Source organism: Crocuta crocuta, unplaced genomic scaffold (genome assembly GCF_008692635.1).
Source record: "Crocuta crocuta isolate KB4526 unplaced genomic scaffold, BGI_CrCroc_1.0 scaffold112, whole genome shotgun sequence".
Classification (NCBI taxonomy): domain Eukaryota; kingdom Metazoa; phylum Chordata; class Mammalia; order Carnivora; family Hyaenidae; genus Crocuta; species Crocuta crocuta.
In genome coordinates, this window is record NW_027528818.1 from 8,086,745 (window position 1) to 8,158,833 (window position 72,089).

A 72,089-nucleotide genomic window follows, 5' to 3' on the forward strand; every position below is an offset into this window, starting at 1 on the left:
TTATTGCTGAATAGCATTTCGTTATGTGCATATATGGAATATATTTAACCATATGTCCCTTAATGGTTACTTGATTCTTTTCAGGCTTTGGCTATTGTGAATAATGTTGCTGTGGATATATCTTTGTATAAACTTGTGTTTTCATTCATCTTGGGTAGATCCATAGAAGTAGAATTATTGCTACATACAGTAAGTTTATGTTAAACTTTTAAGAAACTGCCAAACTGTTTTCCAAACTAGCTGTACTATTTTGTGCTCCCACCTGCAAGGCATGAGGAGTCCAGTTCCTGCACATCTGATAACACTAGGCATTTTCTGTCTTACTTGACTATAACCATTCTAGTGGGAATGTCACAGTATCTTACTGGGGTTTAATGTGAATCTCTCTATTGGTTAATAGCATTGACCATCTCTTAATGTGAGTAGTCATTTATACATCTTTAGTAAAATGTCTATTCAAATTATAGGCTTATTTTAATTGGGTTATATGCTTATTGTTGAGTTATAAAAGTTCTTCATATATTCTAGATAAAAGTCTTCTATCAGATAAATGTGTGGAAAATATTTTCAATCTGTATTTGGCTTGCCTTTTCTTTTATTTAGCCATGTCTTTTGAAGAGAAATTGCTTAAATTGATGAAGTCCAAATTATTACAATTTTCTTATTTCATGGATAATTGTTTTCATGATGGTTCTGATAAATGATTGCTTCACCCACAGTCATGAACCCTCTCCCCTTTTTTATAAACCTGTATTACTTTCTTGGAGTTTTATAGTTTTAGGGCTTATTTATTTTTTAAAAAAAATTTAATGTTTTTGTTTATTTCTGAGAGAGAAAGAGAGACAGCATGAGCTGGGGAGGGTAAGAGAGAAAGGGAGACACAGAATCTGAAACAGGCTTCAGGCTCTGAGCTAGCTGTCAGCACAGAGCCCGATGAGGGTCTCGAACCCAAGAACCATGAGATCATGACCTGAGCCAAAGTCGGATGTTTAACTGACTGAGCCACCAAGGTGCCCCTATTTTTAGGGTTTATATTTAAGTTTACAGTTAATTTTTATTAATTTTGTATGTGGCATGAGGAAATGGTCTGATATGATGATGATGATGATGATGATGATGTGACTATCCAATTTCTGAGGGCAATTTTATTAAAAATTAACTGGTCATAAGGATATGGTTTCTTTTTGGACTCTCAATCCTATTGCATTGACTAATTTACTATTGTATCAATACAACAGTACAGTGATTGCTATGCTTTTATAGTAGATTCTGAAATCAGGTAGTACAAGTTTCCAACTTTGTTATTTTCCAAAATTTTATTGGATATTTTAGTCCTTTGCATTTCTATTTACATTTTAAAAAATTATTAGAGGACATATGCAGCTACACATTGCAAATGAAGAGCAGTTGCTTCCACTTGTCCTCTTGAAGTAATGCACTTGTTTTACTTCTGTTTTGTCTCAGAACTCTTTGTAATCTAACTTCTCTGTCACTTCAGTGAACCCATTCTTTTTTTAATGTTTATTTATTTATTTTGAGAGACCGAGAGAAAGAGTGCAAGCAGGGGAGGGACAGAGACAGAGAGAAAGACAGAGAGAGAGGGAATCCCAAGCAGGCTCCATGCTGTCAGCACAGAGTCTGATATGGGGCTTGATCTCACAAACCATGAGGTCATGACTTGAGCTGAAATCAAGAATATGATGCTTAACTGAATGAGCCATCCAAGCACCCCAGTTAACCTACTCTTTTAAGACAATTTACATCACAGTAAATAAAGCTTCTGGTGGTTTATGACTATTCCTATTTCTTCTTTCTTAATCAAAACGTACATGTGTAGTTTTCTATTCTTTCTAGAAATTAAACATCTTGAGTTTATTGACCCTACACAGATACACATTTCCTTAATTCTGAGAAAGAGATTTTCTTCTTCCTAGACTCCTATTTCTTTTCAGCTTGCCCTCTCTGGACCAAAAAAAAGTGAATGCTCTAGAACTTAATTCTTTAAATGCTTCTTTTTGTTTCATTGAGGAGCCGTGCTGTATATGCACTTTAGCCAAATGACAAACAACTGAGGATAAGAGCAGTAAAAAGCTGAAGCCCAGGCTTATTCTGTCATAGCTATGGACTCCTGCAATTATATTTTTAAAAACGAATCCAATATTATTTTACAATTTTATTAAAATAATTTAAGATTTGACATTGCACAATAAAAAATAAAAGAAGATAATTGATTGGGATTGCCAGCTGATAGGTAATTGCTGTCGTCATTATATTACATAATTTCAGGGCTAACTGGAGTTTTAATAGAGATTTGTAAAAAAGTAGCATTGGAGGCTAGCTCTGTCAAGATGGGGTATTGCTCATGAGTTGCCAACAAATTCCGGAACTTTCTTTCTCTGTAATGCTATGGACGAGGGAAAAGAGTTTTCAGCCTGTGTACAATTCCTACAAAAGATTTGTTTGATAATGATGTTGCACTATTTCCTGAAACAGTATAATAAGCTACAGTTTTGCACTGCACATTACTTGAATTAGATGTTTTCTAAGTATTTTAAGAAGCATATTTTGTAGAGGTTCTTAAAATCTACTGTACTTTTTTTTTTAATGTTTTTTTATTTATTTCTAGGAGAGAGAGAGAGAGACAGCCTGAGCAGGGGAGGGTTAGAGAGAGAGGGAGTCACAGACTGAAACAGGCTCCAGGCTCTGAGCTGGCAGGCAGCACAGAGCCCGACGCGGGGCTCGAACCCACGAACCGCGAGATCATGACCTAAGCGAAAGTCGGACACTTAACCGACTAAGCCACCCAGGCGCCCCAAAGTCTACTGTACTTTAAATATTGTACTTTTTATAATAAAATACAATCTTGCTTAAAATCATTTTATATGTGCTTGCTTCCTTATTCAAATGCTTAGGAAACATGCTTCTAAAACTTGGATCAAGAAATGTGCTAATTGACAACGTAATTGGCTTTGACATAACATAACATTTTGGAATTCCCAGCTATATCTTAGATATTATTTTTCTTTGATGTCAATTCAGTATATTTTGAAGAAACTTAAAGAAAAAAAGCGGATTTTTTCCCCAGTGGAGTCCCCCAAAAGAGCGCAATCCAGACAAGACCTTAACCTAGAAAGACTCATGTCAAACTTCTGGTCTACAGAATTGTGAGATAATACATTTGTGTTGTTTTAAGCCACTAACTTTGGTGGTAATTTGTTACAGCATCAGTGGGAAAATAAAATATATTTTGGTACTTAGAAGCTGAATGCTACTGTAACAGACATAAATAGGTAGAAGTGGCTTTGGAACTCGGTGGTGGGAAAAGACAGGAAGAATAGTGAGGAGTGTGATAGGAGAAACCTAGATTGCCTTGAGTACAACATTAGTAAAAATCTAAATGTTAACCCTACTAGTGAGGACACAGCTGGAAATGGAGTATGTGTTACAAAATACATGCCATCTTAGAAAACACCTAAATTGTCATGAACAGTTGGTGGAATATGAACTTTAAAGATACTGCTGGTGAGGGTTCATATGGAAATGAGCTAAATGTCAATGGAAACTACAGGAAAGGGGATCCTTTTTTTATAGCAGCAAAAAGCTAAATTGAATCGTGACCTGTAGTTATATGAAAAGCAAATTTTGTAAACAATGAACCTGTAAATTTAGCTGAAGTGTTTTCCAAGCAAATTGTGTGAGGCTTGCTGGTGAGAATAAAATGTGAAAGGAAAGAGAACAAGGCAAGAACTGTTAAGCAAAAAGGAAGAGGTGCTTGATGTTGATTTGAAAAAACCCGTCTATCCAGGTTGCAAAATTTGCTATAATTAGGAGATACCGTGTCAGAAGTGCATGATTTGGAAAGGAGGCCAAGGGTGTGGGCAACCTTTAGCTAGCGTCTCACGAGGAACAAAAGATCAAAATAACCAGTCACACACGGGGCTCTTTAAAGGGATTTGTCATGTGACTCTTGGATTCTTTCCGCCATCCAGCAGAAGCCAGGTATAGGGAAGGGATTATCTAGGAAAGATCTGTAGTCTCTTGTTTAGTGAAATGAAGTGAATCTTTGTGAAAGAGTCACAGGCTCTTGAGAAAAGGAAGTTGTCAGGCTGTCAAAATTCTACAGGCTAGAAGTGGGCTGATGAAACTACTCAACTTAAAATACTTGCTATCCTTCAAGAAAAAGATGACTGTGAGGGTGGAGCCAGAGCCCAGTGGAAAACCCATGGACTCATAAATTAGAGCCCTGAACTGTAGAGGATTATTTCCAGGTCTTAGAAACTAGTGGAGATTGACAGAATGAAATTGAAAATTTCTTAGGACCAGTAATTCGTTTTTCCTTTCATTTTCTCCCTTTTCCAATGGTAATATCTATAACTGCTTCTCCAATGTCTTTCCTTTCATAGATGGAGAGCAAATAACTTGTTTCTTGGGTTTCCCAGGTTCACAGATATAGAGGTATTATGTCTCAGGATAGCTTATACCCTGAGTCTGCACATTTTGAACTTGTCATACTCCATAATGGTATTAAGTCAATTTCTCAAAATAAATCTCTTTCTATATATTTACACAATCTTATTGGTTCTGTCTCTCTGGAGAACCCTAATACACATCTTAACATTTCCGCTGCTGACATATAATAACTTTAAAAAAGTTAAATATAGAAACTTTCCTGTTATGTGACATATTCCCTTGGCCCTTTGGTGTTATTATTGGTTTCCATGCCATATCTGTATATGTTACAACCCATTTTTATAATTATTACTTTATATAACATTTCATTTTTAAAGAAGCTGAGAGAAGAAAGGAAAGTATGTATATATTTTAGAGTTTGTGTTATTAGTTTTTCTTCCTATGGATTTGAATTACCTTCTGGGAATTTTTACTTAAATTTTGTCTAGCTTTCTAGATTTTTTTTTTTGTCTAGGTTTTTCCATTTGGTAGTTCTAATTTCAGTTAACTAGACATTTTTTAATTAAATGTTTTATGTAGACATAACAATTCTTTACCAATTTTAAAGTAATCTTAATGTTTCTGATGCTTAATGATATAAATATACTAAAACCCTGCATTCCCTTATGCACTTAACATTCTACGGATTTTATCAACAAGTAAGTAAACAAAAAGTAAAGACTTTTTTAATCATCAGGAAACTAGATGTCACTCTAGTAATCAAACCCCCATAATGGGTAAGAGCCGCCATTCTCAATGAGAAGTCCATGTACCATTATGGATCTACAAGGCAATTTAAGAGGTTCTGTAAGGATGCAATCCTTTCCGTGGAAATAGTAAGATGAAATTTCCCATTTTCAGTGCAGTAACATATGCACCAATGGTTCAAAATATATACAGGTAATACTGCTCTCATTTCAGCAGAAGTCAAAACAGTGGCACTCAATTGCATGTGTAGTTACTGCTTTCTTCACTTCCCTGTGTCTGCAATAAAATAAATTCTAGTTTATATAAGAATGTCCTTGATGATGCAGTAAAATTATTAACTTTATTATATAGCTTAACACTGATTTATGGCTTCTTAATATTCTATGAAATGATGTAGGGAACATGTGTAAAGTATGTAGACTGCATATCTAAGTTTGATAGTTGCCTCAAAGAAGAACATGGTTGTCTCAAGGAAGAAATGAATATTTTGAGTTTCTAGTTCAGCCAGATGTTTTACATGGAAATAAATTTACTCAAAAAAATAAAGTAATAATAAAATGATTATTTAGACTTTGGTAATTGGCAGATAATTTTTTAAAAATGAAAAAATAGGACTGACACTAAAAGAAAAACAAATGACAATACTTACTATCAATAAGAAATTGTGAGCTTTTGAACAAAAATTAGAATTTAGAAATCTTGCATCTTCTATTGTGAGCTTGGCGATTTTAAATACTTAAATACTTTTTGGATGCAATGGGTAGTGATATTAATCAATATCAATTTTTCATATTTCATGCATGCAAAAATATGAAAGGTTTGTATAACTCAATGAAATAGTATTTTCAAAATAAACAATGCATGACATTACAAAACTATGCATAGATAAATGATTCATTGAAAGTGCAACACAGACCAATGGATTATAATATAAAAGAGTACCAAAGTTTAGTGGTATGATTTCAGATTCCATATAGCAATTGGCTTTAGGGAGCTATCACTAGTTAAATTTTGGTGAAAATTAAAGAAGATATTTACAATTACTTGAAAAGGTCATTACTAACTTTTCCAACTACATGTCAATAATTGATAAGATTTTCTACATATGCTTCAGACAAAATAACATATTGAATGCAGAATCAGTTACAAAAATCTACATGATTTCTGTTAAAACAAACATAAAAGAGATTTGCAAAAATATAAAACTATCTGCCCTTCTCACTACTTTGGTTTAGGAAATACAATTATTTTTGATAAAATTATCTTATTTATACAAAGACAATTATCCATAGTGGATTTATGATTGTTATTCTTAAACAATTTTAATAAATGAATACTTTGAAAAATTGTTTTAGTATTAAAATGGGGGATAATGATAGATATAACCCACTTAAACAAAAGATTTTATGGGTCCTAAATTAGTTTTAAGAATATAAAGGTGTTCTGTGGTGCTTGGGTGACTTATTTGGTTAAGAGTATGACTTGGGCTCAAATCATGATCTCATGGTTTGTAGGTTTGAGCCCTGTGTCAGGCTCTGTACTGACAGCATAGAGCCTGGGCCCTGCTTTAGAGTCTGTGTCTCCTTCTCTCTCTGCTCCTCCCCCACTCACACTCTGTCTCTCTCTCTCAAAAATAAAATAAACATTAGGTTGCCTAGATGACTCAGTAGGTTAAGTGTCCGACTTCACACTCTTGTCCTGTCCCCTACCTCATTGAATTCACACAAATACTGTTTAAATTAAGTCCCATAAGCCACTATAAACTTTTGCTGCCTTTGGGTAATACTGACTTTCTATCCCTTCACTTTAAATTGTTTAGAAATTGGTTATTTTTTTTCTTCAAACTTAGTAAAGATTCCTATTTTATTATTAAGATTGTTATTTTACATAGGACTATTAACTGATTTATGGTATTAAGAAAGAAATGTCTCTGTATTGTTGATTTAGTCTTTTCAAACTTAGGCAGTGCTATAGCACTATAGCCTTTGTTCTGCCAGCACGCTAACCAGAATGGTTAGGAAGTTATATTACACCCCTCAGGTGTTTACTAACAGTGAGGAGGTAATGATACAGGACAGCAGAGAGCATAAAATATTTATGGAGTGCCACTTGTTTTGCCCATTTAGGAAATCAATATTTTAACAATTGTACTTTACAATACCCAGGATTAGGAGTGTACTGTGATGGGAAAATAAGAGTTTAGAGCAGTGGGGACTAAAAACAGTAAGTGTATGAAACTTCTTAAAACTACACATCACGGAACTATAAAGACAGAGGAAACATAGCACCAGCAGAAGCTAAACTGGCAATAATTCTCCTGATTTTCACCTCACACACATTGCATTTTCCTTACAGTGTTTGGTATCCTTCCAATAACATTTTATAAGGTAATAATGTTGTGCTGTGTTATTTAGGTTGTTTTCAAATATCTAGGCTGAAAGATAAATACCTACATTTTGCAAAGGGTATTTTTTTCAGATAATTTCACTTTTTGTGTCACAACCTTTATATTTAATGTAATTATTATTTTAATTGTAATTTTTATGATGCTTTATATATGCATATATTATATAAAACATAGTTGTTGTTATGGAATTTACCTGATTGCTATCGTAATTTGCAAACACATATACATAACAAGTGTATTCCTTTTAATATGTATGAATTATTCTACATATTCACACTTATTCTACATAGAGATGCATGCATATGATTCCAGCATCACATCTCTCTTTTCTAAGTGTAGGCTGCACAAAGTGACTTCCTTCCAAAAACTGAAGTGTACAAATGTAGAAAAAATAGTATCTTTATAATGGAGAAACATGAGAAGCACTAGGTCGTCTAGATAATGAAGGTTAATATCAACTGTGATAAGTGATATTGATAGCATGTACTTCTGATATGGTGTAAATGATAATGGCATTTATCTCTCTGATTTTCCTCCCCAAACTCATAGGCTTAATCTAACACTGAGAAAAGAAACAAAAAACAAAACAGCAAACAACACCACCACCACCACCAACAAAAACAGACAAACCCGAACAGAAGGACAGTCTATAAAATAACATATCAGTATTCCTTAAAACAGTCAAGGTCATCAAAAGATTTAAGGAAATGTCAAGGTCTTTAAAACCCTATAGAGACATGATGACTGCACAGGGACAAGGTGTATGTTGGGGAGGGATCGCAGAACCAAAATAAAAGGTTAAATATTACTGAGAGAAGTTTTTGAAGTCAATAAAATATATTTGCTTATTTTTTCCTCAAGCATTGATCAAAATATGTCTTTTTATTTTTTAACAGAACATACTGTATTAATCCAGAATACTTATTTTTTTATTATAATTAACACAAATCCCCCTCCATGGTAACTTCCTTTTATAATAGCCATATTGTAAATAGAACTCCTGCAATACAAACACTTCATAGCTGAAAGATTTAAAATAAGCCAAGCAATCACAAATTTCAAACATACCAAAGTAAAAACAGTGCAAAAATTTAGGGCATCATTTTACCCTATTTTGGGTCATTCTGAAGTGTTTTACATTTCCTCAGACATAAAAAACCTTTCACAGTTAAAATTTATAGACTGATTTGTTGCTGATTTCAGCAGAGGCACAAAGAAATTTGGGGTACAAGGATACATAACTTGAAAAATAGCTTCAATGATACATTGTAAAATACTCCTATACTTTTCTGTGGGATAATTGAGTGAATGTTGTCCCACAGGCATGCGTGTAAGCACACCAACACATATATACATAGACAATTTTGGATACTCATTATGCCTTAATCTGAATAATAATCTACAATGCTATATAAGGTTTGTTTGTTGTTTGCTTGCTTTTTCTTTTTTTTAAAGATATTCCCAAATGTTGGGACTTGGGACAATTATCACCTTGTGGAATCACAAGAATACACATATTTTCTACCTTGAATTCTATTTTGGAGAGCAGGCAAATCTATTTCCTGATCTGAATAAAAAGAAAACCAGTACTTAAACATGGAGGAGTTTATGGATATAATGTCCAGGAGGCAATCCAACAAAAGAGAGAGAAATTACCAATATCAAAAATGAATGGTGCCAGATATCTCTACAGATCCAGGGACATTAAAATGACAATAAGGAATACTATGAAGAACTCTATACATATAAATTCAACCACTTAGATAAATGGATTTCTAAAAAAACAGAAACCTCCAAAGCTCACCCAAAATGAAACAGAAAATTTAAATTGTACAGTAACTATTTAACCATGAAATTCTCCATTAAAAACATTCCAAAACATAATTCTCTAAACTGAGAGGGAGAACTCTAACAAACATTTAAGAATGAAACCACTAATTCTATACAGTATCTTCCAGAAATTTGAGCTCTTTTTCATGAATGGAATTGCAAAAATAACTTCATTGATAATGAAGTATTAGCAAATTCAGTCCATTAATATGAAAATGAACGATACATGACATCCTTTGACAATACAAAAGTGGTTCAATATTTTAAATTCACAAATAAAATCAACTTTATTACTAGCATTAAGAAGAAAATATTTAAATCATATCAATTTTGATGCAGAAAAAATATTTTTCTGTATTAAACATATTTGTGGTAAAACATCTCCACAAAATAGATATAGAAAGGTAATTTTTAACCTGAGAAAAGGTGTTCGCAGAAAACCTATAGTCAACATTATACTTAATGGTGAAAGGTTAAATTAGCTCATTCTAAGTTTGGGAATAATGAATTGATGTCCTCTCACTACTTATATTCAACACCATAAAATAAGTCCTATCCTAGTGTAAAAGGGAAGAAAAAAATAAAAATTATCCATATCAGGAAGGAAGAAATAAAACTGCTCTCATTTATAGACAACATGATTGTATACGTAAAATATATTTTAAAATTTAAAACTATTTTTAGAACTAATAATTGAATACTTTAATAAATGAAAGAACATATACTGTGTTTATGGGCTAGAAGACTCCATATAGTTACAATGTTAATTTTTCTCAAATTTTCTCAAATCCATTAGCATTTAATGCAGTTTCAATCCAAATTCTAAAAGGTTTTGTAGTTTTAAACAAGCTGAGCCTAAAATCTATATTGAAGTGTGAAGGAAATAGTTAAAATAATTTTTAAAAAGAAAAATAAAAGCATACAACCCAATTTTAAGTGTTACTATAATGCCACAGCTATTAAGATATAAAAATTTGGGCCAAAACAAAGAGTACAGAATATGCAACAGAAAGGAGAGTCCTGAAATAGATCTATACAAATATAGCCATTTAGTTTTAAAAAAATGAAAACCAGTTCAATAGAAAATTGTAATATTTAAGTAGCACTTAGCAACAAAAAAAGAGTAAAGTATTGATATTTGCAACAACAGATGAACCTGAAATTCATTATGAAGAGTAAAAGGAATCATTCTCAATATGTTACATACCATATGATTCCATTTTTATGACATTTTCAGTAAATATTGTTATGGAGAACAAATGAGTAGTTGGCATGAGTGAGGCATGAGACGAGTGTTTAACTATAAAGGGATGCATTCGGGAGGTTTGGGAACTGAGGCGCCTGGCTTATACCATCACTTGATGGTAGTTACATGAATATATACATGTGCTAAAGTTCATAGGCCCCATACATCAAAAAGTTCAACTTTATGCTAATTAAAAAAAACAAAATTCTAAAATAAAAAGATTGTTTCAATGGGAGAAGTGGGTAAGGCTAAAATATCTAAGGATATTAGTTTTACTAATTTGTATAGTACATTTCTCTTATATAACCATAATAACAAAACTTAATTTATCGTTGTTTGTACTTCAAACAGTGCAGTGACGAACAGCTTAATCTCTCTTCTCACTTGGAGTCATGACAATATACTTTCCTTGGTACCTTTCATATTTGTCAAGGATAAAAACAAACACAAAAAATGTGCAAAACCGGTCAGCTAACCACCTAGATGAAACATCTGTATTTTCCTGTGCTATGTGAAGTTGCTTTATATCTCTGTAGTGCTAGAAGCCCAACTCAATCATATTACTACCAGTTTAGGTGTATGCAAAGTACATATGTTTTTGCATTAATTTCTTTTCTAATTTCCATTCGTTACATAGGTTTTTCCTTTGGTGGTGTTGAAGAAAGCATTTGGTGTGTTTTTCTACTTTCTAATTTGCTTTTATTCCTTCAGGACCCCTTAATTTCCCCATTTTCTTCTTTGTTTCTATTCACTTCTATAGGTCTATACATGATTGCTCCTTTTCTGGTTACTTCCTAATCTTCTAGAAGCAATTGATATTTATGACATCCAACTCCACTATTATATGTGTTCAAATGGTTTCCCTTTATCTCCTGCTGAGATCTAACAGGTCTCAGACTTGTTTGCAATGGCTTTTTGCATGTGGCAAAAGGAATTTTTCTTTCTGAGATGCTTTTGTCTAAGCCCCATCCTCCTTGAACCCTGGTACCCCACCTCCTTCTCCTTTTGCATGCAGTCTCTCCTGACTCCATGCATTCTCAACTCAGGGCTCTGGTATAAACCATCTGCCAGGATATCATGTTTATTTCTCTTCTTATACATAAACTGAAGATTACAGTAATCTCTATCTCCTGATAAGCTGATATGTGGATTATGTTTGCTTTCTTTGCTGCCCTTGTTGATCTGTATGGTTTTATGGATAATATGCAGAGAAACTCAGATTTAACAAATTAACTTTATTTTGGAATGACCTAGAAGGCAAAGACACAATGTTTTTATTGGAGCAAAATTCCTGTTTATTTTAACAAGTTAAAAAAAAACTTTAAAAATGAAAAGTAAAACCAGCTATAGAGATAACTGTGGTGGATATTTTGATGTTTATACAGTATTTTATGGTAAAATGCACAGATGTAAATATATACATATGTGAATATATTTTTAATAACTTGTATCACGTAGTATAACTTTTGTGTATTTTTTCTCTTAATGTCATATTTTTATTATATTCCTACATTATAACACTCTTGAGCATGCTTTTCCATAGTATTTTATCAAATGTTTTCTAGACATATCACTTATCATGGATTGCTACAGATCAATATATTTCACTATTGGAAAGTAATTGTAAGATTATTATAAAAGAAACACAGAAGAACACAGTGTATAAAGACTTATTTTCAAATTTGGAAAACAGTTAATACTGTTATTATTAGTGCCAAAGTAGCTATATTTATTATTAAGTGATGGATACTTATCTTCTTGGTCATTAATAAGTTATGACTAACTGTGGAATTGTTTATTTTATTAAAGATATTTTTAAATACCTTTGAAAATTTTAGAAAAATAGCCCATAAAACTACAACAATTAAGACTATTGTAAAATTTTAAGAGTGGATAAATTCTGGTGAGTTGTTGGGTTCATTATACCATCTGCTCAACCTAATTTTCAAATAATCTGTTTTAAAACATTACTAAATATGTCTCCAAAGCTCATATCCCACCCTCAATAAGCCATAGGAGATTTCTTAGTACAAAGACAATTTTTTACAACTTTATTAATTTAAATCCAGAATATGGCAATTAACTCAGGCCTCGTAAAATTAATGTTCTTATTATCTTAAAGTAGATAGCCAACAATGTTTACTTATTACTTTGTTTCTTTTCACTGTTTGAAGATCATTTTCTGTTATATTATGTCTGCTGTGAATATTCTATTTTTTGCACTAACCAATAAGGTCTAAGTCAGAGTTCAGAGTTCTGCTTTTCAAATTTCATTGGAGAGGATGTTTTGAGAAACACAGGAACACGGGACATAGAGATAAATCATGCTCCTTTTCCCACTTGAATCTGTGCCTGACAGAGATCTTGGGTAGCGTGTATCTTGAATGACCAGGGTATGATCTCTCTTAACAATCTGCAGTACATTATGAATTTTGATGAAAGTGTATAAGACATGTGCATTCAAAATATTGAGTTACTTTATTAGGCATTGTGTTATTTTCCTAGGGCTGTTGTAACAAATTACCATAAATTTCCTGACTAAAAACAACAGAAATGTATTTTCTTCCAGTTCTGGAGAACAGAAGTCTGAAATTAAGGGGCCTGGGAGACTGTGATTCCTCCAAACATTCCACAGGTGTGTCCTTCCTTCTCTTTTCCAGATGCTGGTGGCTCTGGCTATTCCCTGGTTTGTGGCTATATACATCCAATCTCTACCCCCATCATATACATGGATTAAATCCCTCTTGGTAACTGCATACTGTTCCTGTTATACACTGTTAGCTTACATTTGCTGATATTTTATTGAGAATTTTGCATCTATATTCCTGAGAGATACTTGTCTGTAATTTTCCTTTTAGGCAATGTCTTTGCTGCCTATTTTTGTACTAGGATAATGCTGGCATCATGGAATGAGTTAGAAAGTTCCCTCTGCTTTTATTTTCTGAAACGGGATATAGAGAATTAGTATCATTTCTTGCTTAAATGTTTGTTAAAATTCATCAGTGACTCCATCTGGGCCTAATGTTTTATTTTTTAGTAGGCTATTAGTTATTGACTCAAATACATTAAAAATATAGTCTTATTCATATTTTCTATTTATCCTTATGTGAATTTTGGCAGTTTCTGTCTCTCAAAGAATTGGTCCTTTTAATGTAAGGTATCTAATTTGTGGACATGGAGTTGCTCATCATATTCCTTTGTTATTTATTAGTGTCCACTGCATCTGTAGTGGCTGCCTCTCTTTCATGTCTGATATCAGTAATTTGTGACTTTTTCTTCTTGGTTAGCCTGGTGAAAGCTTGGATTTCCCCACATGCTTTGGTCTGCTGATCTCTATCTTAGACCCTTGAGACAAAGGTTTAAAAATATGTTTTGGTGAGAATATTTTGGAATTATATAATTTAAACGAAGTATATACATTAGTTCTTGCTAAATCTTCTGTAAGGGACAGATTCCTCCCTGTCTTTGTTTTCCACTCTTTACTTCCCCACTTCCTTATAAATAGTTTTATTTATGCCTTCTCTCTGAAGATGCCATTCATTCCATTTCCTAAGATATTCATGGCTGACCATGCTTGTGTATAAGTTCCTTTAGGCCCTCCATTCAGTGGGGGTTAGGATTTAGTCACCCTTTTAGAAACTAATTTCCTTGCATCCAGTCAGACTTTTTTCTCAGGAAATAATGGAATAGGTTCTGCTATTTTAATATCAATTAAAATATCATTATAAGGAGCAACTTTAATAGCTCAAAAACTTCTAATAACCTAGTCTAGGGTTACCTTTGATAAGTTCAACAAAAGAGTAGTATGTACTTTGGGAGGGGTCTTACATTTATCCACCAATAGTGGGGATGTATAGGGGATTATGCTTTCTTTGCTTGTATTTGTGAATTAATAAAAAATTGAGGGCCTCACTAGTATTCATGAGTCCTTTTAGGCATTTTAGCATTTTGTCTATACAGAGTTTTTCTTTTTTTTGGTTTTTGTATTAGGGTATCCTCTCCCCTACTTCTTCCTAAATTAGCATCCGTGATAAAAGGAAAACTTACCAGCCTCCCCTGCAAAGACAAAGTGGCTTAGGAACCACATGTCTGTTCTTTTCTCCTACGTGGCTTTGGTAATTTCTGTAACAATGTATCATGTTAAACACTAGATCCCCTGCCAGCTTAACTGGCTAGCTCTTGCTGGCACTGTCGATTTTCTGTGATACAGTCACAACCTCTATTGTATTTATGCTTAGGTCATCCATTTTTAGTCACCTTACACCTTCCTGGGGAGTCAGACCTTTACGATGGCAGGTCCGCTGACTCTCCAATGTCTCTCACAAGGAGCACACAGGAAGTGCCCTTATCTAAATTTCAGGAGCTTGGAAAATTGTGGACATGCTCCGTGGTGGCACATGTCTCCGCTGGGCCTGGCCGGGATTAATGCCAAAACATTCTAAAAACCAGTGTTCTCATAGAATCCAAAATGGGAGCAGGGGAAACATCTATTGTTCTATTTTCTTCAGGCAGTCATACCAAATATCACAGATTGGGTGTCTTAAACAACAGAAATTTATTTTCACGCAGTTCTGAGGCTGGAAGTCCAAGATCAAGGTTATCAGCAGGGTTGATTTCTCCTGAAGCCTCTCTCCTTAGGTAGTAAATGGTCTCCCTCTTCTGGCTCTGGATGGGTGTGGATGATTTTTCCCTATAAGTTCATATCTGGTATCTCTGTGTGTCTGAATTTTCTCTTCTAATAAGGTTACCGGTGAGATTGGTCTGGGGCCCACCCTTATGGCCTCATTTTAACTGAAGTATCTTTTCACTTAAGTAAAAAACAAAAGGTAAAAGTAAGAAAAAAAAGCAAAACAATGTAAATATACTTTTTAAGTATCTGGTGGCTCAGTCGGTTAAGCCTCCAACTTTGTCTCAGGTCTTGATCTCATGGCTCTCCTGAGTTCAAACCCCATGTTGCGCTCTGTGCTGACAGCTCAGAGCCCGAAGCCTGTTTCCTATGGTCTCCCTCTCTCTCTGCTCCTCCCTCACTCTGTCTCTCGCTCTCTCTTTCAAAAATAAACATTAAAACATTAATAGAGAAATTAAGACTCCATTTTCAAATACAGTCACATTCTGAGATACTAATTAGAACTTCAATATATGAATTGGGGAAACACAATGCAGTCCAAAACTATCTATCCATCTATCTCTCCTTTATCTACTCATTTCTATTCTATCCAACTGCAGGTGTTTTGATCTAAAAAAGACCTTTCCCTCTGATCTCCCTCCACTGTTTTCCTTGTCTTACTCTAAGAACCACTACATTTAAGAAAAAAAACGTTTTTTAATGTTTATTTATTTTTGAGACAGACAGATAATGAGTGGGAGAGAGGGGAGAGAGGGGGAGAGAGAGACAGAGAGAGAGAGAGAGAGAGAGAGAGAGAGAGAGAGAATCAGAAACAGGCTCCAGGATGTCAGCACAGAGCCTGATGTGGAACCACAACTCACAGCCATGAGGTCATGACCTGAGCCCAAGTCAGACACTTAACCAACTGAGCCACTTGGGCACCCCGTACAACCACTACATTTTTAAGAATTCCCCTTTTCTTCCTCATGATTTCCTGTGTCATAGCCTCCTCTTTCCAGTCTCTTGAGAACATGGATACAGGAGAATTTAAAACATATGCTGATAGAGGCACCTCGGTGGCTCAGTCGTTTAAGCATTTTTGACTCAGGTCACGATCTCATGGTTTGTGATTTTGAGTCCCACATCAGGCTCTGTGCTGACAGCTCAGAGCCTGGAGCCCACTTTGGATTCTGTGTTTCCCTTTCTCTCTGTTCCTCCCCTGCCCACACTTTCTCTCTTTCCTTCAAAAATGAATAAACATTCAAAACAATAAAGTAAAAAAATAAAATATATGCTGACAATATTAGTCTAATGTATCTCTTCTTGAAAATACAACACCATATATAAAAATACTTATTTATATATAATAATTTTGTATTTATAATGTATTTCTGATACTTCCTAAAATAATATAAATAGTGAAAAACAAATATATTAGCAATCTACAAAACATAGTAACTTCAGATATAAATTGTAAGTAAGCAAAAAGCCAGTATTTTAAAGCATTTTGATGCTTTTAACATTTTTAAAGACCCAACAATTACTTGCCTTATATTATGAAAAAGCACTACAGATTATACCAAATAATTCTGCAAATCTCAAGAGGAATTACAAATTTTCCCCTTGAGTAGATAAATGTTCATCTTAATCTCCTGAGTATAGTTTCCTAATGTAATCTACATTTTCCTCACATCTCAACAGTATCTTTAAACATAGTTTAAAGTTTTTCATACACTGTTAATTTCAGTAATTGAGTTTACCTCAAACAATGAATTACATTCTGTGAGAATATGTACAAGGAGGATTAAAAATAACAAAGACGATTTTAAATACATAGAGCTATCAGATATAATTCTGCCTCAGAATTTTCATCTTTATTGTTAAATTGTTAATATTGTGCCAATGCCTTAAACTGAGTATAGCTTAATAGGAAAAATATTCTCATCCTGTTAAGGATAAAATTAACACAGCTTAACTGATAGCAGATGAATTTAAATAAGAATAGTTCTGACTATAAACTTAGAGAAAATATAGTTTCAAAATGAGTAAGTTTTTGAATCCAGACTAATAATCAAACAAACCAGAAAGACTTTACCCAAACAGATGAATTGGAGACACATGACCGTTTCATCCTTCAGTAGTAATTTCTGTATAAAATAGTTTTAATATCATATTACCCAACATTCCTAGATTTTACATAACACTATAAATATACCTAAACCAGAAGAGATCCAAAATCATACAGATTACTTTCTTATCCTTTACCTATTTCTAAAGTAGACAGTTGTCATAATTGGGTATTGGGAATCAATGAGGCCGATCACAGTTTGACAAAAGATAACAGAAGTTTCAGCATCTTATGACCAGCAGGAAATAATTTGTATTGAAGTGTACTGTATGCAACTCCGGCTGTAACAGAGATCTATATCTATAGATAAATAAATAGATGATAGATAGATAGATAGATAATAGAAAGATGGTTCATAGATGATGATGATAGATAGATAGATAGATAGATGATAGATAGATAATAGAAAGATGGTTCATAGATGATGATAGATAGATAGATAGATAGATATGTAGATAGATAGATAGATAGATAGATAATGGATAGATAATGAATAGATAGGTAAGTAGGCAGTAGAAAGATAGGTGGGTGACAAATGGTTGTATAGATAAATATGTGAGAAGGAAACTGAATCAATATGTTCTTTAGAAATGTCTTAGGAATTTAGTATTGTGAAGCCCAAAATACTTAAATATGTGAAATGGATAGGAGGAAACAACCAGGTGCTGGTGATGTTTTTTCCCCCATGTTTAGAAATTAGAACTGTTATCACTGAAAAGTAGAAAGATTCAAAAGAGTAAAGACTAGAATTGGTCACAATAGCATTTACAGATACTTTATTTCTCAAGTCCTTAGTTCTGTTAAGAATACTTTTTATCAAGTCATTGTGCTCCAATACTATTCGAGAGCTATTTATTTATAAATGACCATTTCCACCTAAATTCGTCATTTCTTGTTTTCATTGGATTACCAGTAGTTTCCTTAATCATATATCACTTCCTTATTAGTGAAATAAATAGTTTTTTAAATTTTCTGATGGAATATCTAGCATCTATAAAAAAAGGCTAGGATGGAATGTCCACCTTTTCTTTGGGGCAATTACATAGATTGCCACCAGTAAGCATGTGTTCTCCAGGATTCCTGAAATACTGATTGTAGTAATGGGTTTTTAATTGACAGCCATTTTTCCACAAGACAGATTAAAGATCCCAAGAACAAGACTGATTAATCTCTGCATAGGTGTTCTGAAGACTACTGATTGGAAGTGTCTTCTGGCAAAAAGAAACATTTCAGAGGAGTGTAGAGGTCTTCCAAATTTTATTAAGTAGGGATTTTGGCAATCAATTGCCTCCTCAACATCATATCCTGGGAAATTCCCTGTTGCTGTCTTCTTTACTTTCAAGATAAATAGGACAATTCACACTCCTGCTTATCTCTTTCCCAATCATCTGCTTATTTAACATGACATACATGCCCAGCATCGGGTGTTTTCCTCTCCTTCATCTCTTAAAATTTTTTATAGTTTTTAAAAAAAAATTTTTTTTGAGACAGAGCATGAGCGAGGGAGGGGCAGAGAGAGAGGGAGACAAAGAATCTGAAACAGGCTCCAGGCTCTGAGCTGCCTGCACAGAACCCGATGTGGGGCTCCAACCCACGAAGTGCAAGATCATGACCTGAACTGAAGTCAGATGCTTAATCGACTGAGCCACCCAGGCACCCCATCTCTTCTTCATCTCTTAAGCCTACTTTTCATTTTCTCCTAAATATGTGATTCAAAAAAATGTGTTGTTGCATTAAGACTTTATTTTGTTTAGAGAAATTTTAGGTTCCCAAAAACCCAAAGGGAAGGTCTAGAGGTTTCCCATTCAATGCCTGCCCCACACATACACAGCCTCCCCAATTAACAGCATCCCCCATTGAGTGATCTGTTACAATTTGTGAACTACACTGACATATCATAATCACTCAAAGCCCAAAGTTTACATTATGATTCACTTGTGGTGTTGAACATGCTGTGGATTTGGATGAGTGTATAATCCCATGTATCCATTATTATGGTGTGAAACAGAGCATTTTCACTGCCCTAAAATCCTCTCTGCTACACTATTCATCCTTCTCTTCCCTCTCCCCACCTGCAACCCCTAATCTTTTTACTGCCTTCCACTGAATTTGCCTTTTCCAGAATGTCTAGACTTGAAATCATGCAGTATATGGCCATTTCAGATGGTCTTCCTTCCCTTAGTAATATGCATTTAAGTTTCCTCCATGTTTTTCATGTTTGATAACTCATTTCTTTTCAGCACTGAACTATATTCCATTGTCAGGTTTAATAGTTTATTTATCCACTCACCTAATGAAGGACATCTTGGTTGCTTCCAACTTTTGGCAATTATTAACAAACTGTTATCCACATCCATGTGCAGGTTTTTGTGTGGACATAGTAACTTTTAAATCTTTCAGATGAATGGCAAGGAGCATGATTGCTGGGTCATATGGTAATAGTAAATCCCCAAGCCATCTTCCCAAGTGGCTGTACTGCCTTGTTTTGGCACTAACAATTAATTAGAGTTCATGTTGTTCCATATCCTCACCAGCATTTGGTGTTGTCAGTGCTCTAAATTTTGGTCATCTGGTAGATTTATAATTGTATTTCATTTTGATTTGCATTGCCCTGATCACATGATATGGATCATCTTTCATATGCTTATTCACCACCCACATATCTTTTTTGGTGAGTTTATTTTAAGGTCTTTGGCCCATTTTTTAATCAGGTTGTCTATTTCATTACTGTTGAGTTTTACTGTTTATTATTGTTGAGTGTTCTTTCTCTATTTTGGATAACAGTCCTTTATCAGATTTGTTTTTTTCAAATATTTGCTCCTAGTCTACAGCCTGTCTTCTCATTCTCTTGACATGGTCTTCCACAGAGCAGAAATTTGTAAATTTAATGAAATACAACTTATCAATTATGTCTTTCATGGATCATGATTTTAGTGTTGCATCTAAAAAGTCATCACCATAACCAAGGTAAACTAACTTTGCACCTATGTTATCCTATACTTAGAAGTGATTTATTTTGAGTTAAATTTTGTGAAAGATGTAAGGTCTGTGTATAGATTCTTTGGTTTTTTTTGCATATGGATGTCCAGTTGTTCCAGCACCATTTGTTGAAAAGATATGCTTTGCTCCATAGTATTGCCATGGTCCTCTGTCAAATATCAGTCAACTATATTATGTGATCTCCTTCTGTACACTCTATTCTGTTTTACTGATCAATTTCCTATTTTTTAACCAATATTATGCTTTCTTAAGTACTGTAGATTATATTAAACATCAAGGTCAGGTAGTATCATCCTCTAACTTTGTACTTCAGTATTTTGTTGACTCTTCTGTGTCTTTGAATCTGCATATAAACTTTAGATTAGTTCATCCATATCCACAAAATAATTTGCTGGAATTTTTATTGGATTGAAATTATACAGCAAAATGGGAAGAACTAACATCTTGTTAATATGGAAATTTCCTGTACATGAGCATGTACCATGTCTCTATTAATTTAGTTGTTTTTTTTTAGTGTTATTAGTGTTTATAGTTTTACTCATATATACATATGTTATACATAGTTTGTTAGATTTATAACTCTTTCAATTTTTTTGAGTCCCAATGTAAATGGTATCATGTTTTTAATATTAAATTCTACTCATTCATCTACCTGTTCTACTGGTTCAAATACAACTACTTGCTGATATATAGGAAGGCAAATGGCTTGTATACTAACATCTACTTTCCAACCATTCTATAATCACTTATTAATTTCAGGAATTTATTTGCCACTTCTTTTGGCTTTTTTACACAGGTGACCATGTTATCTGCAAAGATAATTTTACATCTTCCTTTTTCTTCTATAAATCCTTTATTTCCTTTTCTTGTCTTTTTAAATTAAATTAGCTAGAACTTCCAAAACAATGTTGAAAGAAAGAATAGTGAAAGGAGACACCCGGGTATTGTTCATAGTATCCCTTTATTATCCTTTTAATGTCTTTAGGGTCTGTAGGGATTTCCTTTCTTTCATTTCTGATTTTAACAGTTTGTGTCCTCCCTTTTTCTCTTAGCCTGGCTGAAGGCTTATCAATTTATTTTTTTAAATAAATAGCTTTTGGTTTTGTTAATTTAACCTATTGATTTCCTAATTTAAATTCCATTAATTTCTGCTCTAATTCTTCTTATTTTTCTTCTACTTCATTTGGATTCACTTTGCTATTCTCTTTCTAATTTCTAAATATAAGAATTTAGATAATTTTAGATCTCTCTTCTTTTCTTATACATACAATGCTATTCCTTTCCCTATATACACTGCTATAACTGCATCACCCAAATTTTTGTTAAGGATTTCCTTCATCTTCATTTAGAAAAAAAAATTTTTAAGTTCTCTTGAGATTCTTTTCTTTGACCCATGTATTACAGGCATGCCGGAGAGATGTTGCAGGTTCAGTTCCAGACCACTGTAATAAAGCGAATATCACAACAAAGTGAGTCAGATGAAGTTTTCAGTTTCCTAGTGAATATAAAAGTTATGTTTATACCATATTGTAATCTACTAAGTGTGCAATAGCATTATGTCTAAGAAAAATGTACATACTTTAATTTAAAAATTTTTTTTTGCTGAAAAGTGCTAACCATATCTGAGCTTTCAGTGAGTCATACTCACTGATCACAGATCACCATAACAAATATGATAATAATGAAAAAGTTGGAAATCTTGTGAAAATTACCAAATTGGATAGAAAGTCATGAAGTAAGCAGATGTTGGAAAAATGGCACCCACAGACTCGCTTGGATGCAGGATTGTCACAGACGTTTAATTTGTAAAAAATGCATCACCTGTAAAATGCATTACAGTGATGCAAAATAAAATGAAGTATGTGTGTATTTAGAAGTGTGCTGTTTGGTCTTTTTTTCCCCCAAAATGTTTTATTTTTAAATAGATTCAAGGCAGAGATAAAAACAATCATCAACTTTTTTTTAATTAGGTGAAAAAACATGGTAAGATTTCAGGTCATTTTCAAAGAAAGTTCTCTCAAATCATAAATATCATGGTTTATAGATAGCTTTTAAAATGAATTCATCATAATGATTATAGCAGGTAGGATACATTTTTTTTGTTGTTTGGTCTTTATATATTGTGGTGAAAAGCCCACAATATGTGGAGACTGAACATATGTTATCTATTATTGATTTCTAGTTTAATTCCATTGTGATCTGAGAGTAGATATATTAGGATTTCCATTTTTTAAAATTTGTTAAGTGTGTTTTATAGGCAAAAATGTGGTCTGTATTGCTGAATGTGAAGCTTAAAAAGAATGTACATGCTGATGTTGTAGGATTTAGACAATAGATATCAATTACCCCACTGATTGATTAAGGGCATTGAGTTCAACTATGTCCTTCTAATATTCTTTCTGCTGGATGAGTCCATTTCTGAGACAGGGTTTTGAAGTCTACCAACTATGATCGTAGGTTCATCTTTTTTTTTTTTTTTTGTAGTTTTATTAGTTTTTGCCTCACACAGTTCGATGCTCTGTTGTTAGTCATATAACATAAAGAATTGTTATGTCTTCTTGGGGAATGGACCACTATGTCACGATGTAATGCTCTTCTTTTTCCCTAATAGATTTCCTTGCTTTCAATTCTGTTGTCTGAAATTAATATAGCTATTTCTGTTGTCTTTTGATATGTATTAGCATAGGACATTTTCTCCATCCACTTACTTTTAATCTGTATGTTTTTTTATATTTAAAATATTTTTCTTGTTGACTTTATGTAATTGAGTCTTGCTTTTGACTCACTCTGAGGATCTCTACCATTTAAATAGCACATTTAGACCATTGGTTTTCTGTGATTATTGATATATTTGGGCTCATATTTGCCATATTTGTTATTGTTTTATATTTTATGCTCTTATACTTTGTTCCTATTTTAATCTTCCACTGTTTCTCTGTCTTTTGTGGTTTTAAATGAGCATTTTATATGATTCATTTTTTTCTTTTTCTTAGAATACAGCATATATTTTTTTGTGAGTTTGCCCAGGTTTTGCAATAGATATTTACAACTAATTTAAGGCCACTTTTAAAAGACAATATACCACTTCATCAGTACTGTGAGTAATTTACTATAAAATAAACTTAATTCCTTCTTCTCATTCATCGTATCATTGTTGACATTCTTTTCACTTATAAATAAGCATAAGAAACATATAGGATATATATATATATATATATACACACACACACACACATATATATAAGCATATATAATTGAATGCAAGGTTGGTGTTACTATTCTGAAAAATGTACCTGTTAGATAAATTAAGAATAAGAAAAAAACGGTTGTTATTTTATCCTCACTTATTTCTCTTTTGATGCCATTTTTTTATGTAGATCTGAGGTTCTGACCTATATTATTTTTTCTGTCTCTAAAAAACTTTTAGAGGCAATACTACAGTTTATTGGTTTAGATTCTGAATTATATTTCCACAATTAAGTTAATTAGGCACACTAATTTGTATTTTTTAGAAAACAGTTATCTTTAGGTTACAAATAGGGATGAGTATAATTTGCAAATGTGACAAAGATGATTCCAAACCTCAGTTAACCTCTCCTCAAAACTGCAACCTCTCGTTTAGTTTTTAGTGAAAATAAAAACCAAAAACAATTGTTTAAACCTATCACTGTGTGAGATTCTGGTGTAATCGCTGAAAGAGCAGTAAACCGTGATTACTGGAAAGCTCAGAATACTAGTAAGCCTTAACTTCAAAGTATTGAACAGAGGCCCATACATTTTGTTTTCCTAAGTGGAGCTAGACATCATAGGTGGCACTTAGTAATGCATGGAAATGGCGCTGTCTACTGTGAGTGTGACATAGAAACTCTAGGTCACCTCTTCCTGATCTATTATTTTGTATAAGCTTCTACCATCACAGCATGGTCCTGTTCTCCAGCTATACAGGCAGTCACTAAGCCACACAGGCCTTCTGTAATCTGGTGGCAGGGCCATGACCAACCTGTAACCAGTGGCTCCAAATACTTATCCCAGGGACAGCCATCCACTCCAGGTGTTAAACTTCTCTAAAGGAGGCAATCAAAACTTGGTTTTTCTAACCACATATTTTTGTGCAAACCAGCTGGAATCCTTGGCTTTCAAATCAGCCAAAATCTGACCTGAGAAAGCTTCCTGAAATTCAAAAGCATAAGTGTCATTTATTGTTAATCCTGCCGTTTTTAGAACTTCTGGCATAGCATATGTTGTCTAAGTAAAAGCTGATCTTTTAGATCCTGAGACCACTTATACAAAATCCCTCAAAACTGCCCTCTGTGTATAACCCATTGCCAGACCTTTTCCCTCAGCCATGATCAGCAGCGCTGATTCACCATAGGTCCGGAAGAAAGAATCTGCAGCTGTCGCAGTGCCGCAGGGCTTGATGAATGCAGGTTTTTGTTTGGCCATCTGCTTCAGGGAGAAAGAACGAATGCAATTATCTTTGGTAACTGTATCTTTTCCTGGTACTCTGAAGGATACAACATGGGAAAGGGGTCCTTCATCCTGTGTCCTTATGGTCAGGCTGTGGGAACAAAGTACATACTCATTCTATATCAGTCAAAAAAAGTGAAGACAATGGCCAGTTGGCCTGCAGAGTGGTCCATGGTCTCACTGGTGAAGAAAGCCACCAGAGGGAGCTCTCAGGCTTTGGTTAACAAGTCTCCCCAGAGAGCAGGGCTTGTTAAGAAAAGACTGCCTGAAGTATTTACAATAAGACCTTCCCTTCCCTGCTTCTGCCAGAAAACCAAGGGGATTTTTCTCTGGCATTTACTGTGAGAACCTGGTAGAGTTCCTTGAAGTAAATCTTAAGAGAATCGTGGAGGCTTTTCCAATGACTGGGTTACACGGGAGCTTTTAAGACTCAGACTGGTCCACACTGAGTCTCCACTAATTCTTCAATTATAGTTCAGGCTTCCCACCTCTCCCTTCCCACTCGGGTTCTCCTAGGGGTTTCATCTTGGCATGTCTGGTCAGGTTATCTGGGACTCCTTTTGTTCTGTCTTTCCAACAAATGGGGGGAGCAGTTTATCCTGTGTCCTCCCATCTTTTAGGGATCTAAGAAAAGTTGTTGATTTTTCAGTCTGTTTAGCTTTTACTTATTAAGACAGCATGACAACTTTTAAGATCCTTATTTGCAGTACCAGAAACTGGACCTAAATATGTCATTTTAACATATAATCTCTTGGCTGTGATTTAATGCCTATACTGTATAACAAGATCTACATCCCTCTCTTGCTAGAGATATTGTGGCCCTGCACCAATATTTCCTAAGCAGGAGTCTGAAGTCATTCTGGACACTCAGTCCTCCTATTTCCTGTCTCACAAGAGAACAGAAAGCACTAGAAGAAATTGGTTTTTAGGGATCTTCTTTCTTAGCATCCAGTTGTGAAACAATGGAGTTTACTCTTTTTTCCATTTTTTGTTTTTCGTTTATTTACTTATTTTTGAGGGAGTGTGCAGAGACAGTGAGAGAGAGAATCCCAAATACAGTTCAAGCTGTCAGTACAGAAACCTATGTCGTCTTGATCTCATTAACTGTGAAATCATGACCTGAGCAGAAATCAAGGGTCGACTGAACCACCCAGGCACCTCTATTGTCTATCTAGAAACTGAGTATATAAATATCTCTTATTCCCAGAAGCTTACTGGTAAATAGCTTAATACTCTGTGTGTGTGTGTGTGTGTGTGTGTGTGTGTGTGTGTGTCTGCATGTGTGGGGTGTGAAATGGAGAGGGTCACAGAACAGAAGGTTAAGTTATTCTTATATTATCAATCCTTTTTTAAAATATTTTTTTCTTAATGTTTATTTTTGAGGAGAGAAAGAGAGAGAAAGAGAGAGGGAGGGAGAGAGAGAGATTGAGAGAAAATGAGCGAGCTGTGGAGAAGCAGAAAGAGAGGGAGATACAGAATCCAAAACAGGCTGCAGGCTCTGAGCTGTCAGCACAGAGCCCGATGCAGGACTTGAACTCACAAACTGTGAGTTAAGTCAGACACTTAACCAACTGAGCCACCCAGGCACCCGTTGTATTGTCAATCCTTACACTTGATTTCCAGCTCTCAACCCTTTGCTACTCCTAAAATTACAGATCAGATTGATAATTATTTTCATGACTTCTTTATCTCTCCTAATAGCTTAGAAATAGACTATTAAAATGTTGAAAGTTTGAATTGCTTCATATTGGGGGCAAGACAAACGAGAAAAGAGATAAATCCTGAGCATTTTTGTGAGGTCAGACCTAATGTTTCTTTGATTTTACAAAGGTTAAAACCTATAGTCTCCAAGTAATCATGCCTCAGAATGCTGTCACCAGACCTCTATCCTGGTCTACTATTCAGTCGTCCCCAAATGTACTGGTTAGTATCAGGTACCAAATACTGAAGAAAGGTTTTTTTCATTAAAGAATGGGTGACTAGTTTAGTCTGTCTACTTAGAAAAATGTCATGTTGGTGGTGAATAGATATAATGTCACTATTTATTATTAGAACATTCATTCATTTAATTTTGATGCTGTAGAATATATTCCCTGTTTGTTTTATGAAGGTTTATTTTTTAACCCAATTTTATTTGCACATTTTGTCTCTTCCTCTCTTAGAGAAATTAAACATTAGTGTTTCTGCCTTACCGAATTGTAAAAAATAGTGCTTGCCAGTAACTCTGCACACTCGCACCAGTGCCCTATATCTATTATTTTACTGGACTTCAGGGACCATTTTATGCATTTACCACCCTGTACTGTTATTCAGCAAAATGCGATGACAACATTTGTATAGCATACAGAGACCTAAGGAACCCTATATTGTGTTTTTCATCCTTATTGATTTTGGGTGTATAACTGCTCTCTAATGGATAAAAAGCAAGAAAGTAATTTTGTTTAACCAAAGAGCTCTCACTGAAAGTGATCGCTGTATTTCCTTATAGGAGAAGAAAGGAGGTCCAAGGGATATTTCCAGTGTTACCTATTCACTTATTCCCCTACCAAATAAGCTTGTAAAACTCAAGGAACTGGTTCTTCCTACTCCCAGTGCACACATTTTCTTTAAACACACATCAATAGGTCACTCACCCAGAAAAAAACAATATGAATGTAAGTATACAAATATGCAGATATGTGATCTTTGTTTATATGCATATGCTCATGTTTTACAAAAAAGAAATGCTGCATATTTAAGTTTATACATTATAATTTCACATACTCACATTTTCATATTTTTCATTAAAATGCCTGCTACAATAGTTTTACCCTGAAGTTGTATTAAAATTTAGTAAGCTAATCTATTGTTGAACATATATGCTATTTGTAAATTATCATAATCACAGCATGATTCAGTGAATGTTCTTTCATAAGAATAAAGTTATAGAATAACTTCTTAAGAATAAAGTTATAGATGGGGCTCCTGGTGACTCAGTTGGTTGAGCATTCGGGCTTGCTTCAGGTCATGATCTCCCTCATGGATTCAAGCCCCGCATCGGGCTCTGTGCTGACAGCTAGCTCAGAGCCTGGAACCTGCTTCAGATTCTGTCTCTCTCTCTCTCTCTCTCTGCCCCACCTCTGCTCATGCTCTGTCTCTCTCTCAAAATAAATAAACATTAAAAATTGTAAAAAAAGAAGAAAGTTATGGAATAGATTTCTGCAAATGAGTCATTTTATATTTTTCAGCACAGTCACCAGTCTTGGTATTAATATATTAAATTATAAATTATAAATAATTATCTTTTCAGGGAGGAAATATAACATCAATTATTTTTTCAATCACTTTTACTAAATGCAAAGTTTGGTATGGCTAAGTGTTATATATATTTATTCATTTAAATTTTGTATACTCATTACCTTTCTCCAGTTTCAACTGGAATATACATTGCTTTATAGAACTTTAAAATTCTTTTCATATTCTGCCAGCTATGGATCAAATAGTCCCCTTCATATTCATTTCGCTTTTTATGTTTCTGTTAAAATTTATTTCACACTGAAAACTTCACATATTGATTTCTATAAACTATTTGTTGACAGTACATTTTTGTTTATATCCAATTTTGAAAGCTCCTTTCTGTCCCAAGACCAGGTACATGCATATTTTAACTTATATTCTCTGTTGTTTAATTTAATATTTCTTTAATTTTTAATTTTTGTTCCTTTAAAATATTTGATATGTACACTGGTATATGATGTAAGGTGGAACTTTTTTTGAAAGCTTATTTTTTCTATTGTTTTTCTATCTAATAATTTAAAGGCCTGTTGACTAATTTATATTTATTAATATATAGTTACTTTTTCTACCAAATTAATGTTTTCAAATTGTACAATTTCATTGGATTTTTAATGGCCTATCATTAAATATTTACATTAACTTAATAATTACTATCTCTAAGTGTCTGTTTTTTTATTGTCACACCTTTTATATCTCAATAAAATTTATATGAGTAAAAGAATTGTCCAGCTATTTTGTTTTTCAAAGTTATCAGTATTTTTACATACAGAATAGAATCTGTAATCTCCATTTATTTTAATACACTTTATTATTTTCCACTTATTTTGATACAGAATCTTATTTTTTTTGTAATTATTGCCATTAATTATATAGTCATTTTGAAATTATTATCCATCTATATTCTCCTGCAATAAACAAGACTTAATCACATTTAAATATATATGATATGGATTTACTTTTTTATTGAGAGTTCTTCTTTAATATTGATAAATTGGTTTAGGCTGTAGTAATCATATTATGATAATGTTTTCGAGGTTTGGTAGCAATATTAACATAATATGACAGGCTGTTCATTTTTTCTAAGTTGTGCTTATGAAAATGCTTCTAATTCTACTTCTAAAATGTAGTCAAACGTTTCTTCAAATGTTGAACTAATATGTTTTAAAAACTGGCTGATTGATGCACTTGGGTGGCTCAGTCCGTTAAGCATCCGTCTTCGGCTCACATCATGACCTCATGATTTGTGAGTTCAAGCCCCGCATCAGGCTCTGTGCTGACAGCTTAGAGACTGGAGACTCTTTCAGATTCTGTGTCTCCCTCTCTCCTGCCCCTCCCATGCTCATGCTCTGTTTCTCAATAATAAATAAACACTAAAAATTAAATAAATAAATACATCTCAAAAAAAATAAACAAAAACTGGCTGATCATCATCACCTTTAATTACAGTAATATTTCTTAAAACCTCTTCTCATTTTATTTTTTTTATTCTATTTATTTTTGGAATTCTCCTTGAGACAATATAAATTTTTGACTTTTTTCTTTTTATAAAACAATCTACTCTTTGCAGCATCTCTTAGTATAGAATTACACAAAAAAACTTACTCAAAATTGAAAATACTGATGGCTCTGCACAGTGCCTATCAAGCCCATTTGGGGTCTAGAAGCAACATATCCACATCTAGTAATATGCTTCCACCCATATAGCAGTTGATAAGGAAGACAGCCAGCTCTGAGTAGAGCCTGGAGCAGGAAAGTATTGTTTTTATTATAATGCTACCTAGAGATTTGTATATTTTATGGGCCACTTCAAATAGAACTTGATTTTTTTAAATTTTTAAAATGTTTTTATTTATTTCTGAGAGAGAGAGACACAGCGTGAGCAGGAGAGGGTCAGAGAGAGAGGGAGACACAGAATCTGAAGCAGGCTCCAGACTCTGAGCTGGCAGTCAGCACAGAGCCCGACGTGGGGCTCGAACCCACGAACCATGAGATCATGACCTGAGCCTAAGTCCGACGCTCAACCGACTGAGCCACCCAGGCGCCTCCTAACTTGATTTCTTAAAATGAATTCCATAGCTCATCTCTTCACTCTTTTCTTAAAAATTAATTTTACTCTCATTTGTATTACTTCCCTGTGTTCTGTCATTAAATTAATTAATTAGTTTTATAGAGTACTGAATCTAATACTCAGCTTTCTAATGTTTTATATAGTAGTAGAATATTGATTTTAATGTTTTTCTGCTTACAAGGTATGTTAAATGCAATGTTTTCAAATGGAGTGTTCATACTGATATTTTCAAAATAGCCCTTATCTTTGACCTGAATATTGCAAGAAAATGTTTTTTGTGCTTTTATTAATTTAAATATTCAAAGAAAATTCTAAGTTGATATATAAGTTCTTAATTGTTCATAAATTTATCTTTTGTTTTTAAATGTTTATTTATTTTTGAAAGAGAGGGAGACAGAGCATGAGTGGGAGAGGGACAGAGAGAGAGGGAGACTCAGAATCTGAAGCAGGCTCCATGCTTTGATCTGTCAGCACAGAGCGTGATGTGGGGCTCAAGATAGTGAACCATGAGATCATGACCTTGGTGGAAGTTGGATGCTTACTTGACTGATGCCCCAAATGTGATCATAAATTTAATTAGGAACTTTTTAATTTTAATGTAAATAAGCTGACTTTACAATGCTTGGTCTTCCAAAGGCAACTTCTTCAAAGATGCTGTGTTCAGATTCTCTAAAAAGTAGACAGAAACCTAGGTTTGGGTCTAGAAGATTTATTGGAGGGAAAGACCTTTATTTAATTATTTGTTTATGTATTTGTTTGTTTGTTTGTTTTAAGATTTTATTTTTAAGTAATTTCTGCACTCAAGTTGGGGCTTATACTTACAACCCCAGATCAAGAGTTGTATGCTCTACCAACTGATCCAGCCAGGCACCGAGAAGAGAAATGCTTTTATATATTAGAGAAGACCAAGTTAGTGACACTGGAGAGAGCCATCAGTCTATGATGCAGGTCTGACATAGTAAAGGAAAGTGAAGTAAGAAAAAGTGAGAAAGAAGAAGCTCGGATTGTAACATAGTTTTAAGAACATTTGGGCAACATTCAGGCGTCCTCAAGCCACAGTCATCCACTGGAAGAATTCTACGTCTTGCCTGAAGGGCCTGAATTGGTCCCATTACCAGGCTCAGTCAACATTCCCTGGAAGTAGGCTAAGGGAAGTGTGGCCTCACTGAGTATATGATTACAACTTCCAAAAAGTGGCTGCTGGGACCTTTTCATGGCCACCATAGTCCATCATGCCTTTTGTTGCACAAATCTACTTTTTTATGTAGATTTACACAATGATTCCTTCGTTGATTTCCTTGGTTTCCTTGGTTTTCCTTTCTGAAAGAAACTTAGAAGAAGGAGGCTACCCAAACAGGCTATATAGGCTTTTTTGCTACATTTAATTTCTGGGTTGCAACTGGAATATATTCTCTCCCTCCTACACTACTTACCCAGAATCCTTCACCTCCTTTGTCATGAACTTGTATTTTGGTAACTTGCTTGGTGCCATAACTCAAATATTCATTTGTGATGTGTCTGAGCTCTTGGTAATCAAGGCTTTTTTTTTTTTTTTTTCAAATGACAGTTGTTGTCTCTGTCCATTTATAGTTACAATGGACAATGAGTACAGGAAGTACTAGAATGGATCACCCGGGTGCCATGTATGTTCCTTCCTGATGTCGTTGTGTTAAGACTGCCATGATGGTGATTTTTCTTCTCATCTATTGCTCCATGGACACAAGGGGCCCAAAGAGATCTTTGCAATATTCCATTGTAAGACTGTGCCCTTTTTAGAAATCAAGACCTCCAATCCTTCAAGGCCCACAGTTGTAGGAACAGAAAACACAAAATGCCTCAACAAGTAATTAGGAATGATGGTAAGTAGGGCCTTCTCTGTTTCTACCACTTGTTTTCTCAAACTATACATCATTTTTTAAAGATAAAAACACAATATAAATGTCTTTAACATTATATTGCATTCTAAGGGATGGCAACCTATTCTTGAGAATGATCATTTTAAGATGAATGTCAATTGTGCCTTTAGAAGGCTCTTCTTGGGGCACCTGGGTGGCTCAGTGAGTTAAGCATCTGACTTTTAATTTCAGCTCAGCTCATGATCCCAGGGTTGTGCAGTGATGCCCCACATGTCTGGCTCTGCACGGTCGGGAGCCTGGCTGGGATTCTTTCTCTCTGCCTCTCCCCACTTATGTGCTCTCTAACTCTCTCTCAAATTAATTTTTAAAAAGGCTCTTTGTATATTAAGCTTGCTGCTTCTGGCTGGCACAATATATAGTATGTAAATTTCACATATGAATGTCTCTGGAACTCTGTGTCTCTCTCAGTTCCTCAGTCTTTTGATCTGAAGTGTGTGGTTTTACTACAGGAGTTTAGAGCCCTCATACCTAGCATAAAACTGTTAATGTACCTTAATAGGCATCAATTCAATGTCGAGTAACCAGCAATTTCCATTGTCCTTGTAGTCACAGTACTCCCTGTATCTTTCAAAATGCCTGAAATATCACACCTGAAGGGTCATTTCTCTATTTTGAGATGTTTTCTCAGGTCACCCTGGGTTATGCTAGTTGATTTTTACTAATTTGGCAACCACCTTTTACTAGGGACACTCAGTGGCTATACACTCTCAGAATGGCATCTTCTTGCCTGCCCAGTTACAGTAAGTGAGCCAGTCCAAAGTCCCTATCCTATTGTCTGTTTCCTTAGATAATGCTTGGATTCTCTGAGAAACAAGAAATTGAAATTACATCTGCAAGAGATGTCTATATGGAAACTGTGAAGGGCAATTACAAGGAAACCAATGGAGATAGGGAGAGCCTTCAGATACCATTTAGGCTTCCTATCGGTGAAGGAGAGAGGGAGGAGAGGGTGCTGGTTATGAAGATTTGCAGACCTCCCCCACCCCAAGGCTGAGGGGGAGTCCTTGAACCAATATCTGTAGTTGGAGGAGTCTCATGTCACACAGGAATAGAACTGCATTAGGGCCACAGGTGTGTCAATTCATTGGTAGGGAGAAGCCTTTGGAAATGGTGACCATAGTGTAAAAAGTAGTGACAGAAAGGCAGCAGTTGAGGACGTCAATCAGTTCTGCTTTCTGTGCCAGTAGATATGAAAAGCATATTTTCATGGCTTCCGTATATACTGCCTCACATTCAATGAAAATTTATTTAAATTAAAGTGTCCCTCATTCTTTCACAGTCTTTAATTCTCTGCAATTAAAGATAGTTTGGGGAGGTCCTGCTAGCTTTTCTCTACATATTTTCTGCTTTCTTTTTGTTCATTTGTTTCAAGTTTTTATTTAAATTTGAGTTAGTTAACATACAGTATAATATTGGTTTCAGGAGTAGCATTTTCTCCTTTTCTACTTTCTTTTGAAACAGGTTTGAGATTCTTCTTTATGATCTCTTGACATCTTGACTTAACAGGACAAACTTCTTAGCTTCCTAGGAGCTTGGAGTAGGAAGGGCTGGTCATTTCTGATTTTTACATTTATATGAATATAGGGTTTTTCTCTTTTCTTTTCTTTTCCTTTTTCTTTTTTTCCTTTACCTTTCCTTTCCATTCCTTTCCTTTTTTTTAAAATAAATCATTTAGTTCTGGCTTTGGACAAGTTAGAGGGCATGCTCATATTTTCATCTTCCTCAGAAGTCACCCTGATTCCTATTGAATCAACCAGCTTATTCAGTTTCTGTGTCTAACTGGATGATGGATCTTGTCCTTGTCCACATCCTTCTAAAGGCAAGTGAATGAGGTCTTTGAACTGAGAAATTGATTTATTTTAGGTAAAGTATCCATTTGGCGATATGTAAAATGGTTGAATAGATAAATGAACAAATGCAATCTGAATGAACCTTATTTTGCAAAAAGATATCATAAGAGTACAGATTCGACTAAATCCAGTAAAACCATCCTTCCATGTTTTTCACAATTAAGTGTTTCTGAAAGATTATTTGTGCTTATATGGATTAATTAATTAACTTTTGAGTTATCTTTTTAGAAAGTTATTATGATCAAATTAAATTCTTGGAGTATTAATTCATCTTTTAAGAAACACATTGTACCTCCCTGCATTAAAAAGACCCCAAAAAAGGACACAGACTAGTCATTTTATCCTGAAGCCAAGGGAACTGAAATAATAACAAAAAGTATGAATTTTTTAAAATGGTCATGCATATTCTTATAATGATATTTAGCTTAAAGAATATTAACATATAGTCACTGGCAAATATTTTTAAGTGAAACCAAGAAATTTTATTAAAAATTGATCTATAAATTAGTGTTTCCCCATATTTATAATCCACTGTGGTTTTAACGGTTGCTGTTATTTTTTTAATTAAGTAAAGTGAGAAATTAGAGAAGAGATAAAACAAAACCAAAAATTAAAAATAATCAGATCATCATAAAATTTGAATGCATATTTTAAAAAATTTTATCATTTCCTCCAGTATTTCCTCCAGTAATTTAGAGTTGTTTTAACCATAGCTAATTTAACAGCAGTTTTAGATTAATTTCCTTTCACTGAGCCTTTCCAAAACACTAGACATAGTTTTCAGGTAAATAAACACCCACACACATACACATGCACACACGTGCCAACACACACATGGTTTCTTTGGCACAAAGATATCAGCAAATTATGTAACACTTAATTAAATCACCTCATACCTTGCACAATTTTAACTTGCATGAGTCAGTTGAGAATAACCTCAATGGACTCTTGGTAGGCACTCAACTCATGGTTACAAGTGCCAAGATTTCTTCATAGGTAACCTAATAGTCATCAATGTTCCAAAGACATGCTTATTAGTAAATATATTACAGAGAGGATGAAAGATACAAGGTGGAATCCAGCAAGTTGCTTAATTAGAAAGTAATTAGGGGAACTTTCACTGTGCATGCAATTTCTGTATTTCCTGGGTTTTATTTTTGTGATTTATTTATAAATAATATGACAATGTGCTACATCAACATACTCTGCAAAGAAAATGTATCACAGTATCTAGAAACACTTAAATAAGTTATTTAATTTCCGTATGCTTGATAGTGAAATTATGTAACCATTAAATACAGTTCAGCTAGAACTGTACTAAATGGGTTATATAATTATTCTTAATGACAAAAGAATGAAGAAACTTGGATGAAAGTAAGCAATATTTTCAGAAATTTTTCATTTATGTTTAGTAACTGATTTAGAAATGTAAAGTATTTCATAATTTATGATAATAATCATGTGTTTACAAGATAAATTAAAAAGTCAACATAAGGGGCTCCTGGGGTGGCTCAGTTAAGCATCTGACTCTTGATTTTGGTAATGGTCTCACAGATCACGAGCCCTGCATCAGGGCCCTGAATCTCTGCTTGAGACTCTCTCTCTCCTTCTCTCTCTGTCTGTAAATAAATAAATGAATAAATAAACACATTAAATATATAAATAAATATTAAAACATAAAATAAAACATAACTTTCTCTTTAAAAAGTCAACATAAAACATTACAGTTAGAGAATATAGTTGGTCTTTGAACAGCATGGGTTTGAATTTGCACTGTCCACCTATACATGGATATTTTTCAATCAGTACAATACAGTCCTGTAAATGTATTTTCTCTGTTATGATTTTCTTAATAATGTTTCCTTTACTATAGATTACTTTATTGTAAGAATACTGAATACATTTAATAAACAAAATATTTATTAACTGTATTTTCCAAGGGTCAACTGCACTTGAATTTTGCATATGCTAGTTAAATTAGTACCATTTGTCACTTATATCTTCCTATGTTTACTTTTAGCTCCTTCTGTGGTCAAATAGGTCTATTATCAAAGTTCCAGTTCAGATCTCTATATATTAACAGCTTCTTAATAATCTGAATAACTAGTAAGTAGAGTGTTTTACTGAATGGGCATACTTTGGGTTCCTTTCTGAATAATCTGACTTACATAATCTAATTCTTGATTTCAAGGTGTTTTGTTTGTTTTTTGTTTTTTTTTCCCAAGGAGATTTTACCCTATGGACTTCCTGCAGTCACTTGAATAAATGAGTTTATTTTTTTAAGCAGAGAAAAACAAGTTTCCTTTTTGCTTTTATGAAATAAACACTCACTAATTCCTAAAGAACCATTTCATTCACATTTGAACTTTAAATTGTTTCTAAATGCCATTTGTATTCATTAAATGTATCCATATAAGTACTTCAGTTTCCATAAGTATCCATGATTATAATTCTGCTTAGTACTCTTATGTGAAACAATATACATATATTAATCATTAAAACTTTAAATTCAAGCTTTTTATGGGTTTATATATTCAGAAAAATAATTTTTACAAATTTGCTAATGCTTCAGTGTTTATGGACAATATGACCTGAAAATGAACAGGAAAATAGTAAATTAACTTTATTATTCACTCTTATCACAACTTTGTTGCCTTTATAGCCACTATTTTAGCCCTAAAATGATGATGCTCAATATACTGGGTATAAGCAAGACTATTAAAATTATTCCATGTGATACCAGGGTGCCCTTTTCTGGATCTGGGCTACCGATTCTGCCAAGAGTTTTACAACGCTGCTTCAATTTCATTACTATGCCATGGTAGATGCTTAACCTGTGCCCCCTCACTTTCTTCTTGCACTAAGTTCCTTGTGGACTAACAAGCTATCAATGGTGGGGGTAGAAAGCTGTTTTCATCTTATGAAATTATTTCTGAACTAGCTTTCCAAAAACCCTAAAAGCACTCTTCCTTTTTAAAGGAATATTAGTTTCTTTTTTTCCTTCTTCCCTTTTTCTCTCCCTTTTTTCTTTCCCTCCTGTTTCTTTTTTCCTTTGCTTTCCTTTCATTTTTCTTTACTTTTTTTCTTTCCTTCCTTTCCCTTCCTTCCTTCTTTCTTTCTTTCTTTCTTTCTTTCTTTCTTTCTTTCTTTCTTTCTTTCTTTCTTTCTCTTTCTTTCTTTCTACTATTAATATCTCACCAAAATCTCTTTTCTGAAAGGTATAGAAATGTAACACCTGCAACTCACATATAGGAGGTAGTAAAAATTTAACATTTAAAAACAATGGCTCTGGATATGGTGTTTTATGACTTTGAAGTACTACATGCTACTGAGTTCAGGATGCTTTTACATGGAAAGTCAAAAAACCACGTAGAGAAATTATTCATGATTGTCTCCTCTGTAAAAGACATTCATAATATGCTTTCTTAGCAGAATATGTTCTGAGCGAAATAAATTATATTGTTTACAATGCAACAGGTTAGTCATTCACTCAGATATGAAAATTAGATTATCCAGACTTTCCCAAGTTGAAGTACAAACATTCTATTAAGAGAATAAATGGCTACATAGTACACTAAATGTGGGATAAAAGTCTTCACTTATAGCTGAAGCAAAGGGTAAGTGATCAACTAATGCCCAAAATACATGTTTTCTCTTTATAAATTTTTTTGTTTTTGCTTTTGAGATAGAAAGAGTGGGAACAGGGCATGGGCAGAGAAAGAGAGTGAATCCCAAATGGGATCTCTGCTGTCAGTGAGGAGCCCAACTCAGGGCTCATTCTTACAAACCATGAGATCATGACCTGGGCCAAAAGCAAGAGTCAGACATTTAATAGCCAGACCCACCCAGGCATCCCGCAAATACGTGTTTTCATATTGTTATCCCTCAGTACACCCTAATGGTCAACATTGTGAATCCACTGTCTATAGCATGTTTCAGAAACTACCATTTTACCTTATCCTGGTCATTACTCCCTCCAATCTGAGTGAACTGTAGGGACCAAGGAGACTATAGGCTTACCTGGAACTGTGGTCCCCCCTCCTTCACTGTAGAACTTAGACCTGGAACCATCCTTTACCTCCACAGTCCTTGTCCACAAGGCTAAACAAAGGCAACTTTACTGATAGATAATGTGCTCTCCACTAGGCCCTAATATTGATTCTGAGCTTTTCCTATTGACTAAGAGGTTGTGGATGGAACTTGGACTTAAGGAGGAACATATTCCTTTTAGTGAGGGAAGAGGGAAGAGAATGGCATGCACTGGGTGCCTCCATTTGTACTCGTGAATTCCTTTACTAATTTTGTGACTTCTCGAAGGACAGAAAACAAAACAAAAAACAAACAAACAAAAGAAAACACCTAAGGCCTAGGACTTTTTAATTTTTAGAAGTAGGCTCTCTACAACTTGAACTAGCAAACTTATCATTACTGGGCAAGATCTGTCCTGTAGACTTTTTGTGTTAGGTCAGCATATTATTTCAATTTTATTTGGAATACATATTTACTATTTGGGAAATCTTACACAATAATCTGACTTCTCAGGAGAAGAAAAATCTGAAAAACACTAGACTCAGCACAGTCCCAAATGGCATCTACAAAGAGCAGGTGTTTTTCTCACCCCAACAGATCTTGGATGGTTTGTGCAGATTGTCACTGTCCAGAGTCTCGTGTTTTCCCTTTACAACAATTTCAATGTTTTCAGTCACCTGTCTGGCTCCTAAGGGCATTTGAATAAGCCATGTCTGCAATAAACATACATGGAATGAATAATTAAGACATATAAGATAGTATTAGGTCAGAATTAAAATTACTAACTTTCAATAATTCAAAATTAAATTATTTCATTTAATTAAAATTCATAGGCTATATTAAAATTCTGACCATCTTAGAATTACTATTAAAACTCTCCTGTGAAGAGGCATTGATTTGCACAAATGAACTAGCAGTAACTCTATGTAAGAAGTTTAATCTAATTCTTAAATTTTGTGACAAAATTATCCATAGGCTCATTAGTCTTAAACAACTCCTGAATGTTAAATACTCCTATTTGAGGTTCCTAATCAGATAATCTTTGAAAGAAAAACCTTTGAAAATATCTGCTTTGTATCTTAAATTAGTTCCCTCTAGTGTGAATTTCCTAGTTCTCTAAAAAAGAACTTTACAGCATAATGTCATAAATATGTTTTTCCTTTTAAAAACATCAATATACCCCATTGGACTATAAATTTTAATGTTAGTATCTTTCTTTTCAGACCCAAATCCTAGGTAATGTATGACAGAACCATATGCTAGGCACTTTGTTTGTATAGATTTATATTTTATATTTTAGTTTTTAAGGTGCCTTTGGATATGTTATGTGATATCTCTTATTACAAATGAAATAGTCTACTTTTAGATTACATCTTTTATTGGAAGATGTCGTTTTTAATACTGCTCTAAAACATGCAGTCGTTCATTAAGGATAGCATTTGTATTGTAGTTGTGACTACCAGATAAGAAAGGAGTGATGCAAAGGGAAGATATTTCAAAATATATAATAAAGTCATTTTGTTCTGTGTGTGGTAAGATAAAATCAAAGAGGATGCCACATTTTTATAACTGGAGTTAAACCACTTGTCCATTATGAGCTCCTTCTCTTAATTCCCTTCCCAGTGCCATCAAATAAATCTTGCTAATATACTACTGATTTCAGAATGAAAACATCATATTCTAGTTGAATTATAATCTAAGGAGATGGGCTTACTACAGTTAAAGGCCTATATCTAAGCATAATCTGTATTCAGATATCTTGTAAAATCTCAGCTATGCATCATCAGTTGTTGGATACCAAAATATTAGATTTGAAAGCTATCTGTTGGTTATATATGGTAATATTTCATGCAACTCTCTTCTGTACACTAGGTAGAAAATTTGCTTAATGTGGACAATCCTAAAAATCTCAACACACCTGTCCCCATTATGTATTTCCCTTGTCTGTGTAACGGTAGCATTCCCCTCCTGCCTGGGAAGTTATGGAATAGGCCTGTGCTAACAACACATTTTCTTGGTTGGGTGCTTCATCCTGCATTGAAGCCATAGCCTGTCAGTGGGTCTCCCCAAAGATACGAGGATGTTATTGATCTAGTTTTCCTTCATGTTATCTTTCAATTCTTGATTTGACTTGACTTCTAGTGAATCAGTTAAAAGCTCACTGCTGAGGCATGAGAATTCAGTGACAGCTTTCAGTGCTGTACCCCTTATGAAGAGATTTGGCTGCATGTAAGATACGGTTTAGTTGTCAGGCCTTAGCATGCAGCTGACATCTTAAAATGATCCATAATCTGTTACAGGATTACTCATGTGAGAGCTCCTACATGGATTGTACAGCCCGTTGGGATGTCAGTGTCAATACTGCATTCTGTATGTAGGTATCTAACAATAAATGGTCTTGTGATTTAGGGGACAAGGCATAGAAAAATGACACATTCCGCCAGCAAAACTACTATAAAAAATTAGGCTGAAACAAACGACATAACCATCTGCAGACATGTCTTTTCCAGAGAGGTAGTTTACAAATATTTTGTGTAGAAGACTTAGTAAAATACTTAGTTACCTTTGTAAATTAAATTTGGAATATAGAGGAAGATATAATCTAATTATAATTTGTGTATATGAATAAAGATTAGAATAAAGTGTAGATATACTGTTAGAAATGTATGGAGGGATAAATGGAACTTATTTTGTGTTGCTTCCTAGGAATAACTCTAGGAGATGTAAAATATTTTCAGAGATTCCAATGGCTAGGTATTTAAACCCAACATATTACTAATCTGAATTAGTTCAAATAGTAGAAGAACAGAAATTAATGCTATGTGGCTTGGGAGATATTAGGATATACTACTAGCAATGCAAAGTCTTTGGTATGATCTAGGCAGTAACTCGGGCTGCTACTAAGTCTAGTAGGTGGTTGAAGCTCCAGCAAAATGTGTGCATGTCTCTATCTATATATAAACAATTAAACTTAAAATTGTTTTTGCAAAATTCATAGGATTTTGTGAGCTATAGTGATCTGTCAGTGAAAATTTACAATAATGGTAAGAGAAGAGGTTCCTATGTACTTATCACCCAACTAGTACACATGAAGAGTCTTCTCAGTATCCTTGAACCATCTTTACCATCGTTTCTCTATTGTCAACTGTGCCATAATTGGTTAATTCCATATCTCTCAGCAAAATTGCTGTTTGCAATCATAATATCACGATTCTTCAGTATCTATTGTATTCAAACAGTATAGATTTGGGGAACCTAGGTGGCTTAGTCAGTTAAGCACCTTGGTTTCAGCTCATGGCATGATTTTGCGGTTCATGAGTGCAACCCCACATGGGGCTCTGCACTAAGAGTGTGGAGGCTGCTTGGGATTCTCTCTCCTCTCTCTGCCTTTCTGCCTCTTGAGCTCTATCTTGCTCTCTGACTCTCAAAACAAATGAATTTCAAAAATAAATAAATGAAAAACAAACAAACAGCATAGATTTGCTAATGTTACTTATGTAATTACTCATCTTGTCTTCTCAGAAGATATGCTCAAGTCCTCTCCCTTGATGAGTGTTACCTTATTTGGAAATAGAGTCTTTGTAAATATAATTCAAACTGAGATAAGGTCATGCTGGATGAGGGTGACCCTGATTTAATGACTCATGTCCTTATAAAAAGAGGAAAATTTGGCCAGAAACACAGCAGAAAGGGCCATGTAAAAATGGAAGTAGAGATTGGAGTAATATGTCTACAAACCAAGGAATCAGAAGGAACCAGCAACAACCAGAAGTTAATAAAGAGGCTTAGAACTAATTCTCACACTGAGACTCCAGAAGAAACCAACATTGTTAACACCTTAATTTGGAACTTCTGGCCTCCAGAAAAAAGTATGAGAGAATATATTCCTGTTGTTTGAAGCCACACACTTTGGAGTAATTTGTTATCGGAGCCCTTGGAAATAAATACACGGGTGATGTTGCATCATCTAACATGTCATGCATGAATACTGGTTTTCAATGATCCTCTCAAAGATTACCACTGTGATTCATTAATGATGACTGCAAATGTAAGTCTTGCCCAGTGTATGTAGGAAACAGTGGGTAATTTATTTTTTGTCATATTAAATTTACCATTTGGAATTTTATAGCACAAATATAGAACAGCACAACTTCTAACCATGTCTTCTCTTAAACTCTCATAATCATTCTCTTGAAGTCTCATAATCATTCCCATAAGATGATCTCTTTCAATATCGATGGTACCCCTAACTTTCCTTAGTGAGGATATTAGGCAAAGGAACTGCTGCTGAAATATGAAGTAAAGTCCAAATTGCAAAAGAAATGCATAGTCTTCTTGAGCGTGGCTTAAGACTAACCCAGGATAACACATGTTACCGTATCAATTGGAGGCAATGGAGGTTATCAGTTGGAAAGACCTTTAGTGTTGCATAATAACAATTGCAAAAGCCCTTGCAGAAGATACATATAGTCACCCCTGGAAGACTGAAATATCTGTGGCACAGAATCTACAGAAGCTATGGGGCAAATACTCCAAGTGCTCATATTAGGGGGCTGCACAGGATAAAACGTGTTCATCCACAGGTGTAATCAACTGAAAGTGACCCATGTTTTTGGTAAATAGCAAGAGCTTTATACCTCCCAGGTCTAAGGGAGATACCAAAAGTAATATTGTAAGAAATGTTTGTTTGTTGTGAATATTACCTAACATTCATTTACTCTTCATTCTGATAGCATACAGCTGTACTCTCAGCTCTACGGTTACAACTTTTTGGTCTAAGAATAAACCAACTCCAAAAAATTGGTTCTGTCATTCAATAACATGTAATTTTAGCCAATTTTATAAAAGTACCTCTTGCTAAATGTAAACAGGCTCTGATTGTTACTGGTAACCATCCTCTTAGAATCTTAAATAAAAACTGCTTTGTGAAAAAAATTAGCAATTTGGGAAGCAGAACAGAAAGAGAACTTTGATTTTAAATGATGGCGTTGGACTTCTGAATGAATCAATATAAAGCCACACTAGCTCTGTATTTCTATCACCCTATTTATTCCAAGTAGGGTTAAGCTAGTACAAATTTATCTAATTGATAACCCCATGAAGGGGTGTTGATAACCCCATTAGGAGAACAGTAACCAGTTAAAATATTATTGCTGTTACTTGGGTTAAGGGTTAGATTATAGAATAGAAAATATGGTATTGGAGAAATTAAATTAGACCTAATATATTATAAAAACTTGATACTTTATAATGATCTATAATCTGTTACAGAATTACTCATGTGAGAGCTTGTACATAGACTGTACATACAGTCTATTGGAATGTCCAAGTCAATACTGTATATGGTATATAGGTTTCTAAGAATATAATTATTGTGATTTAGAGAACAAGGTCTTATAATGACACTTTTGGAGAGCAAAACTATTATAGAAAATTAGACTAAACATATGCTATAACAATCTGTCCAAAAAAATCAATAGTACTTACTTCTGTTGTTTCAGTCACTGTGGATGACACTTCCATCATTTCATCTTCAGTTTTCACTCTCTGAAATACTACCTAGCAAGGCATTATTAACTTCACTTTACAAATGAGGAATCTGAGAATTACTGAGTTTAGGCAGCTTGCAAAAGTCATGTACCCTAAAACTGAGAGAGCTTAAATGCAATCCCAAATCTGTTTGGTTTCTTAAGACCACATCCTTTTATCCTGGAATATTTTGAAGAAAGACATACATAAGATCCAAAGATTATCTTTGCAAATATGGCTAATCATATCAAGTCTTATATTTTGTCTTTTAATTGTCATAGGTGTTTTTTTTATTTTATGGGGTTTTGTTTGTTTTTTTGATCCCCAGCCTCATAATCTGCAGCACACATACACTGACTGAGTGCCAGTTGAGAGCAAGGGTGTAAACTTAATTATTGATCCACTTGTTTCTTGATACTTCTACTCTGAAACAAAAGGTTGGAAAAGAGCTAGTGGAAACATCTGGTAACCTCAAAATCAAATAGAATGTTCCAGTATCATTTATCCAAACATGGATTTCCTGAATTACACAGAAATTAAATGTTGAAGTAACTAAACTCCAAACTAGCATTTTTTCCTAATTTTATAAAATTTATCAGTGTGTTAGGTGGTTTTGGTAAAATGCTGTTTGTGTATATGTGTGTGTGAGAGTGTGTGTGTGCATGTATGAGTGTGAGACAGAGAGACAGGGATAGAGACAGACTGGCCTAACCAGAGAACTGTCTTATGCAGCAGAGAGCAGCTATCATACTGACTATGTCACATTGGCTTTTTTAATTCTTGCAGGAGTTACTAAACCATCCATGTCTCCCCAGCCCTGAGGTCGGTCACATTATTTTCACTTTAACAGATGAAATTGCCTTTATGTCCTAGGACATGAGACTTAAGGATTTTTTTTTTTTAATCTCACAAAAACTACTTGGTGTTTTTTATTGCCAACAATCAAAAACAAAATGATTAATAAAATTAAAATATGAAATTTCTCTTTAAAATTGCTTTTATTTAAAATTCTATTTATTATAGTTTGCCACATTCCCTTAACTTTTTTGTTTGTAAGAACACCGTGAGTTTTACAACTGCAAGTTACTCCTTTAGATTTCCCAAAAGTTAGAGTTTCTTTAAAGAATAAACTACATTGACCCTGAAGTAAGGGAGCAATGGCACAGGTTGAGGGAAGGGTCAGTAAGCTTAGAGGAGGGTTATGGGATGATTGAAAAGAGACTACAGTTCTCTCTCTTTTAACTTGCTGGTTTTCTGTTAATTAGGGGGGGTGGGGGTGGAGAGCCTCTTTGTGATGAAACTATTGCTAATCAGAAAAAAAAAGAGAGATAGGTGGAAGGTGATATGACAAAAGCTTTTTTTTTTCTTGATTTCTTGCCTCCATAATGTGAAAAAAATATTCAAAGTGAAAATACATAACCATAGATTAAATGTGGGTCACTGACAAAAGGGTTCATTACCCCTTCTCTGTAAACTTCAATTGTCTAATTGTGAATTAGATTTTCAATTTCTAAATTTCTAAATGTGTCAGAATTATATGTAGTTTGGAAAGGGCATAATTCTAAATTACATGAATTGACTATGATACAAAAGTTTATTTCTCACTTTGTCTTATGATTATTTTGACACAAATCTACTGCCAGATTTGTGTTAAACATAATGTAATGATGGCATGAGCCCAATATTTAATTAAGACCTATCTTCTAATAACTAATGGTTGAATTTGACATCTTTCTGCTATATCCTAACATGGTTGAGATTTTGTGAAGGTTTTTGGCTGAAATCCAGTTATCACAGCTGTTTTTGTATCATCACCGCTTTGAGAAAACCATTTTTCCCACCTCTAAATACCTATTTTTAAATGTAATTTTGCTGTGAGAACTTCTTTTATCCTTTCTTACACATAAATACTTTCCTTTTGGGGAAATTCTTAACATTGGTTCCTACCTGCTGCTCACAACTATTACTCATTTGTGATGTCATTATTAAATAAGTCACTAGAAATTATCCAAGCTAAAGTGTTTCAGAGAGGGTAGTATTTTATTGTTAGACGATTAGAGTAGAGAAACTTCTAAACTGAAGAAACAACACATATCATGAATATATGATAAAATGATTACATTGGTATAAACATATTAAATTCATGTCTTTTAGCATTTTATATCCTTTACTCTAAACAAGATGCACATTTCATGTTGAAATATAAAAGCAAGCTTGTATTATCCTGAATCTGTGTTTTCTTTTAAAGTGAGTAGTTAGGGGGAGGAGTTAAGATGGTGGAGAAGTAAAGGTCCCTGGGCTTATCTCCTCCCTTCAACACAGTTAGGATCAACATCAAATCATTTTGAACACTTAGGAAAATTATCTGATAATTAAGAGAACAATCTGCATAATTTGAAGAAAGAATGTGGCAAGTATGCTGTGCTGAGGGGAGAATTGGGGGAGAGAAAAGCTGTGGCGTTTCAAAGGGGTGGGGGCTCTAATTTTGGAGAGAGAGAGAGAGAGAGAGAGAGAGCAGTGTGTCGGGTTCACACAGAAAAGTATTCCCCCCAAAACCATTGACAAAAGAGTCATGAGAAACAGACTATTGTGCTTTTGCAAATAGTAGAGCTGAAATTCTGAATTTTAGGAAGTCTGTGCAATTTGCATGGCATGTTGTGGTGCTATGGGGGAGAAGGAGGGGAGACCCAGGAGCGGACTGCAGACAGTGTGGTGTGGAGGCACTGGGAGAGAATGTTCCTTTTCCTGATGTGCATTTGGAAGAGGGTATATTTCCTCTCCAAGGACTAAAGACCCAGCTAACACCTTTGAGTGACTTTTCGATAGCAGGGTGCACAGCCACGTGCAAAGGGTGGATAAAGTGGTCTCAACTTTTTGCTGTGCTTCACCATCAGCTCCACTATCCAGACACTTGTGCAGCCCCGTTACTGCTTTTCTGGGACAGAAAAGCACCAGGTGTAGTGCTGTGAGTCTCTCTTTTGGAGAGAGGGAAGCAGGTCTATGCCTTGCCAGGTCCTTTAAGATTTGAAGTTTGAATTCTAGTGATGCACCAAAGATAAAACACAGAAGACTGGGTGTATCATTGGCCCTAGGAAACAGAAGGGATCTGATGGAAACCTGGGACAAAGGAGGGGAGATTGTTTGCCTGTCTGTGAGGGCCACCTGAACAGAGGTGGGCACCAGCTCTCCTCCCCAGGAATGAGAGACTGAGATGATGCCACACCGCCTACCAGTATGGTCGGACTTCAGGGAGCATCACAGCCCCCTGCCCACGAAGCTGGAGCCTCTTACACCAAACTCTGCCCCCCTGTGCTTTGCAGGGACATCTTTACAAGGGCAGGTCCTGATTGTAAGCCAGCCCAGAAGGCCTCTTCCACAGAGGACCAACACAGGTTCCCTGTGTGCACCAAGTCTACTGATCACAGAGTGCTACAAAGCATCAGCTTCAGTTCTGGTGGAAATAAGACCAGGGTCTTTTCTGTTTGTTTTGCTTGTTTTTAATCAGGCTTATGTTTTTTTTATTTGTTTGTTTGTTTTTAATTTTCTTGTCTTGTTTTTTTGGATCAGGCTTCTTTTCTTTCTTTCTTTCTTTCTTTTTTTTCTTTATCTTTTTTGCTTTCTTTCTCTTTGGAATCAGGCTTACTGTTTTTTTGTTTGTTTTTTGTTTGTTTGCTTGTTTGTTTTCCTTTTATCTTTTTTTTATAATTCCTTTTTAAAATTTTAATCAGGCTTATTTTAACAAACAAATCAAAGCACACCTAGTTAAAGGTCCAAATACTCCCCACTTCGGCAAGGAGAAACTTTGCAAAGGACTGACTTGGGGGAAAGAACAGCCAAATCACAATAGCAGAGTGCAAACAACATCCACCAGAAACACTTTCTGAAGTGCCAATCCATGACGGTATATTACATTTTCTTTTTTTTTTTTAATTTTTTTTAATATTTTATTTATTTTTAGGAGAGAGAGAGAGACAGCGTGAGCAGGCGAGGGTCAGAGAGAGAGGGAGTCACAGGCTGAAACAGGCTCCAGGCTCTGAGCTGGCAGTCAGCACAGAGCCCGACGCGGGGCTCGAACCCACGAACTGCGAGATCATGACCTAAGCGAAAGTCGGACGCTTAACCGACTAAGCCACCCAGGCGCCCCTACATTTTCTTAATATAGAGCAGTAAACATAACAAGCTTTCATAACACACAAAAGACAGAAATGTAGACAAAATGACAAGAACGAGAAATTCTCCCCCAAAGCAAGATCAAAAAGAAACCACAGCCAGAGATTTTCTCAAAGCAGATATAAGTAATATATCTGTACAAGAATTTAGAACAACAGTCATAAGATTACTAGCTGGGCTTGAAAAAAGCATAGAAGACTCCAGAAAAACTCTTGCTGCAGAGATAAAACACCTTAAATATAGTCAGGCAAAAAAAAAAAAATGTTGTAACTGAGATGCAAAAGTGACTGGATGTAATTGCAATGAGGATGAAAGAAGCAAAGGATCAAACAGGTGATACAGAAAATAAAATCATGAAAAATGAAGCTGAAAAAGAGAAAGAAAGAATCTGTCAGATCATAATTATAAACTTAGGGAAAGCACAATAATATCGGTATCATAAGAGTCCCAGAAGAATAGCAGGAAAAAGAGACAGAAGGTTTATTTGAACAAATTATAGCTGATAACTTCCTTAATCTGGGGAAGGAAACAGACATTCAAGTACAAGAGACACAGAGAATGTCCCTTAAAAAGTCAACAAAAACAGGTCATTAGGACATAATCATAGTGAAACTTGGAAAATACAGTGATAAAGAGAGAGTTCTGAAAGCTGCTAGGGAAAAAAAGGTCCTTAACCTACAAAGGTAGACTCAAAAGATTAGCTGTAGACTTGTCCACAAAAACTAGACAGGCCAAAAGAAACTGACATGATATTCAACTTGCTAAATGGGAAAAATATGAATACATTATCCAGCAAGGTTGTCATTCAGATTAGAAAGAGAGAGACTTTCCAATGCAAGCAAAAAGTTGAAAAGTTCATGAACACTAAATCAACTCAAGAATTATTAAAGGAGACCCTTTGAGCAGGAGATACCAACAGCAACAAACCACAGAGGAATGTAGACAATCTATAGGAACTGTGACTTTACAGGTGAAGTTACAATGGCACTAAATTCATATCTATCAATAATTAAATGTAAATAGAGTAAATGTTCCAATCAAAAGACATAGGGTATCAAAATGTATTTTTAAAAAGAACCATCTATATGCTACTTACAAGAGACTCATTTTAGATCCCAAAACACCACTGAATTGAAAGTCAGGCAGGGGGTGGAGAACAATTTATCATACTAATGGACATCAAAAGAAAGCTGGAGTAGCCATATTTATATGAGAAAAAAAGTTTTAAGCCAAATACTATAATAAGAGATGAAGAGGGACACAATATTATAATATGTTAGTCTATCCAACAAGAAGATCTAAAAATTGCAAATATATGCCCCAACATTAATAGTAGGGAATTTTAACACCCCACTTAAGGCAGATCATCTAAGCAGAAAATCAACAAGGAAACAATGGTTTTGAATGACACAATGGGTCAGATGGATTTAACAGATATATTCAGAGCATTTTACCTTAAAGCAGCAGAATGCACTCTTTTTGAATGCACATGGAACATTCACCAGAATAGATCACATACTGGGTCATAAATCAGATCTCAGCAAGTACAATAAGATAGAGATCATACCATGTATATTTTCAAATCACAATACTATGAAACTTCGAGTCAACCACAAGAAAAAATTTGGAAAGACCAACAATACATGGGGGGTAAGAACATCCTATTAAAGAATAAATGGATTAACCATGAAATTAAAATATAATAATAATTTAAAAATTACATGGAAGCCAATGAAAATGAAAGCACAACAATTCAAAACCTTTGGGATGCAGCAAAGATAGTCATAAGATAGAAATATATAGTAATTCAGGCCATCTTCGAAGTAAGAAAATTCTCAAATATACATCCTGACCTTCCGTCTATAGCAGCTGGGGAAAAAACAGCAAATAAAGCCCAAAATCAGCAGAAGGGAAATAATAAATATTAGAACAGAAATTGATAATATTGAAATTAAAAAAGAAAAATAGTAAAGCAGATCAACAAAAGAAAGAACTGGTTCTTTGAAATAAAATAAAATTAAATTCATAAACTAGAAGACCTATCAGAGAGAAAGAGAGAGAGAGAGAAAGGACCCAAATAAATAACATCGCAAATGAAAAAGGAGAGATCACAACCAGCACCACAGAAATATAAGCATCCTAAGAGAATATTATGAGCGGTATGTGACAAGTTGGGCAATCTGGAAGAAATAAATACATTTCTAGAAACTTTTAAACTACCAAACAGAAACAGGAAGAAATAGAAATTTTGAACATACCCATAACCAGTAAAGTAATTGAATCAATAATCAAATATCTCCCAACAAACCAGAGTCCAGGGCCAGATGTCTTCCCAGGGGAATTCTACCAAACATTTAAAAAAGAATTAATACATATTCTTTTGAAACTGTTCTAAAAAAATAGAAACAGAGGGAAAATTTCCAAAACCATCTTATGAAGCCAGTATTACCTTGATTCCAAAACCAGACAAAGACAACACTAAAAAGAGAATTAGAGACCAATATCCCTGATGAATATGGATACAAAAATTTCAATAAAATACTAGCAAATCCAATCCAAAGGTACATTAAAAGAATTATTCCCTCAATCAAGTGGGATTTATTCCTGAGATTCAAGGCTCATTCAATATACACAAATCAATCAATGTGATATACCACATTAATAAAAGAAAGGATAGCAATCATGATTTTCTCAATAGATGTAGAGAACCTATTTGACAAAATACAGCATCCTTTCTTGATAAAAACCCTCAAGAAAGAAACATGTGTAACATCATAGAAGAAACATGTGTAACATCATACAGACCATATACAAATGACCCACAGCTAATATCATCCTCAGTGGTGAAAAACTGAGAGCTTTTCCCCTAATGTCAGGAAAAAGAAAGATATATTCACTCTCACCACTGTTGTTCAACCTACTATTGGAAGTCCTAGCCTCAGCAATCAGACAACAGAAAGAAATAAAATGCACCCAAATCAGCAAGGAAGAAGTTGAACGATGTAGAAAACTCAAGAGACTCTATCAAAAAATTACTAGAACAAATACATGAATTCAGCAAAGTCACATAATATAAAATCAATGGACAAAAAATTATTGCATTTCTATACACCAATAATGAAGCAGCAGAAAGAAAAATTTAAAGAATTTTTTTCTTTAAAAAAATTTAAAGAAAAAAAAATTAAAGAAGTTTAAACATAAAGGATTTTGAATATAAAGGGCTGGCTTCATAGGTGTGAGATCCATGCAGTTCCATAGGGCCCCACACTGACACAAAACCAAAGATGGTGTAATTCTCTGCTGTCTTTGTTTAGAAGTGCTTAAGCATATTTTTGAACCATTTCATTTTTCACTGGGATCAACAAATTATGTAGCCAACTTGCTTTTGAAATTTGGCAGAGGCAGTATGAAATCTGGTCATAGGTGATTTGGGATATTAATTAAGGAGATAAGAACTATCAAGATAAATATGTAATTCAATAAATATTTATTAAGTGCATACTGTTTGGCAGGTACTACTCTAGGAATGGGATATGGTAGTCAAGCAGACAAGCAAAATCCTTCTGCTTGAGCTTATGTGCTAGAAAAGAGAGAGATAATAAACAAATAAGGAGACTGCTAGATGATAAGAACCAAGGGGAAAAAAATGAAGAAAAAAACTATAAAAGAAATGAAGAGAGTGGGGAGGGAGTGACCACCCACCAGAACAGGATGGGCTAGAATTGTAGCATCAGTTGCCCTCTTTGCTAAAATTATCTCTGCTTTAGGACAAACTCACTCTCCTCTCCAACCCTTTCATACGAAAGGAGACCATTAGTCTGTCATTTAGACAAGAAAATGTAATTGGTGGGAGATTTTTCTGAGAACTTATTGAAATCAAGTTTGTAGTTCATTAAAATTGGTCTCTAGCTCAGCAAATGGTGGAGGCGTGGGTGCCTATGACAAATGCATTACCCTGATTTCTGCCAGCTTAACTGCTTCTGTCCTAAGATAAGAACAACCAGAGAGATGAGGTAATGGGCCTTGGTATTTGTAACTGGAAATGATAACTGTGTAAATACATTTGGAGATTTATAAGAACATCTGAGAGTCAATTTGCAAGCCATTTGTCACTTTTTAAAAAAAAATGAAGAACCAGAAAACTAACCTTATGACATTGTATATTCAATTTTAAAATACTATATTTCTCAGGAGTATATATTGTTCTTGCTTGCACAAATTCAATATGTATGTGCTAACTTAATGTACAAGTAATGAAATAGTGTCATGATGGAAGAACACAGTTGTCATTGTAACAATCTATCCATATCACCTAATTATCACAGCATCTTTACTAAAATGAGCTAAAGTCCCTTCAGATATAACATAATGGAATTTCACACCTTCTCACAATTTATTGAAATATATTACCAACATGTTTTAAGAGCTCATCATTATAGACGCAGGAGCTGAAATTGACTTTGATAAGCTCATGTAGTAAGTCAGGAGGTCAGCTGGTAAATGTGTGAATCTTCAGAAGACTGAACTGCTTTGTTAGAATCAAAAAACTTGTATTTATCCAACCTTGGCACTCTTAAAATGTGAATTAAATTTAAAAGAAGTGTATATCAGCAATCAACGGCTGAATTGGGTGAACTTACAAACCCGTTCATATTAATCGCAGTGTCTTCAAAAGTAGTAGTCATTACTTAAACAATAACAGGCTCCATCAAATCCTATTGCTTTAGGCTGGACTGGCCCCACTACCATTAGATATAGTCACATCTAAGTATTAGCAAAGTTGTTTTTATGTGGTTTATATGCCCTTTTTTCTGTCTTTAATTTTCTAAATATTTTAAGTTCAATTGCATTTCTTGTTTTGCCTTGTATTTAAAAGAAAACTAATTTTAGGGGCACCTGGGTGGCTCAGTCAGATAAGTGTCCACCTTGGGCTCAGGTCATGATCTCATGGTTCCAAGGTTCAAGCCCCACGTCCGACTCTGTGCTGGCAGTTCAGAGCCTGGAGTCTGTTACAGACTCAGTGTCTCCCTCTCTTTCTGCCCCTTCCCCACTCATTTTCTCTGTCTCTCAAATAAGTAAATATCAAAAATCAATAAATCCATTAATTAAATAATTAATATTTATAAATATTAATTTGTTTATTTTCAAATATTTACTACTCTTTAAATTTTTAAACCTCTTAAACCTCTTTTCAATAGGATTAAAGCACAGTACATCAATTTGGATTTTTATTTGTTCTGGATAAGTTATGCTCCTATTAGCCAAGTAGTTTCCAAAATGCACTTTTCGACCATCAGTTCCAAAAACTGGGGTTGGAGGGGATTTTTAATGACTATCGATATATGTGTATATCTCTTTAAAATATCCTGTCACTTTGATGGGCTTGGTGGTGCTGATGTAATCATTAGCTTTTGAATTTAAATTTAAAATCTGAAAGTGATAGTGGCAAAATCTGGAAAATCTGGATGAAATATTTTGGGTTTGAGCTGAAATGCACACATCATTCCAAATATTCTTGATCTATATTTTTTAAATTTTTCTTTTGATTCCAGTCATAGAGTATAATAGATTAAAATGGGGACTATTTTCTTGGAAGGGTATTATATCAATACATTTGTAGGTCATATATTGTTTTCAGAATATCTGAGTAACTTCTGTAAGTCTGTATTACTTCACATAGAAGAAATAAGGACATATTGTGTATACCGTTTACATTGTAGTCTTTAAGCATATCAACCACCCACACAAATAAAAATGTTGGGTAGGTTTATTATTATCATTAAGAATGCAAAATACTTTTTATTAAAAATCAGAGGATTTAGTTAAAATGAATACTTTAAAGTAATAAAAAGTTTTCAATTCATATGAATAGTAACATCAATTTAAAGTTAGAAATATGAAAATAACTTTAACATTTTTCTTTGGTTTTAGCCTATGCTTCCAAAAATTTAAAACTACATTGATAAACGGAAAAAATCTATCAAGTAAGATAAGTGGGTGGAGGGGGAAGATAAAATATTTGCAACATATATAAAATCATTGAAAATATAATTTTTCCTGGACAAGTATACCATGACATAGGCATAAATAACCTACATATTTCACTCATATTTGTAAGAAGAGTTGAGGGACAGTGGTCCAAGGTGTAACCTTTAAGGGTAACCTTCCTTCCCCATAGCTCTCAATGGAAAAGTGGCTCAACTACCATGAAGAGAACCAGAAGTATATATATAGTTGTAGCTTTTCATTAAAACATAGAGAATTTCAGAACATGGTTGTGAAAAATTGTGTATCTGCTCTTTCTTAAGCTGCTTTAATGTCCTATATACACATTAAAGAATGCATCAGTCTGCTTCAAAACAAACAAGCAAACAAATCAGAGTACTGATAAGAACAAGAACTTCTGAAGCTAAGAACAGAGTAATTAACAACAAATCTAAGTGTTTGTAGTCTTATACTAAATGCCTATTCAATGCCAAACCCTGACTTGGGGTTAAGAATACAATGGTAACACAGACGTGCCTTCCCCATCCCCAACATACTCATTATAGAGAATAGAGATACATATTCCTGGCCTCCTCTCTGGAAAGAACATATTTAAACATTTAGATAAGAAGAACATGGGACTATCAAGGGACTGAAATAAATTCAGTGACAGTTACTGGATTATGGAAGGTAAAGGATACTCATTTAAAAGGCAAGGTTGGAGAGGGAAGAAAGGACCAGGTCATAATGCACTTGTACATCAGGTTTAGGAATACAGACTTTCTCCAAAAGGAAAAGGAAAGGTCAAAAATTTGCAGACAGAGAAGTACCGTAATCAAATGTATGCCTCTCATGTCAGGCAACTGGGCAGCCATCAATACTATTCATTTCAAAGAGATCACTGGAGAGAAGGCAGGTCTGGGAGATGATGAGTTTAGATGTTCAAACCTTGAATATGATGTTTCTGAAAGACATACAAGCATACATATGTAGTAGGAAGCTGGGCATTTTTAGCAAATGTGAGTGGAATTATTTAGACATAGCTTTGCAGCTTTATAGAAATAAAAAAGGAGGGATCGAAAGGAACAAATGCTGCCAAAAGGTCACTTATATGCAAGTACAAAAAGAAAAAAAATATTTTCAGTGAATCAGGATAAACAAGTTAAATGCTTTTGGATCCCAGATTTACTGAAATTATGAGGGCAAAAAAACTAATAGCAACCGCTTAAGGAGAAAAAGGAGACAATAAGTTTAATAAATTATTTCAAGATGTTTAGCTTTATTATGGAATAGAGAAAGAAATAGCTATATGATGACTGTGTTAATGGAGGGCTTCTTTAAGAGAAAAGGTTTTAGAGCTTGAATAATAATGGAAAACATCCAAGAGCTAGAGGATCTGTTTCCCTTTCTCCTCTTTGTCTAAATGCAACCATCTTGAGGATACCCATAAGGACTAAGTAGGTTTTGTGTGCATATATGTTAGAAAACTAATTGGGCTGTTATTCTGACCTTGTTTGATCTGGAAAAAAAAAAGAAGAAAGAAACCCTGACCCAATGTAAAATGTATTTTCCCAAAGGAAAGTGAGGAAGGATCCTAATTTCAGGGTATGTTGAAGGAGGAGTAAAGGAGAACTGTGCCTTGAGATTCCCCATGACAAGATATCCTGGCCTCTGGCAACTCTTACCTCTGACCTTCTGGAATCCTCCATCATGGATTGTTTATATTCTCCCTGGTTTCCCAGTCTCTGCTAAGGCAGTGTAGTAAAGTCATCCCTAATAATCTGCCCTTGCTAGTTCTGCCTCTGTTTGTCGAGGGAGTAAAACTTGTGAATCTCAGAAACAATTCTCCTGCCAGAGCTGGGGCAGAAAGATTAAAAAAAAACACACACACACACACACACAAAGAAAGGAAGAAGATCAAGGAAGGGGTATCCTTCCTTTATTCTAAGTCAGAGGCTGAATTTGTAAGTCCGATGATATGACTATATATGTTCCCTCTCCCCATAAAAAAAAAAACCAACCTAGATACGACAATATAAAAATTTTATGTTTGAAGCAAATTAATATAAAGAGTAAATATCTTTTTACTCAAATGAAGGATCAAAAAAGCTCTTATTTCATTCTTTTCCCAAGGACATCTCTAATTCATTAAAATAAGAAGTTTGGCATAAATAGTTAAATACATGTAACCAGTGTGGTTCAAAGAATCAAGGCTTCTGTAACAAGACCAAAAAGCCTTGGTCTATAACCTATTAAAAATGCTTTGGATATGTAAATTAAAGATGATAACATGGAACTGTTGATACAACTCTTTTTAATTATAAGAATATGCAAGACTATAAAATTTAAGAACTTGATGAGATATATTAAAAATTTGTTAAGGAAGGTAACTTTGAATTTATATACAATAAGAAGCTGACTAATTTATTGGGACAGAAAGTAAATAGTTTAAACTTTCGTAAGTACTCAATTCTGTCATAGTAGCTTGAAATTTGATATAACATAAAAGAATTCGATGGGTATGTTCTAATATATCTTTATTTCTAAATTAGGTTGAAGACTGGATTCCTCCCAAAGGCTATGACTCCTATCCTAATGCTAAAAGATTCTAAAATGAATATTATGCCTGAACAAAAGTTATTATATAGCTATATTGCATGTGTATATGCCTGCATCATTATTTCTGGTACCTCCAGACATCAAAAAATCATTGTGAGACAAATTATAAAGACTGAATAAACACATTTTCAGGACACGTGGGTGGCTCAGTCAGTTAAATTTCTGACTCTTGATTTTGGCACGGGTCATGCTCTTATGGTAGATGAGACAGAGTCCCCAGCTGAGCTCTGCACGCAACAACATAGAGGCCTGCTTGGGATTCTCTCTCTCACTCTCTCTCTCTCTGCCCCTCCTCCAATCATGGGCGTGCTTCCTCTCTCTCTCTCTCAAAAATAAGTAAATAAATAAATAAATAAAGGGTTTTTTTGGTTTTGTTTTTAAAAAGCATATTTTATTTATTTTCTATTCAGGAAAATTTTGGTCCTTCCTTGAGATATTTCTTTTATATATGTAAAAAATAGAGTTTACATTTTATCGGAAGGAAGCAAGGCTGACTGGTTTTCCAATTGCAGTTAAGCAAGTTTTCAATCAGATTGGAACCTAGCTGAGCCTCCTCTTGAGCTTAGACTTTAGAAAACTCGTATTCAGTTGATAATTTAAAAAATGATTAATTTTTTATTGTTTGCTAATAACCATAGTTGGACTGAAGATTCACAAGAGAGAATCCTCATTACTGAATACTCATAGGTAAACAAATTCTACTGTGGCCTGAGAAGGGCTACAATAAAGTAATGCATAGACAATTATGGGAATGCCAAAGAAGGAATAGCTTCAAAGTAACGAGGAAACTGCAGGATATTAATTTTCAGGTAACTACTTAGAGAACATAGTGTCTTAATTAACAGAATAAAGTGTTCCACTAAATCAGTGCACTAATGTCCTTATTAGTTTTTCATTAATTATTCCAACTACCATTACCCACAGCATCAAGAAGTGCAGCATTTCCCCCCTGAATTTGTCAAAGACCATGACAAAAAGTTATAATCTAAAATGTCCAGTTTCCAATTCTAAACTAAAGGATTACAGTGGCAGGATCACCTCACTATATCTAATTACTTCTACCTGTGAATATGTTGCTTCATAGTTCAACCCAATGGAAATTCATAAAACTTGTCTTTTATTTTATGAATCTCTTGTTCACGTGGCTATATGTTCCATCTTGTTCCTCCAGAGAGGCTAATCTCACTTTCTTGTTGCTGTGGTCAGAAAAGTATGCCCAATACTTGGATTCCCAAAGATGTAGCTCTTACTACTTGGATACTTCAGTCTGCAAATGCAGAAAACTTCTAGACGGATGAGATTAAGGGAGACTGTGGAGTTTATTATCTCATAGGCTCAGAACAACAGAACTTGTCCTACCCAACCCCAAGTATCTACAAAATATTTGACACTTTTTTTTTACTTCTATAAAACAAGTGTCTGGATTACATTGTCTTTTCCCAGATATAAAAATATTCACATAAATTTGGCATTTTAAAATAAGCTATGTATATTTTCAAAGCGTCCTGTTTCATTTTGCTTTTTAAAATATATCCTCGGAAGGGGAGGCAAGATGGCGGAGAAGTAGGAAGCACCATACATTTCGCCTGCACCCATCCGTCAAACAGAGAAGGCCTGAAGTCCTAGGACACTGAGCCACAGGAGTGTGGGAAGAGAAAGAGACAGAGTGCACTGGGAAGGAAACCTCACAAGTGCGTGAGTGCGAACTGGGGAAGATCAAAGCGGGATGGGACCAGAGACACGGAGGGAGGGGAGAGAACCCAGCTTGCATGCAGCTGCGGTGAGTGATAAACCTGCGAGTGGTGGGGAGCTGCCGCGAGTCCAGGGGAAAGGAAAGAAAAGCTGAGATGGCTCATAGAACCGTCCCTGCAGAAGAGAAAAAACCTCAGCTTGGAAAGACAGTGTTTTTTAGCTCTGGCTGGGGTGCTGACTTTAAACTAGGTGCCCTGGTCCCAGAAGGTGCCAGGAAAAACGGAACTGCCCTGCGCCCAGCACCATCCATGGCGGTGGTGGCCCGGTGAAGCAGCAGCAACGCCTGTGGCGGCGGTCCCGGCGTCTGGTGAAGCGGCAGTGGCGCGCATGACATCAGCCCACTGAAGCGGCGGTGGCAGCAACCCGGTGAAGTGCCGCCGGCACCTGGTGAAAAGGTGGCTGCATGAGTGAAAGTTGCCTGCTGAAGCGGGACGGCCGGTAAAGCAGTAGCGGCGGGGTGAGGCGACGCGGACTCTGCGGACCTGAAGTTGCTACGATCCCCAGACACACTCCGGTTGTATGGCTGCTTGACCCCGGCGGACCTGAGGCTGCGGCACTTCCCCCACCCTCCACTCAACCCCCGGCAACAGGGAAACAGCGACCAGCAGAACTCTTAATGGCGGTATAACAAAGCCTCTCAGCAGTAATCAGACTAGATAGTTTCTCTAGCTAACACCAACTTCTTTCTCTCATCTCTCCAACCATATTCCACCCTTTAGCTCTTTGAAAAAAGCTTCTTATCCCTTCTGCCTGTTCATTCTATGTCCAATTTTGCCTCATCCCTGCCCTATCATCTCTCTCTTTCTCTAGCTCTTCAACAAGCACTGCATACACCCGGCTTTTTAATTGTAACTGGGAAATCTGGTTATATGCTTTAAACCAATTTTTGTCTATCGGTTTTCTTCATTCTTTCTTTTCTTTTCTTTTCTTTTCTTTTCTTTTCTTTTCTTTTTTGACTTTTTAATGTATTTTTATTTTCTATCATTTGCCTTCCCTCCTCCATCTTTTCTCATTGCTTTTTAGTTTTCCCTCTTGGTTAGCGTGATTNCATGCAAGGAACAAAGACACCAGACACCACCACAAGCATGAGCCCCACAAAGGACACAATGACTCTAAACCCACATATTTCAATGATAACACTAAAGGTAAATGGGCTGAATGCTCCAATCAAAAGACATAGGGTAGCAGAATGGATTAAAAAAAAACAAAATCCATCNGAGGGAGAAAAGAGTCCTAACATATAAAGAGAAACCTATCAGAGTGGTGACAGACCTATCTACTGAAACTTGGCAGGCCAGAAAGGAATGGCAGGAGATCTTCAATGTGATGNTAGAAATAAATATAAAACGTTTCAAAAAAATTAAAAAAAAAAGAAACAGGCTTATAGATAAGAATGTGCTAATAGCAGGGGACTTTAATACTCCACTTACAGCAATGGATAGATCAACCAGACAGAAAATCCGTAAAGAAACAATGGACTTGAATGACACAAGGGACCAGATGGATATGACAGATATATTTAGAACTCTCATCCTGAGGCCAAGGAATTCACTTTCTTCTCAAGTGCACATGGCACATTCTCCAAGATNTTCAATGGGGAAAAACTGAGAGGTTTCCCCCTAAGATCAGGCACACAGCAGGGATTTCCACTCTCACCACTGTTGTTTAACATAGTGCTGGAAGTCCTAGCATCAGCCATCAGAGAACAAAAAGAAATCAAAGGCGTGAAAATCGGCAAAGAAGAAGTCAAACTCTCACTTTTCGCAGATGACATCATNGGGGACGGGGGAGATGTGCATGGAGGAGGGCACTTGTTGGGATGAGCACTGGGTGTTATATGGAAACCAAGTTGACAATAAACTATTTGTTAAAAATAAAAAAAATAAAAAATAAAAAAATAAAAAATAATTTAAAAAATGTTATACTGACAAAATGTAGAAATAACTTCATGCATTATAACAATGTTTAAATATTCTCATAAAATCAAATGAAACTGATTACTGATTGACATTAAAAACTGGAAGAAAAAAATAAAATATATCCTCAATGAACCGGCATCTACTTTGCTAAAGACAAGGTGATCAAAACATAAATAAATCCACATATGTACAAGAAATCTTAGGTATGCCATTCGGCTATGTGAATATTTAGCATTCATTAGACAAACAACAACAACAACAACAACAACAAACACCATAAATGTATGATCTTTATCTTACTCCAGAACACAGCAAAGTCTACCTCCCCCTAAATCAGAAAGCCTAGCTACATTTTTTCTGTAGTCTCACATTGGTTCTTGCTACCTTTGAAGTCATAGTCCTCATGACAGAAATGAGAAAGTAGACTTGCAACTTTGTGGTATTCAAATGATTATTGATATGCTACAGTGGCTATTTGCAACTGAGTTGCACCGTTATAGCTAAAATGCTGAAGTCAAAGCCCAAGACCCAGTGCTCAAGGCTCATAGTTAAGACATCTTCAGGCACAGAGAGTTTCCTGCTTCTCCGCCCCCATTCTTACTACCCAGCTCAACAGCATCCAAACAGGGGTCTAATATTAGAGATGCATGATGCAACTAATGTGACATTTAACTTTTTTTTGCCATCTCTTTCTCAAAGGGAAACATAAAGTTTGGAGGCTGTAGAGAGAGGAGGATCTTAGTTTAGAGGCCACATGACCTTTGGCACCTATTCAGAAGATAAAGTATAGCTATTGTATCTTTGGTAACCAAAAAAGCCAGTGATGATAAAAAAAGATACATGGCAAAAATCGTTCAGAATCTTTCACTCCCCTTGCATATGTTTAGGCAACTGCAACACAGCCTCCCTGTAGGAGGGAGATGGTCAAGGTATAGGACTATCTTTAATGCTACACTGAAAGCCCCAGATATGAATGATCTAGCTCAGGGCAAGTTCTTTAAACAACTGACAAGCTTCTTAAGGGATTTGCTTGTGAATTCATTCTCCCTCATTGATCTATACTTTTCTTTCTAGAATGAATTCTGTTTCCACTTGAATTGAATAAATAAGATTGAAGATAAGACTTTCTTTATGGATGACCCCTAAATGAAGTGAAAATGAGCTTCCCAGAATTTTGCTAGAGAGCTGATTGAGAGATAGATGCAATGGCTAATAGTGTGTTTTTATTAGATAATTATGCATGAACGTGGGCATTTCCTCTGCTTACAAGACCTACACATTGTTATCCTACATGAGAACATCTGGTTTTACTTTCAACCCAGAATACTTAATTCAGCAGCCTTCAGTCCATGTATCTTTAAAAGCAGTTCAAATGAGTAAGGAGCAAGTTTTCACACTATGGTACTTCTTCCCCATGTGAAAGGAATAACACACAGCAAGTGAGGACTGAAGAAATAGAAGGAAGAATGATGCAATAAGCACAGAATGCAATATAAATACAGGTAGGCCCTTCTCAAACATGCTGTGATACGATCTAATTAAATTTCAGTTTCACATATTCATCATCAGCTATATACTGAGTACTATAAATTTGGCACTGTACAATGGGCTACAGATAGTCATAATTATTTCATCTATTTTTAGAGACACTTGAGGCCAGGAAAATGAGAAAACCCCAGAGAAGACTATGAATTTCTCTGCAACAATGTAGACATGAGAAGTTACAAGAACACCTTAATCTCCCAGGAAGGATTTGCTAAAAGATGGAAGACCTTAGCTTCCTCACCAAATTAGATAGGACCTGCTTCCTCCAATACACCAAGAAAGGAAGATGTAGAAATAATGGCCCAGACTGCTACTTTGGCAAAAATCTCCTGAAAGAAATGGGAAACCAAAAACCAACAACAACAACAACCAAAAAAAATGTCCTTTTAACATGTTGTGTCTTGTGATGATCAAATTAGAGTAAACTTGGGTCTTTTGTGTTCTGGTAACCAGAAAAGACAGCTGCCATCACTTTTTATGTGGAAAAAAAATATGCCCAGAGAAATGATGTGGAGCTTTCAAGCTCCTTTGAAGACAGAAGACAAAGCTGACGTTGGAATATGTCATTGGAATAGAGCTAGAGCTTCAATAAACACTACTGCTTGATTACTGCCAAAACTCTGAATATTTCAATCCTATAAATCAATGCATTCGGTTTGTTTGGGTCAAATGAGGTTTTTTCTTTTTCTTTAAAATGAGGGGGGGGGCAGGACAAGCCTTTTTAACTGATACTTATAGTGATAGAAGCAAATGTCTTGAATGATGTTTAAATGTCCTTAAAGATGTTTATGTCAAAATGTGTCAGATATGTTTTCATCAGGTTATATATTTGAATCACATATGTCGATAAGCTCTGGGTATATGATTGCATGCTAGTGTTCTCAGGAAGCAAACATGGTGAAACCTGCTAACTTATTTCACTTCTTCTATCATTGTGTTCTCTTTTCCTCACATTGAAACATTGCTTGTATTGGTCACTGGCAGAGGCAATCTGCCTAACTAGATGGGCCAGAAATCTAATCTGGTGTGACAAATGAAAGAGACCCATAATTGGCTATGTAATTCTAGGGTGGAACCATTATCAATTTTAAGCAATTGATGTTCTCAGAATAACATTATACACTGTGTGAACGATTATAATTACTCTGGGGAATCACTGAATGTTTCTCCAGTCTTTCAGTGGGTTATCAAAATGAACAGAAACTTTTGGTAACTGGTAGGTATTGCACTCACGCATGATGATAATCTGAGTTTAGCTTCTTTGGTACAACACGGTCCTAAACATAAAGCTGTTTTCCTCTATGGAAAGTATCCATCTTTCAGCATAACATGATTGTTTTCCTTTAAGGGTAAAGACCATTAACTTTAGATGGTGTTGAAATCTCTTGCCTGGAATGCCTGACAAATGCGGGCACTTGCTTTGTTGACCTCAGCTTCTACGATCTCTACTCACTTTGTGGTCTAGTGAAACTTCAGAAACCACCACCATCATTCTTTGAATTGCTGTTGCTCAGACATTTTTATACCCATCCTAATTTAACAGTACATGGAACCTTTTGAGGTATGGAAAAAACTGAAATGATATAGCTGAAAGTTTAGAGAAACTCTTAACTAGGCCATATACAGAGTTGTATAGTAATCACTTCCTGGCTGGCATCTAGGGAAATGATGAAATTTAGCCCAAACTTGGAAATGTCACTCTTAGCAAGAGATTGTGCTATACTACTGTTTATTTCTGGTCTTGTGTGCCTCTAGTATGTCACATGTGTCCTTCCTAAAGCTTCTCAGAAAATTGGCTCATTCTCCACTTCACTTATTTTAGTCAGTTCTGTATGACTTGGCAGCCAGAAAGACACAAATGAGACAGTTCTCGACATGCCCACGTTCACTGTGCGCTTACAATTAAACTGCGCTCTTCAGCATAGACGGATTTGCAGAAAACAAATTTCCACACAATATCATGCATAACTCTGAAACTGCAACATTTAAAATATACAAGGCATTAATTCTTTATTATATCTCAAAATATAAAATAACATTACAGCAAGACATAATAAGTTTCCATGACTCTGTAGGATTCTTAATGTAACAGTGATCAGATCATTTGAAACATCCTAACAAAATGAGAATTCTAATAATAATAAACACAACAAGGTATATTAACGCTCATTCACTTTTTATCAGGCGCTGTGTGGAGTGCATCACACACGAACCCTGCACACTTAATATCATTTTCCACTTTTTAAGGGTGGGAATTTTGAGACTCATGTAAATCATTTGCCAGAGGCCACATACCTAGTAAAAGAAAGGACCATGACTCAATCCTGCAATGTTTCTTTGAATAAAAAATGTGTCTTTTAAATTATACCACCAAGCTTGGTTTCACAGTATTGGTTTGACTGAAAACATATTCTGTAAGAAGTAAAATGGGCAATAAATAGCTACATTATGGGTAATACATTGTCTTGATGTAAAAAAATACAGTGCAGGGGGTTGGGTGGTGCCTGGGTAGCTCAGTCTGTTTAACATCTGGGTCTTGAATCTGGCTCAGGTCAAAATCCCCCAGTTCGTGGATTCAAGCCCCATATCAGGCTCTGCAGTGGCAGTGTGGAGCCTGCTTGGGATTCTCTCTCCTCCTCTTCTCTCTCTCTGTCTCTCTCTTTCTGTCTCTCTCTGCCCCAGCCCCACCCATGCATTCTCTCTCTCAAAATAAATAAATAAATAAACTTAAAAAAAGGAAATGATGGAGATATCTGGACTCAAAAGAAGGCAATATAGATATTCTGTATATACATATATATATATACATATATATATATAACAAAGGTCTTAGCATTGCCTTAGAGGATTGACAAAGACATTATCCACCAATTAGCCAGTTCTTTTCAAAGAAATAAACTAGAAGCATGATGCTTGTCGTGTGTAAGATAGTTTCATTTTTTTCTTTTATTTAACAAAACAAAGTTTTAGCTATTAAAAAAACATTTTCTACTGTCCAGTGGTTACAGATATAATAATATTGGTTCTACATAATAAAAAAAGTCCCAAATGGCTTGGGATTATGTCTAGAAATTCATTTGAAAATATTTAAATGGTAGATGTATTCTGGACAGACATTTAGTATGGATTTCAAAAGACTTCACAATAAAATTAGCTCACCATTCTTATAGAGTCTAGCTGAATCATTCTTACAAGTTAAAGAAGACTTTTGTCACAGACAAAGGTTATTTTGACAAAGCCAAATTAAGGTCCAAGTAGGTTTTGATACACAGAATGAACGCTCAGTCCCTAGTGAGTCTAGTGATAATTAACATCTGACTTGAAGAACCATTGGGAATGACTTGGAATGCTCTAATTGGTCCACCTTCCTTGCCTGCAGGCTTTTCTGTTATGGGAATGATTTAAGTCTCTTCTTGCTTTCAGCTAAATCTCAGCATGTCTCAGATTTCTAAAGCTACCTTTATCATTTGAGGCCTTGAGGGAGAAAATGAATTGTAATTCAGCTTTTATCTTACTTCGTGGAAAACCATAAGTGTTTCTATAATATTAATAGGAGAGCTGATTAAGAAGGCAGGAATCAATCACAAAATAAAGGCAAATAGGTAGGAATGGACCTTTGGGTGTCCACTAATATACATGACCTACTTTCATGTAAAAATGTATCAGGTGAATATATAATTTAAAAGAATGATACAGGACTGGTTCACAAAATCACTGAGGAGATCAATTGAGATACACCAAAGTAGTATAAAGCTATACATTTGCTCCAGCCTATCAATATTTGTCACTCCTATAGTAAAATGAGAGACATAAAATTACCGAGCATTAACTGTATCACTTCTGTACTTTTATTGTTGCTTACTTTGAATGAAACCCATGGGAGGCTGGTTATAAAAAATAATGAATCCATTAAGAGTGAAGATCTAATTGAAGGCATTATCAAATGTGGTCGCACTTGCAGCTGGACCACCATGGAAATAGAAATAAATATGCAGATGGTTGAAACCAGCCTGCCTGTCAATGAACCATTAAGGCACATTATCCCAGCTGTCAAACATTTTTCGATTATATTGAGTGTTCATCTTTGCTAAGTGGTAGTCTGGAGAATTACTGTCTGTATATTTTTTCCTACATTTTTACAAATTTAGAAAGGTGAAATTTTGCTCCCCAGAAGCTTTTTGTATTGGTGTGTTTGGCCTCTTTGTTCTTTTGTTATAAATTGTACTATTCTAATTTCAGGGTAAATATGTATTATATAATAAATTACATATATTACACTATTACTGAACATACATACATACAATATCTGCCTTATTTTAACATATGCACACATGCATTTTTTATGTAAGTTCTTTTCACATAAACATTAAATCATCATTATGAAGAAGGTAGTCCTTAATTTGGTTTTGAGCTCTGCAGTTGTAAATGATGTCTTCAGAAAAGACATTTTTATAGTCTCTTTGGATACAGACAAAAATGGGCAGCAACATATTTTCTTGCCTCTTTTTAGTTATTTTTACTACACGCACACACACACACACACACGCATGCACACACTCACACACACTTTAATAAGAGTTTCAGCATTTCCATTTTGCATAGATAGAATGTCAGAGTGAGTAGAAAGTGGCCTCCTGCTGTCATTGAGAGTACTTGACTGTCTAATCCTGAATGAGGTATCTGAGGGTTGTCAGTAAGTATAAAGGAAAAATTTTGTCAATCTGGTACTTAATTGGATGTACTTCATTTTATTTGTAATCTCTGGAGCAAAGCCCTCTCAAACAGTGGTCCCATAACATTTATAATTAAGATAGTGTACTTGAAGCTTTGCTTTCATTTTCACAGGACAGAACTACTCTTTTAAAATTCATATGAACACAGGGCACTAATATGAAATATATGCAACAAGAATCTGTGTAATGTGAATATGAGATTGTGTGTTAGGAATAGGTTTATCTTTAATTCTTATCATTCCTCAGTATGGGTTCCACTTTTATATAAAAATATTTTTGTTGTATCAAATTTATTAGTATGGTGAAGTGTTACTTTGATACCAGTAAATACAATAAAATGCTGCTAGTAAAAATCTAAGGTGAGATGGGAGATTGAGAATATGTCCCTAAACTGCCCACAAATGAGATTCATTGTCATAGACTCTCGTCTAAAGTTCTCTCTCAGCCAGCAAGAGAGGAGATGTAGGATTAAAATAGGGGAGAGAGTGGCTAATGGCCAGGAAAAGACAAGAGCTCTGAATAAGGGTCCTTGCTGCGTTTTTATTAGGATCAGAAGGTTTACAAACATGGCGATGGACATTGGCAATGAATCTGTGAACCTTAACTTGTGGACAGGAGGGAAAGGGAGTCTTGAAGCTATTTGGGGTTAGGGGTTTGGGTTAATACAAAACAAAATCCTGGCCCCAGGCAGCTGAGGTTGTTTACAGAGAACATGAGGCACCACCTCTGTTTATCTTAGCTACCCTAGGATATCAGACAGGTAGGACATGTGACCCCAGAGTAACAAGGCAACTTTTCTTTTGTTAATCATCTCTGATCTGGGCTGCTCAACCTGCAGTGCTGCAGTCTACAGCCAAATTTACCTGTTTACATACCTTAGTCCTACCTTCCTATGAAAGCAGCTTTCCACTATAGAACTAAATTGAGGGGGCACTTTGCCCTGAATGCCTAATCTGGCTTACCTTATATACCTTTGTAGTGGGGGCCTTTGTCCCTCCCTACTTTATACTAGGGCCTTTGCCCCTCCATCTCTATTCTGGGGGCTCTGCACCCTCTTTCTATGCACCTCCCTATTGCCTTTGCACCTCCCTATTCTTCATTGTCTTATCTTGTTTATCTAATCTTGGGTGTGAGCAGCCTACGGCTTTGTACTTCTTTACGCCTTGTTAACACATTAATTTAAGCCCGGGGGTTCCCTAAGCTTATTCTCCACAATTCATCTTAAAATAATCCAGTGGTTATGAACAGGAAATAACATTAGCATTGGGAAAAAACTTGTATATACATGGCACATATATAAATATATCTCAGCTAGCAAAGTACAGGTAAAGCAGATGAATGAAAGGAAAAATGTGGCACGTGACTTGCCACAAGTCACTTGTAAATTGATAATGGACTTTGCAATTTTAAGGGGTAAGGACTAGACTATGTAAGGGAAATCAAAAACCTTCCAGCAATGTTCCTCTGAAATCTATGGGGCCCTGTTGAATAGATATCCCAATGTGCTTCATTAGTCCAGGCTGCTGCTTAAAGTTGGTACCTGGGCTAGACAAACTGCCTGTGAACTGACTTGCTGCTTTTCAGTGAGCACATTCAAACAAGGTGATAAACAGCTGGCTTGAGCTAATGTCCAGCTGTTTCTACAACAAACAAGGAAAAACCACCCACTCTCTCCTTCTTGTCTTCTCTCATTATCTTGTCTATTGTCAAATCTCTCTAACCAAATAGCTTGCAGTGATTTGAAATGTTCTCCTTCACGGCAACTTGAAAGAAGAGATGAGGTTTTTCTGCAATCTATGGCTGAACTGACCTCAAAGCACAATATGAAAGTTACTTCCTAACCTTGCTAAACATGAGATAAGAAAAAAAGCTGTGTTTCAGAAGACTGCCATTTGAAGAAACAAAGTTCTCCCTATGACAAAGAATTATAATGAAAATCAAGAAGGCATATAGAAAATGTGGAATATTATTTATTTGTATTTTTAATTGATTAAACTTAATATTACTTTCAAACCATCTATGTGTCACGTACTCTTTCTATTTTTTTTTAAATATTTTTATTTATTTCTAGGAGAAAGAGAGAGAGAGACAGCGTGAGCAGGGGAGGGTCAGAGAGAGAGGGAGACACAGACTCTGAAATAGGCTCCAGGCTCTGAGCTGGCAGTCAGCACAGAGCTCGACGCGGGGCCCGAACCCACGAACCGCAAGATCATGACCTAAGCGAAAGTCAGACGCTTAATCGACTAAGCCACCCAGGCGCCTCTATTCTAAAAGTACTATAAATATTAACATTTAATCACTGTAATAAATTCTGTTATAATCTGTTATAATATAATCTCCCTCTCTCTCTGACCCTCCCCTGCTCACGCTGTCTCTCTCTCTCTCCTAGAAATAAATAAAAATATTAAAAAAATAGTATTATAAACAGAATCCCATGATAAAAAATTGAGGATGAGTGATACTGAAGAAATAAGATAAAAATGTTGAAGAAAAATTCTTTTTTAACCAAAGCATCCACGGAATACTAAGTTACACTGAAAAAAGCAGAGTAAGGGGCAGAGATAGAGGAAAAGCAAGAAAATCCCAAGCAGGTTCTGTGTTGCCAGCACAGAGCTCTAAGCAGGGCTCAATCTTACAAAACTGTGAGATCATGACCTGAACGCTGATCAAGAGTAGGATACTTAACTGACTGAGCCATCCATGAATCCTCCTTTTTTTCTTTAAAGTTTATTTATGAAAATAGGTTTCTAAGCATAAAACTATAGTATATGATTTATAATACAGAAGAAACATTATTGAAAAAAATTTGATGACTTGATTAGATCTGAGGTGAGAGACAGGGGAGTCAAGAGTAACAAAAGATTTTTCCCAGTAACTAGTAGCATGAGGTTTCCATTGACTTAGCTAAAAAAGGAAATAGAAAAATAGTAGAGTGTAAAATAAGAAGTTTGAAATAATCTATATCTGGGACTGGCAATTAGTAAGAATAGAAGTAAGCAATATTATTCAATTCTTGACATTGACAAGTAGAGAAGTAGGTAAGTTACATTTTTTAAACTTAAACATCACTGGAGGGCCCATTGTACAAAGTAAATATCTTAGATTTCATATTAATATAAATGATTGCAAAATAAATCAACTAGAAAAAAGAGTATAAAACCTTTTTCCAGAATTGTAAATAATTTATATTACTAAGTCCCTGTCTGGGAGGTGGAGATTAATTCCCACTCACACCCTTCTGATATGGGTTTTATTTACAGACTTGCTTCCAAGGAGTGTAGTTGAGAATGTAGAAAAATGCATAACATATTTTTATAGTTGGAGAAACCTGGCAAACTATGACAAACACTATCTTAGTCAAAGTGTTTATCACTGATAAGCCATGTCCATAGTGCGTATTGGTGATTTGGGGTTAAGAAAAGTACTTCATATCTGTGGTATTCTTACCCAAAAGTATATCCTAATAAAAATCATGAGGGGGGCGCCTGGGTGGCTTAGTCGGTTAAGTGTCCGACTTTCCTTAGGTCATGATCTCGAGGTTCATGGGTTCGAGCCCCGCGTCGGGCTCTGTGCTGACTGCCAGCTCAGAGCCTGGAGCCTATTTCAGAGTCTGTGTCTCCCTCTCTCTCTGACCCTCCCCTGCTCACGCTGTCTCTCTCTCTCCTAGAAATAAATAAAAATATTTAAAAAAAATCATGAGGAAAAAATCAGACAAACCCAAATTGAAGAACATTTTACAAACTACTTGGTCAATAATTTTCAAAACTGTCAAGGTCAGGATGAATTAGGAAAGACTAAGAAGCAGTTATAAATCAGAGGAAGCCAAGGAGACATGAGGACTAAATGCGTTGTGGGATCCTGGATGGGATCCTGAAACAGCAGCAGGACATTAGTGGAAAAACATATTGAAATAAATATGTGAATAAAACCTAGAGTTGAATTAGTAGGTATGTGTCAGTTAGGTATTTTAGTTGTGAAAAATGTAACTTAGTAATGTAACATGCTAATATGGAAAAACAGATGAAGTGGTTATCAGAACGCCCTATACTATCTTCCAACATTTTATAAATCTAAAATTATAGCAAAATAGAAGGTATTTAATAACTATATACTAAAAAAATCATCAGTAGTAAAAATATCTTACACTATTTCCAAAAGAAATGACTATTCACAGTGAAAAAGAAAAGTTACAAAGAACTAAAATACAAATCCAATAAACAAGTTGGTAGATAAAACTTTTTAACTTAAATAATGACTAGTATTAATATTTTCATTTCTCTATGAAAGATTAGGGATCTAAAGAAAATAATTTCTTAATGGGAAATTTATATATAATACATATTAATGTATGAAAGATGAGAAAAATATTTATGGATTCTGAAAATATGTCTGATAAGATCTATATATTTCATGGTAAATTGATGACATAACATCAAGGGAAACCTAAAGTAAAATATTTTTTAAATATTACCATAAACATTTTTTTCTAAATTATATAATTTATAATTATATAATTTACTTGTATAACTTATTATTTAAGAATCTAGGCAAAGTAGTATGAAAAATGAAAATATTATTAAATAGTGCTAAATTAAGCTTAAGAGAACCATTTAAAAATTAATGTTCATCTTGTCAAAAAGTATGAAAGATCATTCCAAGGTAAAACATCTAAGAAGAAAATTCACAAAGAATATTCATGATGTAATTGTCCTTAGACTAAATAAGAATTATGTTAAAAGCAAAACTAAATTGGGGCGCCTGAATGGCTCAGTCTGTTGAGCGTCTGACTTCGGCTCAGGTCATGATCTCATGGTTCATGGGTTCGAGCCTATGCTGAATGCTTGCTCAGAGCCTGGAGCCTGTTTCAGATTCTGTGTCTCCTTTTCTCTCTGCCCCTCCTCAGTTTACACTCTGTCTCACTCTGTCTCTCAAAAATAAATAAAAAATGTAAAAAAAATTTAAAAAAGCATAACTAAATTTAATTCAAAATGGATGAAAGACCAAAATGTGAGACAGGAAATCATCAAAATCCTACAGGAGAAAACAGGCAGCAACCACTTTGACCTCAGCCACAGCAACTTCTTACTAGACATGTCTCCAGAGGCAAAGGAAATAAAAGCAAACTGGGAACTCATCAAGATAAAAAGCTTCTGCACAGTGAAGGAAACGATCAACAAAAATAAAAGGCAACCAATGGAATGGGAGTAGATATTTGCAAATGACATATTGGATAAAGGGTGAGTATCCAAAATCTGTTAAGAACTATCAAAACTCAACACCCAAAAACCAATTATCCAGTGAAGAAATGGGCAGAAGACATCCACAGACATTTTTCCAAAGAAGACATCCAGATGGCTAACAGACACATGAAAAGATGTTCAACATCACTCATTACCAGGGAAATATAAATCAAACTAACATGAGATACCATCTTAGCTCTGTAGAAGGGCTAAAATTAACAACACAGGAAACAACAGGTGTTGTCGAGGATGTGGAGAAACTGGAACCATCTTACACTGTTGGTGGGAATGCAAACTGGTGCAGCAACTCTGGAAAATAGTATAGAGGTTCCTCAAAATATTAAAACTAGAGCTGCCCTATGACCCAGGAATTATATTACCAGGTATTTATCAAGAGGATATAAAAATGCTGATTTGAAGGGGCATGTGCACCCCAATGTTTATAGCAGCCCTATCAACAATAGCCAAATTATGGAAAGAGCACAAGTGTCCATTGACTGATGATTGGATAAAGAAGAGGTGGTGTATAGTTATGTACAATGGAATACTACTCAACGATCAAAAAGAAAGAAATCTTGCCATTTGCAACAATGTGAATAGAATCAGAATGTATTATG

At 35.0% G+C, this 72,089-nt stretch overlaps 1 non-coding gene and 1 pseudogene across 1 annotated transcript; both read right to left on the reverse strand.

Moving 5' to 3' along the window:
* Nucleotides 1-24,264: 24,264 nt before the first annotated feature.
* LOC144224830 (trifunctional enzyme subunit beta, mitochondrial-like) lies at nt 24,265-59,809 on the reverse strand (annotated as a pseudogene).
* Nucleotides 30,073-30,157, reverse strand: TRNAL-UAG (transfer RNA leucine (anticodon UAG)). The gene has a single exon. It is a non-coding gene; the product is annotated as a tRNA-Leu (tRNA).
* Nucleotides 59,810-72,089: the final 12,280 nt, after the last annotated feature.